The 60948-nt window shown below is 48.2% G+C and overlaps 8 protein-coding genes across 8 annotated transcripts; 2 read left to right on the plus strand and 6 right to left on the minus strand.

The window, feature by feature from the left end:
- Nucleotides 1-9514: 9514 nt before the first annotated feature.
- On the plus strand, nt 9515-13228 carry KLC-0-1 (Kinesin light chain; the record flags this gene model as incomplete). Its single annotated transcript, XM_037327077.1, has 3 exons — nt 9515-9933; nt 9985-10191; nt 10240-13228. 3 exons carry the CDS (start codon nt 9515-9517, stop codon nt 13226-13228), a joined length of 3615 nt encoding a protein of 1204 aa, XP_037173646.1.
- Nucleotides 13229-16465: 3237 nt separating this feature from the next.
- CGCA056_v011834 (Kinesin light chain 3) lies at nt 16466-17473 on the minus strand (the record flags this gene model as incomplete). The annotated part of the gene is made up of 1 exon (XM_037327078.1): nt 16466-17473. One exon carries the CDS (start codon nt 17471-17473, stop codon nt 16466-16468), a length of 1008 nt encoding a protein of 335 aa, XP_037173962.1.
- Nucleotides 17474-17587: 114 nt separating this feature from the next.
- On the minus strand, nt 17588-18159 carry CGCA056_v011835 (uncharacterized protein; the record flags this gene model as incomplete). The annotated part of the gene is made up of 2 exons (XM_037327079.1): nt 17588-17843; nt 17912-18159. The coding sequence occupies 2 exons, from the start codon at nt 18157-18159 to the stop codon at nt 17588-17590; spliced, it is 504 nt and encodes a 167-aa protein (XP_037174018.1).
- Nucleotides 18160-19368: 1209 nt separating this feature from the next.
- Nucleotides 19369-20504, minus strand: CGCA056_v011836 (uncharacterized protein; the record flags this gene model as incomplete). Its single annotated transcript, XM_037327080.1, has 4 exons — nt 19369-19372; nt 19495-19853; nt 19912-20307; nt 20496-20504. 4 exons carry the CDS (start codon nt 20502-20504, stop codon nt 19369-19371), a joined length of 768 nt encoding a protein of 255 aa, XP_037174732.1.
- Nucleotides 20505-25838: 5334 nt separating this feature from the next.
- CGCA056_v011837 (uncharacterized protein) lies at nt 25839-26351 on the minus strand (the record flags this gene model as incomplete). The annotated part of the gene is made up of 1 exon (XM_037327081.1): nt 25839-26351. The coding sequence occupies one exon, from the start codon at nt 26349-26351 to the stop codon at nt 25839-25841; it is 513 nt and encodes a 170-aa protein (XP_037174788.1).
- An 8891-nt stretch (nt 26352-35242) lies between these two features.
- Nucleotides 35243-36160, plus strand: CGCA056_v011838 (uncharacterized protein; the record flags this gene model as incomplete). Its single annotated transcript, XM_037327082.1, has 2 exons — nt 35243-35731; nt 35795-36160. The coding sequence occupies 2 exons, from the start codon at nt 35243-35245 to the stop codon at nt 36158-36160; spliced, it is 855 nt and encodes a 284-aa protein (XP_037174777.1).
- A 12488-nt stretch (nt 36161-48648) lies between these two features.
- Nucleotides 48649-51294, minus strand: CGCA056_v011839 (Zinc finger BED domain-containing protein RICESLEEPER 2; the record flags this gene model as incomplete). The annotated part of the gene is made up of 5 exons (XM_037327083.1): nt 48649-49482; nt 49590-49609; nt 49660-49906; nt 50499-50973; nt 51050-51294. 5 exons carry the CDS (start codon nt 51292-51294, stop codon nt 48649-48651), a joined length of 1821 nt encoding a protein of 606 aa, XP_037174228.1.
- A 734-nt stretch (nt 51295-52028) lies between these two features.
- Nucleotides 52029-54448, minus strand: CGCA056_v011840 (uncharacterized protein; the record flags this gene model as incomplete). The annotated part of the gene is made up of 5 exons (XM_037327084.1): nt 52029-52984; nt 53035-53411; nt 53463-53775; nt 53844-54067; nt 54123-54448. 5 exons carry the CDS (start codon nt 54446-54448, stop codon nt 52029-52031), a joined length of 2196 nt encoding a protein of 731 aa, XP_037173842.1.
- Nucleotides 54449-60948: the final 6500 nt, after the last annotated feature.

Here is a 60948-nt window from a genome sequence, read left to right on the forward strand (position 1 = left end):
CTGTTTTATGTAGAAGTACGTGAAAACGCTAGGTCAACGTCCGTGCAGTTGATGGCATTCTGCTCGATACCGCCAGGAGCTCATCTTCAACGGATTGCTATGCATTTGCGAAGCAACGGAACCAGGCTGCATTATGGAGACGAGGGACGATGGTGTGAAGAAGAACTGTGCGACATCTCCGCATGGGATCGCGTTCGGTCTGGCGGATCCTTCACCAAACAAATTAACTTCGACCATCCTAATCCGGCACTGATACAAGCAAAGATTAACGGTCTTCTCGAACACGCAAGTCTTCAGGGTATTCAAGTCGTACATCGCCCCCCACAAGTTAACTATATCGAGTTGAAAGAAGGTGACTTGCCATTTCAACGTCACTCCGAGGACATTAGCTGCTCTGAGTCCTGGAGCTCTGTGCCCATCAACAACTCAGATGACGAGAGTTTTCAGTTGCGTCCGCTTATTAACAAGAATGAAATTGGATCCGGAACGAGAGATATTCCTTCAGCTAGATCTCACATTAGACTGGAACAACGTACAACTGGCCTGCTTCGGAGAAGTGAGGCCGCGGAGATTGTAAAAGCGCAAGAGAGTCAATCTTTAAATTGTTCAGAATCTACGGAAACAGTCTCGTTTGAGGGCAGTAAACTACTTTGCCAAGCGATTGATAATATGTTAAACAAACTGGAGGAGATGCGTGTGAGGTAAGGACAGAACATAGAAACCTTAGCTAAAACAGACCCAAGAGATATTCAAAGCTTCAACACTTTGAGATGCCTCAAAATTGCTGACGAACATCCTGAGACCTTGTGACCATTCTTTTTCGTCGTTCTTCTCCTGTGCAAGTTCTCTTTCGCTTTCTAGCTCCTTGTTCACCGCGAAATTGAGGTCTTCTGGTTGCCTGTTGCTCTTCCATGTTAGTCGAGCCAGGCCAATCGACAGCTGTCCTAGACCCGACATCGCCAGCGACATCTCTGCCTCCCTGTTCTTTCCCGTGTAGAACATCCGGTGTAATGTAACGACTACTCTCAGTCGTTGGTGGATACGAAGTAGCAAGCTGCGAAGAAATTGGGTTCCTGGTCAGCGACGATACCAGCTCGTCAATCGGATGATCCTCAGTTCGGCCGCCGTCAACAGACTGCCGCATCGGTGTGGTCAACAAAGAAGAGGGTGACACTTGGCTTTCATTAGAGCCTCCAAACGAAACGGAGTTGCGCGTCCCGTTGCGATCGGCTACGGTATCGAACTGGTCAGGTCCTTTGAGGTTCTCCTGGCGGATTCCCATAGTCCTTAGAAACTGATGAACAGGTGCCCAATCTGGGTGGGAAACGTAGCTGTAAATATTGTGGTCGACCTCAACCAGGACGGCTACCTTCGGGCCGAACATGCGATGAAGGGTATTGCCTTTCTTAAAGAGGCCTGTCATGCGGATGTTGCATGCGCGGGTCGGGGACGACATGTTGAGCAGTAGCTTGAGTATAGTATTTGGATTGAAATGCTTGGAACTGGGATTTTGATGTGATGTAGAGGATTCCTTCCTCGAAACGGTGAAAGCATTTGAGCTTTTATAACTCTTCATTGATACGTAACACTCAAAAAAGTGATTTGATCCGTGTCTAAATATAGAAGCTTATTTGCATGCTGTTTCATTAGCCGCGCTCGTCAGTTTATTGTTGTAATTCACAGTTCGTATAAAGGCCTCATCAACCCCCCAGAAGCAGTAGTGCATGTCTCACAGGTCACAGTTGAATCTTTCCATCCAACATGGCCGGACTTGATGGAGGTCAATGGTATAGCGTTGCCTTGACGTCAATGATAGCCGCAGTCATCTTACGTCGATACGTTTCTCGTCTGCTCCGTTTACTTCGAAAGACAACAAAGCATTACCACGAACCTTTCCTCCTGGCTCTTGGGCTCTTGTCATTCCTGGCAGGGAATATTTGTCTTGTGCTTATCAACGTTGCAGACAATGACGATCGTCAAAAAAGGGCCGCGACCGCTGGAGCCTTGGGGCTGTGCTTGATACTTGTTCCTGGTCGTACAAACATGCTAGCCCAGGCGGCTGGAGTCTCTTTCAAATCTTACTACCTGGCTCACCACTGGGTTGCCTTCGTCGCGGGGAGCCAAGGAGCACTACACGCCGGGCTCGTATGGCCTGACCAGTGGAGGGTGCTAGAGATATCTGGATTACTCGTAAGAAACTCCCCTAAAATCTTTCCACGTAGGAGATAATTGACCAAGATGAAGGTGGCAGCGTTTCTCGTAATCAACACGATTTCCTATGCCGCGTTTTCTTTCTTTTCGTTACGACAACGTTTCTACTCGCTCTACATTACTATTCACTCCGGAACAGCTCTCGGTGTGTTTGTGTCTCTCTTACTCCATACCCTATCTTCGTCGGTGAACTTCTACAAAATACTCTGGATTTCCGGATATGCTTTGGTCTGGGCCGTCATGTTTTTTTTTCGCGTGAAACCAGCCTTCTCAAGGCGAAATGGTCGCGTCGAGTCGATTGCTGAGTTTCAGAGCGCGGCGGCCATACGCGTTCAACTTTCTGAGAAAATACCTATGTACCCGGGTGCGTATTTTTATCTTTGTTTGCAAAATGGGCGGTTCTACAGACTGTTCGGATTACCAGTCATCTTGTATTCGTGGAAACCTGTGGGCCGTTCTTTTCCTACTCAGCTTCAGCTTCCGGAACACGACAGATTCATCAAAGGGGATACGCAGAATGATACTTCCCCATCAAAAGAACCGCGGACGCAACATCCTCCGTCGTCTTCAAAGGGGTGGAAGAGTGAGGCGGCTCGGCTTGCGCAGCCACTCAAGGGAGCTTACGCAGTCTTCGGAACGGATTACGGTAGTGACCTGGTGGCAACATCGCAGAAGGTCTTTCTAGATGGGCCATATGGGCAGGATATCCATCTTGAAAATTTCAAGACCGTCACCCTGGTTGCGGAGGGCTGCGGCATCTTTGGGACCTTTCCGCACGCCATGTTTCTCGCCCAGCGTGCGTTCCACAACCGTGACGAGAGGAGAAAGATGAAAGACCAGAAAGATTTCAGCCGATCAGCTGAAAGACTCTATGGTGACATGACGAGAAAAGTCAACCTTTTCTGGGTCTTGGAACTGCAAGCGCAAGACCGGTTGGCCACGAGCGAGTTGTCCCAGCTGATGTCCCTCGATGACGGCCACGTAAGTCACACATTTCTTCAGACTCTCAGACTTACATAACTTGCAGGCGCTCTTGCACGTTTACATCCTTTATCCGAAGCCGATCGATGGGGCCGAGGATACGCTGAGGATACCAGATCACGTCAAGTGGATGCGGTCACACGGGACCAGAGAGCATCAGTACAAACTTCTGCGTGAAATCCTCGTACTGGACTCCTATGGATCCGGTTCATCGGCTGTTCTCAGTATGTCACACGCGTCGCTAAAGAGCTTTAATATACTAAGAGGGTCAGTCAGCGGGAAGGCAGAATTTGTCAACGATGTCCATAAGTTCGTTCACCAGGCTGGAATAGAAACGCGGGTCTTCCAGTCCGAATATCCTGAGACTGGAGAGCAGACAACTGCTTTCAAGCGAGCCACAAAGAACGTAAATCTGGATCAAGATGTGGAAAAGGGAAATGTCATCCAGACAGGGACACATCACCCAACTCTGGCAAAGCGCAAGATTCGGGTGGAAAACATCCGGAGGGTTCCCTGAAAGAAATGGGCATCCCGAATATCTGTTTTCAATCACCGCTTTGCAACTTTTGGGTTCTTGTTTTCGTGTTTTGTTTTCGGTGTCTTGTTCGTCTTTTGTGAAATCCAAGTAGTATATCATGAAATGGGAAACCCCCAAAAAAAAGGTCATGGTAATTACCGCGACTGCTGGATTCTTTGCGTTGAACTCGCTCCATAAAAGGGCAAGACGACAGATTCTTGTACCAGCTGCGACCGCTTTTGATCAGTGGAAGGTGACACGATGTCAGAAAATGACGGCTCTTTGAGCTGCCGCAACATCGTGGTGTGCGGGACTTTCAAACCTCGCACGCAAGACGACATCGTGAAAGAGATTGAACGACTCGGGGGGACGGGCTTCAAGAATAAACTCCCTGACGATGCGCTTTGTGTCATTTGCACTCCAGAGGCAGCGAGGACAAACAAAACTGTGCAAGATGCAACTACCAAAGGTATACGAGTTGTTGGTGTGCAGTGGCTTGATGATGGGGGCTCTACAGCAGACCTAGATCAATACCTCATCAGACGCAACGAGGACGAGGCTGAGAGCCGCCGCGAAAGTCTGAGCCACAGCACTCCACCGCAGCAAACTGCTGATCCTTCAAAGCCAGAAACTCCAGAAACTAGGAGTGGGATGGACCGTTACGAAGCAAATGCGGAATCTGCAGAGAGTACCCCGACGAGGAAGCCAAGCACTTGGACAGGTATGTTGAACAGCGCACTGAAGTCCGTTACGCCCTATAAGAAGTCTTCTGCAGCTCCGACTGTCGGAGAAGCCAAGGCGTCATTCGAGCATCCTACTTTCAAAGGAAAGGAGACATCAGAGAAGGCCAGTCGCCCCGATCCAACCGATGCCGACGTCGGCCCTAAAGCAATTTCCGGCGGCGGGCATGAGGATCCCTCCTCTCCAACAGAAAAGCCATCTTCTGCTAGAACGAGTGTTGTCGGTCAGATTGGAGAATCTCAATCCGGCGACAGCACTGAGGGTCCGATTCATGCGTCATCCCAGAGGCCCGACAGTTCCCATGAAGGCAGCGACCCGATCCCAGCGTCATCTGCAAGCCCTGAGGCGCAGACTGATGGCCGGCGAGAAGGTAGCACTGAGAGCAACCCGATCCCAGTGTCATCTGCAAGCCCTGAGGCGCAGACTGATGGCCGGCGAGAGGGCAGCACTGAGAGCAACCCGATCCATGTGTCTTCTGAAAGTCCGGAGCCTCGGAAAACTAGCCAGGCATCACCCATCTTGAAGCAAGAAAGCCAGGACGGCAATGGGCAACAGCCGCAGTCGGGTCGTGACGACCAGGACCATGGGAGACAAGAACGTCATGAGCCACAGAAGAGGGACCAAGATAAATCTGATCAAGGCAATGGACCGGATGCAGCCGGGGACAGCGATAAAGAAAACCGAGAGCCCTCTCAGCAAGAACCCGATTTATATGAAGCAACGCCTGTTATTCAAGCGAAACACCCTGCCACTCAAGGAGAGTCTAACCCTCAAACACAGAAAGACCAGACGGATAAGGCGCCTCAAGGGCAGTCGGAGACCTCGCGTGAAAACCAGCAAGAGCCAGGGCGAGTCATCCAGAGCACAGAGGCAGCTGAAGAAGTGCACTACGGTGAGAAATATAGAAAAGGCAAAACTCCGGTGACAATCCCTCCAAAGGCCCCACTGTTCCAATCCAGTAATCAAGGTCAATCGGCCAAGGGGCTGCGGTCCCCGGAATCCACCAGAACAGTTGTGCGTGACGATGCCTTCAATCCGCATAAATGGGCCGAAACACATGCAATCGGTGGAAACCAGATGGAAAGGCATCCAAAATTTTCTGACTGGAGAGATTTTCCGCACCCAAATACAGGCCTATGGATTGAGATAGACGACTTTGAGGAGCCTGATAGGAAGATATGGGTGCTGGCGAGAGGTATCACGTATAAGAACCAGTTGGCAGTGGAGTCCATCGGCTTCAAGGAAGGACAGAGCCGAGGGCTGAGTCTCAGCGCAGCGGCTTACAAGAGCGAGATTGCTGCGTTGCGCAGGAAAGGAATTGGGCAGTTTCTACCAGGAGAGGCGAGGGATTTTACGGGTATCAAGGGAAGAAACCGATGGAATGACGCACAACACCAAAATGCTTTCAACGTCGTCTTTTTCGCAGAAGCCCATGGTGAAAAGAACAACGGAGATTGCCTGGTCGTCTACGACGGAGGTAAGGCTTTGTCGAAGACCGACATTATTAAAGCAGGCGGTACTAAGTGGGGGAGAATCATCGAAAGCCATCGGCGGCCCGAAATAAGTGTCGCTCCCGGCAAAGCGCCGTGGCCAGAGGAGAGCGTGGCGAGGGCAGCGCCCACGGCCATTCCGCCCGCGACTCGATTGGCGTCCTCGCCGCCTGCTGCCATGTTGCCAACACCGAAGTCGGTGGGGCAAGCTCGGTTCGTTCACACTCCGCAGGCTGTCCCAAGGCCTGGAGGTGGCGTTCCTCTTCAGCGATCTTCCACCGAACGAACGCATCGCGCAGCGTTTCCGCCGGTGAGTTCGCCTTCTTCTGTACCCGCGGCCCCGCAGCCTTCTGCCACACCAACTGCTCCTATGGGCTTCCCCCCAGCGGTTGTTCCCCCAGCAGTAGTTCCCCCGACTAGACCTCCCCCAATGAATATGGCCCAGGGTTTTCAGCAACCCATGTACCGCCAATTCCCTGGGCCACAAAATTGGATGCAGCCGCAGATGGGTTGGCCGCCCCAGGAGTTTGTATCATACCAGCAGCAAGCCGCACCATTTTACGTCCTGCCTGCTTCGCAGTCACCATACTCCACACGCGACGTCTCCATGGACCCGAGTGGTAGCTTCAGAGGCTCATCCCAGCCTCCCCTAGCGATGCAAACCGCAACGGAACCACCTAACTTGAAATCTCGCGGACGCGTTTTGCTTCAACAGGATATGAATGGCGCTTGGCATCTCGGCACATTTAAAGTGTCTTTTCCGGATGGCCGTATACCAACACCGGCCGGCCAGGTAGACTGGGAAACAGATGGGCTAAATGAATACGCCCGGACAAGGGATGGTAGACTGTGGCGAGTGGCACTTGAAGTAAACCCTTAGTGATTCTTGTGTTTTCCGAATAACGGGTTGCTTTTGTATTTTCGGAAGGTATAACACCAATAGATCTCCTTTTGTTATTCATAACGTGAAAGACTTAGACATGATTTCTGCGTCGTAAACCATGAGTGTCCTAAGCCATAACTGTCGTTCGTCGCTATAGCTACAGCTTGGCCGGTGAGTTGCTGGCTGCGCCAGTGCTCTATCAGCCTGTTTCTCAGCAGCCGGTCTTGTGAAAAACCACTGCAAAAGGTGGAAGTTGGCACCCGAAGGCCTGTCTGGGTCACCTGCAACCTTCCTTTACAAAGGATACCTATCCCTTTAGGTGCGAGAAATGGCTGAAAATATTTGGGCCATTTGATAAGCGTCGATAAGCGGCAGTACATACAGCCCAAGCTTATTCCCAGCGTCTTAGACCCCCAGGTTTAAGAGTAGCCCGCTAGAGTCCCCTACCCTACAAGGGCCGCCTTTCTAAAGCCACTTACACGGGGCGTATTAATAGGCTACGGTTAGTAACTAATGCCACTTTGTGGGACTGAAGTTCGAGCCATATCTCGCACCTAAAGGGATCACGTCGATCTGGCGTGCTCCCCGTCGGAGGCGGAATTGGGCAGCAGGCCACCAACGTCGGTGACGAGAGGAATCAGATGGCGGAACTCGAAGCCCGAGTACACAAACCAGACAGCAGATGTCAGGTTTCAGAAATCCCCTCAAGGCTTGGGGCGCAACGCCAGACAACAACACTATATTATCCATCTCTCACTGCCTGCCCACCACACCTCTCCAATCTCCATCATCAACCTCTACTTCACAGCCAATGGAGAACCAGACTGCCATTACCATTGTTGTTACTCCTCCCTCCCCCGTTGCGGATCAAGTGATTTCGCCAGAGAAAGATGCCCTCGTCCGTAGCCGACAGCCTGAGCAGCGAGCTCTCTGACGAGACGTACACATGGGCTGGATCGCCGTCGGATTCTTCGCCGCCAGCATACAGCTCTAGCCTGACGCTCAATCGTGACCCTGAAGACCGTAGCCCCAACCCGGAGGCGGAGGCTGTTGAGCGTGTTGCAAGAGCCATCGTGCATGGAGACACCACCTTGGCCCTCGACCTCATGGAAAGCGGCATCCCCATCTCAGGATCTCTCCTTATTGAGCAGCTGCGTGCCCCCGGGTCGGATCTCAACAAGGGGATGGACCGCGGTAGTGACAATGTTCTGCATTTCCTTCTACGTGCCACAACAGACCAGTTTCCCGACAAGGTGGAGACGGTGAAATTTCTGCTCCACAGCGGGATGGATCCCCTCGTGCAGGGTGCTCTAGGCGACACAGCGCTCCACCTCCTGTCCGGCGCGCCCAAATTTCCTGAACCTCTGGAAGAGACGAACCAGCTGGCGCTTCTGAAGTACCTCCTTCGCAACGACGAGGAAGCGCTGAGGCTTCCTGGGCCGATGGCATCTGCCTGCACCTATGCTGAGAATGTCAACCTTCGTAATGAGTACGGGAACACACCATTGTCTATCGCCGTTTTGTACGGCTATCAAGACTGCGTCAAGCTGCTCCTGGAGAGCGGCGCCGACCCAGACGTAAGGGGAGAACATGACCGCAAGCCTTTGTCTTGGGCTTTGAAGCGAGGCAATGTGAGTATTATGAACATGCTATTGGATCATGGCGCTCGTTTCGACCAGCAGATTCTCAGAGAAGCTGGTATCGCAATGATGGAGAGGGCTGTGCGGGATTTTTGTGCAAAATGGACCACAGAGTAAGATCGCTACGGATGCATAGATGTTCGTGATTAGTTGCCATAGATAGAGTCGTTTTATCCGCCTTTGCGAATGAAAACTCAGTGCTTAGCTGACCTGTGCTTCCCCTGCACCCAACCAAGCCCATTCGCTGAGTTATCACACAGTCCACATGGAATGCTCTTTTAACAGCAAGTCCAGGCTTGAAAGTCTTAGATGCACTCTTGCGGAGAACACTGCCTATCTTGTCATATTTATCCTCTCAATAAGAAGTGCTCTGACAACTTGTACGGTCATGAGCATATATAACCTCCTCACCTCTGAACAGTTCTCCTCCTTACTTTAGGCATTAGCGGGACTCGGGAGTACATAGTGGGTAATGCTGACACATATAGATATCGCGCCAACTGATGGTCCTTGGGTGCTCGCTAGTATCTAGGAGACGGCGGAGGGGCACGGCCGACAGTACCCAGTGCGGCCTCCTTTTACAGTACCTACCCAGTTTGGCGGGTACTGCGCGGAACACACCACACGCCCACTTCCTGCTCCCATGCTTCTAATAGTCCGCCACTATGCTCTATTGTGGTACTCACGTGACCGAGACTTTGGAACATCATGGCAAGGGATTAGAAGGGTTGGGATTGGGGCCTTGCTGCTCTTTCGCGACACAAGCATCAGTCGATTTCACCACTGTACATGTACTTTAACGCCGGGCATATTCTCATTTGTCGATGACAATGTCTGCGTCCTGGTCCTCGAGCCGAGGACCACTGCGTCGTCGTCGCTATCATGGATGCTTTGCCTGATGGCTGGCCCGCCAATGACGGTCGACAAAGGCGCAGCTGTGTCTACCCTCCATGCAGATTGCAGCCTGACGGGGAACTGAGGAACATCCAGACTTTCCCACATCCACATTCTTATATTCTATCAAGTATAACAAGCCCAAGCCGGAGCCATCATGGAAGTACTAGGAGTCGCTGCCAACGTCATCGCTGTCGTTGACCTCTCCGCGAAGGTCGCGTCGCTATGCTTCCAGTACTCTAAGGAGGTCGCCAGCGCCCGATCAGACATCCAGCGTCTCCGCACCCAGGTCGAACACCTGGGAACTGTTCTGCGGGCTACACAGAGCTTAGTCGAGGGGAGCAAAGGCCGGACGCTCTTAACATCCCAGGAGCTCGTTGGTTCAATTCGCGCCTGCATCGCCGACCTCGAGCGACTGGAGACAAAGCTCAACCCAAACCCCGCACGCACCGCGATGCGTCGCCTGGGCCTCCGAGCTCTCAAGTGGCCGTTCAGTAGCAAAGAGGTCGACCAAGTTCTCTCCAGCCTTGAGCGGCACGAAGAGACCATCTGGTTCGGACTGCAGATTGATCAGACGTGCGAATACTGACGAACCCCCTATCGCTGCCGAGGCTGACGTGCCGCTAGTTCCGTACTCGTTGACATTCAGCAGGGCGTCAAGCAACTGGGGCTCCAGGCGACCGAGGATGCTACGATTTCCCGCAAGCCCCACCGCATGGTGCCGTTCCCTCCCGACCCATACTTTGTCCACCGTCCTCCGATTGAGCAGTGGATGCGAGATCAATATGGCCGGCCCGACCGGCGAATGGCCTTGGTTGGCATGGGCGGCTTTGGGTAGTGCATGCATGCTGCTTCTCCAGACCAGTACTAACAAAGTCGTAGGAAATCTCAGCTGGCTGTCCAGTTTGCACACCAACTCCATGCGGACAAGCCTGGCACCAGCGTCTTCTGGGTGCACGGCAACAGCAGGGCGACGTTTGAAAAGTCCTACCGTGCTCTTGCGGATGTTCTCGTGTTGCCTCGCCGGCACGAGCCTGAGGTCAACGTGCTAGCATTAGTGCGCGACTGGCTGCAGAGGGACGACATCAGTCCGTGGTTGATGGTCGTCGACAATGCCGATGACGCCAGCGCATTCTTCGGCGAGGGACACGACAATGTTTCGCAAGACTCACTTGCCTCATACTTGCCCAAGTCAATCAATGGCAAGATTCTCGTCACGTCGCGCAGCCTCGACGTAGCTGAAAAGCTGGCCGGTGATAGCCGAGTCATACGGCGTATCCCCGTTATGGGCGATGATCAAGCACTCGAGCTATTGCGGAAGAGGTCCAAAGGCGAAATAGACGAAGCTGCTGCAACTGAGCTCGTCAGGGCTCTCGATAATATCCCGCTCGCAGTAAACCAGGCGGCAGCATACATCAACCGACGCAGCCCGCGCGTAAGCGTTGCATCGTATCTGGACGAATTCCGCAAGAGCGAAAAGCGAAAAGACAGCCTTCTTCGCAGCGACAAGGGCGACCTCGGCCGGCATGATGGGGTATCTAACTCTGTTGTGGTGACGTGGCAGGTGACGTTCGAGCAGATCAGGCGGGAGCGGCCGCGCGCTGCTAACCTTCTGTCGCTGATGAGCCAATTCCAGGCACAGAACATACCGGAGAGCATGCTGCACAGCTACAACAACGATGCCACAGCCAGCGAAGAAGATGATGGAGACCGCGTGAACACTGCGACCGAAAGCGATGTGGAGAATAAACGAGAAGACTTCGAGAACGACATGGACGTACTGCGAGGCTACTCCCTTGTGACTCTTTCCGCTGCGGGTCTCTGCGAGATGCATTCGCTTGTCCAGTTCTGCACTCGGTCTTGGATTTCAGAGTTTGGGGACCCGGCACGATGGAGTCAGCTCTTTATGAAGCTGGCGGCAGATCATTTCCCATCTGGCGCATTTGAGACGTGGGATACATGCCAAAACCTCCTCCCTCATATTGAACCTGTTCTGAGCAGACAGACAAGAGACCAGGGTGGTATCCTGGACTGGGCTAACCTCCTGACGAAAGTTTGTTGGTTCATGCTCATGATTGGCGAATATTCACGAGCGGAGGTGTTGGGAGAAGAGGCCGCTCAAGCAAGGAGGAGCGTTCTGGGGCCCGACCATCCCTCCACGCTGACCAGCATGGCTAACCTGGCGTCGACGTATAGGAACCAGGGCCGGTGGGAGGAGGCCGAGAAGCTGGAGGTGGAGGTGATGGAGATGAGCAAGACGAAGCTTGGAGCCGACCATCCCTCCACGCTGAGCAGTATGGCTAACCTGGCGTCGACGTTTTGGAACCAGGGCCGGTGGGAGGAGGCTGAGAAGCTGGAGGTGGAGGTGATGGAGACGAGCAAGACGAAGCTTGGAGCCGACCATCCCTCCACGCTGACCAGCATGGCTAACCTGGCGTCGACATATAGGAACCAGGGCCGGTGGGAGGAGGCCGAGAAGCTGTTTGTGGAGGTGATGGAGACGAGCAAGACGAAGCTTGGGGTCGACCATCCCTCCACGCTGACCAGCATGAACAACCTGGCGTCGACGTTTTGGAATCAGGGCCGGTGGGAGGAGGCTGAGAAGCTGTTGGTGGAGGTGATGGAGACGAGCAAGACGAAGCTTGGAGCCGACCATCCCTCCACGCTGAGCAGTATGGCTAACCTGGCGTCGACGTTTTGGAACCAGGGCCGGTGGGAGGAGGCTGAGAAGCTGGAGGTGGAGGTGATGGAGACTCGCAAGACGAAGCTTGGAGCCGACCATCCCTCCACGCTGACCAGCATGGCTAACCTGGCGTCGACATATAGGAACCAGGGCCGGTGGGAGGAGGCCGAGAAGCTGTTTGTGGAGGTGATGGAGACGAGCAAGACGAAGCTTGGGGTCGACCATCCCTCCACGCTGACCAGCATGAACAACCTGGCGTCGACGTTTTGGAATCAGGGCCGGTGGGAGGAGGCTGAGAAGCTGTTGGTGGAGGTGATGGAGACGAGCAAGACGAAGCTTGGAGCCGACCATTCCTCCACGCTGACCAGCATGGCTAACCTGGCGTCGACGTTTTGGAATCAGGGTCGGTGGGAGGAGGCTGAGAAGCTGGACGTGGAGGTGATGGAGATGAGCAAGACGAAGCTTGGAGCCGACCATCCCTCCACGCTGAGCAGTATGGCTAACCTGGCGTCGACGTTTTGGAACCAGGGCCGGTGGGAGGAGGCTGAGAAGCTGGAGGTGGAGGTGATGGAGACGAGCAAGACGAAGCTTGGAGCCGACCATCCCTCCACGCTGACCAGCATGGCTAACCTGGCGTCGACATATAGGAACCAGGGCCGGTGGGAGGAGGCTGAGAAGCTGGAGGTGGAGGTGATGGAGACGAGCAAGACGAAGCTTGGGGTCGACCATCCCTCCACGCTGACCAGCATGAACAACCTGGCGTCGACGTTTTGGAATCAGGGCCGGTGGGAGGAGGCTGAGAAGCTGTTGGTGGAGGTGATGGAGACGAGCAAGACGAAGCTTGGAGCCGACCATCCCTCCACGCTGAGCAGTATGGCTAACCTGGCGTCGACGTTTTGGAACCAGGGCCGGTGGGAGGAGGCTGAGAAGCTGGAGGTGGAGGTGATGGAGACTCGCAAGACGAAGCTTGGAGCCGACCATCCCTCCACGCTGACCAGCATGGCTAACCTGGCGTCCACTTGGCATGGTCGAGGTCGACGAGAGGATGCTCTTATTCTGATGCAAGACTGTGTTCGTCTTCGAGGGATGAAGCTTGGTCCCAGTCATCCGCACACTCAGTCATCAGTTACAACGCTACTATCGTGGCAAGCCGAATGCCGCGCGGTGGAAGGTGATTCGAGTAGATAAAGATGATTCCTTCAGTAGTTTCATACTTTAATTCGACATGTTTACTTTACCTAAGCTCCATTTGCCTTACCAATGAGTGCATCGCCAGACAAACATCCCAGCGACCCAGGCTTTGCAATCGTTGTTGTCCCTGTTCAGTACTATTACTTGCTATGCGTGTTACAGTCTGTCTCTATTGCTTATACGCACTATATTGGTCTAAGAAGATTGCTTGTGTCTATAGGAATTCGTCCGTCGCAATGGTTGACTTATGCTCCTGACTATATAACAAAGGCACACTTATGTGTTTCTGTCGGACAGCGGAACTTCGCTGCGTCTTTCTCCTTCCATCCGCCAGCTCTTGGATTGCAGTGGTTCTGAGGATCGCTGGCTCCTTCCGGATATGGGCAGCATATCATTGTAGCCGCAGACTTCTTCCTCTACCACATAAATCACCTTGAGGAATTATATTTCGCGGAGAATTAATGCATGCTTTGTTACGATGCTTGATCAGGGAAGAAAATCCTGTGTCGTATGAACGTAGCAACAGACGCTATCCTTAGCCCCTTTCACAGCCCTTCATTCGTGTGAGAAGCTCTCCGGTGTGAACACTTTGGGAATGGGGTAAGTCCTGTCCTGAGTACTTGTCAACAATGCATCAGGCATGACTAGGAAGACAAACAAACGAGATGGGTTGGCGAACGCCAGCCAGAGTCGTCGGACGAGTCAAAAATCAGGTACTTCCCTGCAGTCCTCACGATGAGAAAGACATCTGCATTGAAGTCTTGCTGAAAATCGCGATGGAATTCGTGAGCCTTTTTAGCCAGATTGAGTTTCCGACGACGCAGCCTTTCCATCTGTCTGGCTCTGACTGCTCGACCTGAGCTCCGAGTAGTCCGCAGGATCACTTTGCAAGGCTTTGTGCCTGTATTCTCGGTGTCGTGGTCAGGGGTGAAAGTGGCTCTTGTGTCAACGGAATCCTGAACGGGCAAGAGCTCTTGCTCAGGCGTGGGTTCGCGACAAAATTGTTCGGTTTGCATGTTTTCGCCCGTGTGCTTAAAGGCCTTGCCCGTGTCTGAGAGCATTTTCTTTCCTTGCATCTCAAGGTGCCTTACGGTGTATATATTATTGGTACCATGAGCAGAGAGAGAACAGAAACTTGGAACATTGAAGTTGGGCGGTCGTTGGCCGACAGCTGGTCCCAGAATAGAACAGCGTTGCTTAAATTAGAAACCCCTAAGCGCTGGATCTCTGAAGGAGAGGATGGCGAACAAATTCTTGTTATATCAATGTTGACAACTGCATTGGAGAACACGATTCTTGTCCCAGACTAGAACGACAATGCAGAACCAACACCTTTATCGTCAGAGCTGCGCTCAGCAAAAGTCTTACTACGTCTGTAGCAAGAATGGGTTCCGTGGATGCTGTGCAGTCGATCCTTGTGATTTGGCTGATTGTCCTGACAACCTCGCCGTCACGCCATTCTCGACCTCTTCGTTTGCGTCAGCTACTACAACCTTTTCTTCCACAACGAGACTCAGTACTACTACGACCCCAAGTACTTCTACCACCTCTGTTGTGACTATCGTGACTGCCGTCACACCTACCGCGTCGATGACGGATTCTAAAGCCGACAGACCCATCATACAGGGCGCGCCACTTTTCATAATTATTCTAGCCATCGCAATTGCTGTCCCCGTGTTAGCCTTCTCATGCTTTCTCTGGTTGCATTCCAGAGACCGAGAGAATGCAGAGGAACAGGTCTCTGCTGAACAGTCTGGATCATTGCCTTGTAGGTTACCACACTGCATATTTACGAAACCTCTAACCTCATGTAGATAATGTTTCGGAACCCCAAACCTACCGGATGGGTGATATTGGGCTTGCAACTACGGCACCTTTATCATCCGCAATAGAAACTGCTATAGCTGAGTTGCCTGATAAGGAATGGTTTGTTGGGAGGAATGATGGCAGCACATCCAACAAGCAGGACTCGCCTCATCCAAGGCCAAATCTGGATGCTACGCCTGCCGAGGTCACGCAGCGGAAGTATGTGACTAGCTGGTCTAACTTCGACTAGACTGCTCTCTGGTAAGCGGATTGGTGACCAGCCTACGCCACATGGATTTGATTACAAGATAGTGTGGCACTGGGTTCTACTCTCTAAGCATAAATAAAGAATGAGCTTTCGCTCGGTCCTGTGGATTCTTCATTTATCAACTTCTTTATTATTACGTTGTAGCACAATGGCTAGTAAATCGGATGCTGAGCCAGAGTTTTCCTACTTCTGTGCCTGGTGCTATCATCCCTTGACGGACCGTGTTCTCCTGACTGCATGCTCTTGCGTGGGTGCATCCCATATCCGCGCCGTTGGGCTTATGCTAACAATAACCAAGGTCATATGTTCAACATGCTGCAGAAACTACCAAGACTACGACTCGTCCGGCAGTCTAATTTGCTCCAAGTACAGTCATCATATCAGAGGCCCGCAAGACACTTGGGTGCTTTATGGCGTGGAGTGTGTGATCTGTCACGATAACTGCGAAAGGCACCTCGTGGCAATTCGTTGCGGTAGCCTACACTGTTTCTCTTTCAAGAATGGCCCCTGACGAGTGCTAGGTCATGTTTTCCACAGTGAATGCCTGCAAGAAGCAGGGCCTCAATTTCTCAACAAATGTCCTTACTGCCAGACAGAGGGTTCAGGAAAGCAGCTGCGGGTGAATCCAACTTATTCGGCTTTGCAGAAGCACGGCAAGCCAGACGAGGTAGAAAAGACCACTAGTGAGAAAATACGGCAATTGAAGCGCGAGCAACAACGTTGCCTGTTGCGCCTGCAATTAGAGGGGGCTTTGAAGCATGAGAGGGAGCTGCGAAGGGAATATCATCTATGGTGGACTCAAGAGCCCAAACACGAGCCCCTGTAATTTGACTTTATCAACTCAAACTAAGTCCTAGTTGTGTTATACAGTAAAAGGCGTAATGGGCTTCGCTAAATAATTGACTTAAAACAGTTAGTAGTGGTGGCGTGGGGTATGGGTTTGTGAGGTTCGCCCTCTAATCTTGATCACTCATGCCCCTTTTTGCTGAGTTTTTGCTGAGTTGTACTCTCCAGTCTGAGAGAGCTGAGGTGGAAGATATAGTGTCTGTATGATCTACACTGAGAACAATTTGTCTCAGGCGAACAAAATTCTGCAGCAATTGAATTGCGCCTTTCCGTCGTTCCAGATCTTTCCAAGTGAAGGCCAGATTATGCAGGCTTCACAGCGTGTCGGAATGCTCCTCTCCAAGCACCCTCTTTCTCGTCTCCATCACCCGCACCTCCAGCTCCTCAGCCTCCTTCCATCGGCCTTGCTTCCTGTATGTTGACGCCAGGTTGGCCGTGCTCGTCAGCGTAGAGGGATTCTCCTCCCCTAGTCTTTCCGTCCTGATCCTAACAGCGTTTTGTACTAAGACCTCCGCCTTGGAATAGTTGCCAAGCATCACTAAGTACCAAGACACATTTGTTAATAGCTCGCTCCATTGTAGTTGGTTGCGTTCATCTGATGGCCTTTTGTCTAATACCAGCTGTATGTGGGGCATCAGGGTTTGACACTGCTGCCACGTTTTGAATACGCCTGATGGAAAGTGTTGTGAGGCCGATTGAAGAAAGAGTGTCTTCCATTGGTCTCGGAAACCATATTCTGAGATCCAAACCTTCGTGCAAAATTGCACCAGCGAGTGCATCTCCAAGAAACCTGGCACAGCTGTCATGGTAACGAGTGAGTAGCCCCGGAGCATATCCAGGTCATCCTCAAAGTCGTCGCTACTGGTTTCACCATGCTCATCGTCGCTCTCTTTAGAACCTATGCTGCCACTACTGTAGTTATGCAGCATATACACGGGGATGTTTTGCGCCTGAAAGTAGCTCATGAGCGAAAGAAGGTCGGCTGCCCTGGGCTGCTCACGTTTGATCTGCTCAAACGTCACCTGCCATGTCACTACGACGGAGTTAGATACGCCTTCATAGCGTTGGATATCCCCTCTATCACTGCGAAGGAGGGTGTCCTTTCGCCTTTCACTGTTGTGGAATTCCTCTAAATATGAATCGACGGTTACTTGAGGACTTCGTCTGTGAATGTACGCCGCTGCCTGGCTTACAGCGAGAGGGATGCACTCAAGGGTGCGTAAAAGGCGTAATGCGGTAGCCTCGTTGAAATTGCGGCCTAGCTTGCTTTGTAGAAGCTGCAGAGCCTGTTCTTTCTCCATTGTTGGGACTGTGTAGACCATCTTGACGTTACCCGTTAACCTCTCTGCAGCGTCCCGGCTGCGCGACGTAACGAGAATCTTGCTCTTGGTTCTCTTAGGAAGATACGATAGGTACGTTTCGATACCATCCTTAGATCATAGCATCTTAACATCATCTGCGTTGTCGATAATCATGAGCCACGGGCTCACGTCCTCTCGCTGCAGCCACTTGCGGACTAGCGCTAGGATATTGACGTCAGGATCGTGGCGACCTGGAAGTGCCAGGACGTCTGCCATAGACCGGTAGGACTCTTCAAATGTCGCTTTGGTATTGGCGTTGACCCAGAAGATACTGGTTTTGGGTGAGGTGGCGTGTAGTTTGTGAGCGAACTGGATGGCCATCTGGGATTTGCTGCGCCTGTGTTAGTGGGGGCTTTTGAATACAGCTATTGAGACGCACCCGAATCCACCCATGCCCACAAGAGCGAAGCGGCTATTAGGTCCCGCATACTGCTCTTCAATCCATGTCCAGGTGTCGGGCCGGTATCGGGCAAGGCCGCAATGACAACGTTATGGCTACCGATGCTGCCTAAAACATAGCTATTGTTGTCGTGCGTGGCTACCTGTTGTGGCGGTCCATGCTCCTCGTCAAGGAAAGCTCGGGCGGCGACAGACTCGGCAGTGACAGCACATATCCAAGCGACAGTGTATGCTTTGGGATCAGACATGATCGATACTTGAGGGAGGACAACTGAAGGATGTAGCAAAGATGGCGTCGGAAACAGCAGAAAGACATGCAAAAGAACGCCGAGCGGAGATGGGGGTTTCAAGTATTTGATGTACTTCGGACACGATCAGGCTGGCGCTAGTTCAAAGACAGGATTGAGGTGTCTGGGGGCTGCACTGCTGGTTGATTGGTGAAGCGCATGCTGACAATGCCTCTTGATATAAAGACCGAGAACCAACCAAGCCGTTCCATAATGTGTAGGCATGCGCATTGCGGCGATGGCCTGTTCGTGCATGGCATGGCGGTGCTGTTATTGGCACGTTAGGCGATATAAGTGCTGCGAAGTGGAAAAAGATGACGAATGCCTGCCACTCACGAATGAACATAAGCGGGGTGGGTGTAAGATGGATTGCCCTATCGTCCGGCTCCCAAGACTGAGATGAGGCTGTGTGGTGGCTTCAGAACCCTTATCGCGACCGGTGCTCCTGCATGAAAATTAGGCAAGGCAAGACAGTACTGGAGCTGTTCTTTCAGTACTTAGCGGGTACAGCTGTAATATGCTATCCCATGTTAAATGTGACCCCACACTACCCCGACAAAAGATATTAACTACGAGCTGTACATATGTAACTGTGGGTTGATTACGTTGGGGGTGCTGGCCGGCGTAGCTATATAGTGCAGAACAGAGGGTAATGATACCAGAGGTATTATTACCGAAGCTTTTGCTTTGTGCCACAGTTGGTTGCCCTGACCCGCTCGTAACATTTGCCTTCTAGAGACTCTCCCTTCGTCGTATATAATAGCTATTCACTATCCGCACTTAATCTCTTACTTCTGAATAACTATGCTTAGGTTTATATACAGTATTTCCCTGGCTGAGTATTTAGGTTTCTTGATTATCGCACCGACCGTGGAATTGGGGTGGAGTGCGGGCTGCACAGCATTTCACTCTGGAGGGAATTCCACTACTTGGTGCGCTTCTTTTTTTTTCTTGCCATTCTTGGAAGCTGTTAGCCATTCGAACGTGAGTTCTGGCATGGGCTTCACTGCGATCATGGTTGGGAGTGATTTTCTCTTGGTGCTTTGGTCTATCGCACTGTAATACATTTGTGCGTGGTTCCCTCCCACGCAAAGCATTATCGTCCTCGCTATGTGATGGCTTTCTAGCCCTCAATAAGACACTATATCAGTCGTGTTCCTCCCTGCCCCCTCACCTCGTTGTTAGCCTTATGACTGTGAGTGTGTCCGTCGGCCTTCCATGCCCTGCATTCTTCTAGCTTGAATCCAACCGTCGAGACTTGTTGGAGCCTGTGGCGTGGCCACCGGCCGGGCCTACTTTTGTGATGTCGAGGAGCTTAGGTAAATCTCCCTGGGGATGATGGGAGACTCAGGCCACGCAGGCCGGTCATTCGAGAGGATGCCTGGGGGCGGTAGTGCCCGTCCATGGCTATGGTCCAAGTGGATGCCACCGTAGATGTGATGAGGGACGATGTTTGAGTTCTTGTCCTCCAGGGGAGGTGGATACAGCACCCCATGGGGGAAGTGGCCGTTGATGACGCCAATCCGTGTGGAAGGGGGGCCATGGGGCGCCGTCGCGTGGCTGCCGGGTGTGGACTGGACCGGCGTGGCAGGGTACTTTGACCAGTGCGTGCAGTCATGCATCCGGTCCGTGGTCAGGACCAAGGTACAGCTTGTCTGTACAGACACCAGGCGTTAGTGACGATGTATAGGGAGTGGTTGATCATCCATACACCTTCAGGTTGTTGCGGGGGAGATATCCACACCAGCTGTAGAGGGTGAAGTTCTGGATGTTAATTAGATGGTGAAAGTTGGGCTTCTTGGAAGGCCGGGGCCTGCGCTGGGGAAACCAGATATAGATATAGAGGTTGGCCGCCTTGATGAAGTCGGGCTGTTTGTCGCTGCGGAAAACGGCGTCGTACAGGCGGGCGAGGTCGGCCTGGTCAGCGAACTGCCAGACGTTCGGAAGGTGACACTTGACGGGGTTGCTGAAGTCGAAGGTGTTGCCCACCGTCCTACAAGGAGAGACCTTCAGACGTTGCTCCTTCTGAGTGGCGGTGGTGTCGAGGAGATCGATGAAGGTTCTGAGGGTGTTGTGGCTGGGATCGTTGTGGGGGAGGATGTCTGTCTCCTAGAAGATTAACCTCCCCTCCTCCCCTCCTCCCCTCCTCCCCTTATCGGTGGTGTGCTACAATTGCATCGGTCGGTGCGGCGTGACCTTGCCGTCGAGTGTGCATCCATGCGTCGTCACCACTGTGATAAGTGGCCTAGTTGGTGCAGCGAATTTCTAAAGCTGCTTCAAGATGCTTGAGTCTGTACCTTCGTCATAATCCAAAGACAGCTTGCTTGGCAATGCGAGTGGCTTTGTGACGGGCGATAAGTCACGCATTAGAGCGTTCAGGGTGCTTCCGTAGTACTTACGACGTGGACCAACCGACAGCCACTAATAAGATCAGGGCGAACCAAGCATGGCGGTGGAGCCTTCACCGGCTGCAGGCTTGCATCACGCAAGTCACAGAAACCCCAAGAGAGGATACATCGAGCTCGAACAGCCGGCTTGCTGAGTGATTCATCATGCTGACCGATACTGTGAGTAGAGTCGTTAGGTTCTGTCTGTCTGCGGGGAGCGCTTCCGGATTCAGGGCAAGTGCCTCCATGCAGCCAAGATCATTATCAGTTCACTTTAGGGCGTGCATTCACAAGTAGGCATTTATAGGTGGAACAATCTGTAAGAAGGTGCAATATAGCGGTATAGACCAAATACATAAGAGACCTTGGATGGCTATGTAGGGGCGTTTTGCTACCAGAAGCATGTTAGTATCAACCATGGCGAAGAAGAAGACACTCAAGACGGAGACGCAGGAACAGCATAAGTTCTCTGCCAGCGGCGAGGCTCTTGATGTTGGACCTGCAGTGTCGTAAGCCTCATCCTTTAACTGACATAGAATATTCAACTAACGTTCAAAGCCCTTACATGAGCCCGAGCTGCAAGATCTACTTCAAAACCGGACAGCCGTTCACGGTTCCACGGGACCTCATCCGTGTGAGCGTCGAGCTTGACGAGGTCTGTAGTGACTTCAACGAGATCCACATCGAAGATGTGCCGGACGAAGCAGGCCATGTACTTGTCCACTACCTTTACACGGGTACTTGGCAAACCCTCAATAAGAGACATTCACTACACGACTCCAAAGTGTTAACCCAGTTCGAAATCAGTGTACATGTCTACGCTGCTGCCCGAGCCTACGGCCTCTCAGGTTTAGTCGATGTTGCCAAGGGAAACATCTCTCGTCTTGCAAAAACGTTACCTGCGCTGGATGTCATCGTCTTGGCTGCTGGTGGATGCGAACTCCTGCTGGACGATGACTTGTGGTTCTTGGGCTTTATCAAGATGCGTGTTGAGGACCTGTTCGAAGACCCAGCTTCCCTTAATCGGTCAGTCTTTCTAGGGTGCTGTCATGGCGCTTCGACGTACTCCAAGATGTTGGCCAAAAGCATGGTTCAGATATGCTGCGAGAACTCGGTTTCTCTCAAGTCGGCCGAGTCTAGGGTTCTATCTCCGCCTAAAATACCCACTGTTTCGGAGCCCGATGCCACAGCCTCGACCGAGTCGCCACAAACGACACCGGACTTAGCCTCAGAGCCGGAGCCTGAGGTTGCCCCGGAGGCTGAAGCGGAACCAACGGCAGAGGTGGCGCTTGAGTCCGAGGTCGTCCTGCCAGAGCCCGAGCCGGAAGCAGTCATACTGGAGCGCGAACCCATACCGGAGCCCGAGCTCGAGTGCAAGCCTGAGCCAACAATGGAGGCTGCAGAAGATCTTGAATTTCCGATACTATCTAAAAAGTCCAAGAAGAAGGGCAAGAAATTGAAGAAGGCGGAAATCCAGGAGGTGATTTGTGCGTACAGGGCAGCGCATGTTGTTGATGGCGGATGGGAAGATTGTTCCAACTGTCGGGAATACGTGGGCACCTTATCGTCATCTTACCAGTCAAGAAAGAGTAGTTCATTGTGGAACGGGATATAAAGCGACAGTCAGTTAGACGATACAATTTTGAATACTGGCATCGATGCTCGCTATTAGACGAGGAGACTGGCCAACTTACCATTCCGCCTACTTTACATTTTTTTGCAACCCGTTCTGATCTTTGTTTTCTCCTTCCCCAGAAAACACGCAAACTACGGTTTCTAGCTGGATTGGTTGTGCTTCGACGATGACGACATTCTTGGTGCCTGTCACATAGGAAGCATTTCGCTGCTGGGAGGAGAGGAGAGGCGCGGCGGGGCGGCGACCACTTGAGCAGGGCTCAATTTCGTATGGACTCCCTAAAACACTTGTGAATGCGAGCAGCCAAAATTGCGGTTTTCACCTACCTGCGCGGGAAAGGCTAGGCACCCTACAACCAAAGAGAAATTCATTTTTCATTCACAGTTAATTTATCCAAGATATAGCAGTTTATTCATTCTCTTTCATGTGCAAAACTGTTCGAATGGTCCCAAAATTTCATCCTCTCATAAACCCCAGCCCATACTGTCGATCATCTTGTGTCCAATCGACCGTAGAGAAGTTACATTATTTTCATTACTGCTTTGTCCCTAATTCTCTTTTCCTCAATGCGTTTAGCTCCAGAAATTAATCGAGCATCTAGAACTGGCTTGCTTTTGATCCAATCTTGAATTGATTTCATGCGACGATACTGCAACTTGTAAATGTCTATCTGCAGAGCGGTAATCTCCTCCACTGATCCTCGGTGACGCTCATGTTCGCAGAGATCTTCCAACTTCGAAAACCCTAGAACCTGGCCTGTTGGAAGTCGTGTATGGGTAAGACGATAGACAGTGACCGCAGCACGATCTTTGTTTTCCTGAGTATTCTCCTCCAACCAGTGCTCCAAGATGTCCACCTCATCCATTGTGAGATAACCCCGAGGTAAGAACGCGCGTCCATTTCCCTCCTGATCTCCCATGCGCTCCACTTCCTCCAGGTCTCTCTGATTCACCCAAACTAGCTCTGACCGACCCATGATGGTAGGTATATCGCACGGAAGGGGAAGAACAACGATCAGTTAAAGGTAGGTAAGGAACTGGTATGTAAAAGGAAAGGAAAGATGTCTAATGGAGAGGAGGAACGCGTGGTATTTATAGACACTGATCAGTCCTCGAAAGCCATGGAATGGTATCGAAGGTCTGCTTACACCATCTTGCATCATCAGTGATGCTTCCTGGCTTATTAACGGTTTATTAGACAATTTCGCATCATGATATATGGCAGTGCATAATACATACGCAATACGGGACATGTGACCATTTAGAAGGTGAGTCACAGCCAAAGTAGTCGTATTCTAGCCTATTAGCTTCCGCTGTTTACCAGTCGGGCAAAGGTCATGGAAGATGGAGGGTGGCATTGGGTTTCAGTATGAACAAAGACGCGTCCTTGTGACTAGTTACGCGATTCGTCTGGTCATGAGAATGAGACACGATTGCACGTGATTACGTGAGAATCAACAGAACAGATGACCAATTTGATGGTGTGCTGTTACTCGGGGGCCAAGAGCCAAGAGTGATCACATAAGCTTTGTGGGATTGTTTCACAAAACGGACGCGACCCCTCTTATCCAGACGCGTTTTCGTTTTCTCTTCTTCATCCAAGCAGAACAGGAGAGGCAGTGCCACCTTCACTTGACCTGAGAGTTTGAGTACTGCGTTTAGTGCCATTTGAAGCCGACGAGGTAGCCGACGAGGACGCTGAGGAGCGGCACATTGGCAATCATGGGTTTTACTTCTAATTCATTTTCTGAGTTCGGACGATGCGGAGACATGCCCCATCAGTCGCGTTTTCGAGGGGTTAGGCGTATCACTAACAAGAACAGAGAAAACTATGAGTGTGAGCACGGCATCTTATTACGTCTAAAACAGAGTAAGATATCTTCGTTTTACTGCGTTCCCGTTTGTGAACCATATTAACTAAATTGTCAAGTTTTTAGATGTCCAGCTCCGAAAGACAGAAGATGCGAAGCCTTCATCTGGTACGACCATGAGGACATCGTACGCCCGCATATACCCATTCGAAGACAACAAAGTTTTCGCATTTTACGATGCATTAGACAGTTAGGCTCGGAAGCAACAGGAATAAGAAGACGTAGGAGAACGGTTTCGAGATTACGCAAAGAGAAGGTTGATACTGAGGAAAAGTTCATGAAACCCGGCAGTCCCGTTGAAGGCGGATTCGAAGAAAAAGGGCGGGAGGAAGGCGCCGTAGCCAGCTGCAGCACAGATGAGATAGGATGTTCCTGGAATGGGAGAGTGAACTGAAGAATGCATCGCATTTCCCTAACGTCAATAAAGTCTAGGACTCGTTGGACGAGCGACTGCAGCTTGTCAGTGACTGATTGCGAACACGACATGACCTGGTGGATCCCGTTTTTCTCTCCTTTAACTTCTTATGCAAGTTGCCAAAATTGATTTTGCGTTCGTTTTTTGGTGAGATGGTAGCGGGGAGGGATGAGGACACTGCTAGAAGGTGACCAGAGGAACGGGACGAGGCGGGACGTGGCGAGTGCGGGCGGCGGGGCCTGCTCTCAGCGTATCTGCCTGCATTTGGGTTGCTCTGAATTTTGAGGGTGCGCGTGATTTATTGTCTGTGGTGCCGGTTTATATAGCTATTTTTATGAGGATAAAGTAAAGACAAACAGGTTTATGCGCAGAATGGTTACATTAGTGCATTAAACTTTGAAATTTGAATTTCTAGACCCTGTTTAAGAGGCAAAGCATTTTACCAGGCCACCTGAATGACGTTTAGTTCCTAGCAGATTATGACAAGCTTGGGGGTATGTGATCGCAGATGGGACTTGGCGACTTGGTGGCCCGTCCTCTAACCAACTGACCCGTTATCGTTGTTGCTTGACCTGATCATGGGGAGAGATGCTGCAGAGCCACGGGAATCGTCATAATTCCGAATTCGTCCGACGTGCTACTAAGGTGGACCTCACTACTTCCGTTCCTTGAGGGTACTCGCGACAAAAGACCACTTGTGCCCCTCGACCATGAGATCCGGGAGGAACTCCAGGACAGAAAAGCCCTGATCCCGATCTCGGAACAGATTTCTCCACTTCGCCGCGTTCGGCAGCGTCGCCTTGTCCAGGTGTCCGAGGCCAGAGGTCGGGCTCCGTAGGTCCGCCTTCCACCCGGCCGTGGCTTTCTAGCCAGTAGGCTACCGGTTACCCGCCGTATCAGAAGTGGGATCCATATTGACAGGTCGCAGAGACACCTAAAATTCTGGGACCACCCGAGCGGGCACCACTCAATGCGTCACCGATCAAGTTTTAATCTAACGTCAAGCTCGTGAGACAGCGCCGTCAATGGTTACAACGTCGGGCTCAGCACTAGTAGGCTTGTGGCTGCCTGTCCCTTCGTCCTGACATTCGTAAGATGTTGTCCCTATTCACAATAGAGATATGGATTTAATAGAGTGTGGTATGCCTCATTCTTTAGCAGCCCCCTTTCTGTCCTAATCTATAACACAGTCCTCCATTGCAATCCCCTGCCTACTAACCGACTCCATTGTCAAGCTGAGATGAACTGCACCACAGTTGGGCCTCCACGTTGTCGAATATCCTGATGCGGCGAGTCGATGATGTCAAGAACCCATGGCAGGCCACCCCAGGCCTAGTTCGAATTGCGGCCGGTAGCGAGGTAGTAGAGGCCTGAGCCCCCTCTTGTCTCAGCAAGCCGTATGTCCTCGTCTTCCTCCATAGTGCTGTTTGACTTGAAAGTATCGACCAGGTGGCCGAAGGCGAAGATGGTTGTGTCAATGACGAAGTCCTTGTCGATGTTGTACTCGTTGTAGCTCCGGTTGAGCTTGGGGATCTGCAGCAAGGACGCGGAAGTGCTGGGGCTCTTGGAGCCGTGGTCGAGGCGATCTTGAAAGAAGGTGATGTAGAGGCTGGCCAGCGACCGCCCTCCAGAGTCCTCCGTCACGAAGGCTGTATCTCTCATGTTCTTGACCGTCTTGTGACCCTCGGTGTTGGTGGCTAGCTCGATCTGCCAAAGTAGGGCTCCTGGGTTGATCTCCTTGTTGGTTGTGTGGTCGAAGAAGCTGAAGAGGTTCAGCTCGTACAGGGTGCGAGCCGGCCAATGCTCGTCTTTGATCACGCCGCTCACCATGATGAAGCTGGTCATGTTGGGGTCTGTCAGGACGACCTTGTGGGTGGTGGTGGCGGGTTGCTTGATTGGAAGGATGCGTCTCTTTACGATGGTGAAGTGCTAGGTCTCGTCACCGGCAAGGAAGGCACGAAGGCGTTCGACCGGATCGGCAGAAGTGGGCGTTGCTATTCTGGGCAATCTGTGAAGTCTACACGCTTTCTAATGCGATAAGAATATGAAGATAGGGGGATGGACACTTAATTTTTGAGAGGCGTTGAGGTAGATAGGACGGTCGGGTGGTTGAAAGACTGGAGGTTGTTGATATGTTTGAAGAGGGTTACAAACTTGCGGGTGGACGAGAGAATCGTCGGTAGGACAAAAGGAAGGGGCACCTCTCTCGCTTGCGCCTTCCGGCTGATTATTTGGGCAGGTCGCCAGGCAAGTAAGCTAGAGCGGCTGTTGTGGTCCCTATGGTTGAGCAAGGGGCAGGTGCCGTCTGATCTGGAACGTCCCGGTATAGAACTAGCCCGTATGATGTGTTTGACGGCGTTTCAGCAATTCTCGGGGTGCTCCTGCTTCTGTAGCTTTTATTCGCGGTAATTGAGTTCTCACAAATAGATACTGCTCACTCACACTGCCAGTATACTTTCCAGGACGTCTGTAACGGGCTTGGCCTGTGGTAGGCCTCATCGAGACTTATGGCCACGAGTGGCGCAAGGCCCAAGGGCAAAGACATCAATGTCTAGGGCAAGGGCAAGGACATCAAGGATCAAGGCAAAGACAACGTGTATTTAAGACACTAGGAAACCTGACGGAGAACAAGAGAAGACTTCCTCCTCACTTGAGGATTCTCGTATGAGAAGGGAGTACGAGTTGCAAAGATACTACTACCGTCCCGTTACAACTTCATATATACGAGTGTTGTGCTACGGAGGACTGCCAGTGGCTTTATTGTACATCTAGCCCCCCCTATGTAGCAGAATCAGGTGTCAGCTTTGGGAGCTAAAATTAAGTGTAGACGTCGTCTGCAGACTCAAAGGATGAGACCAAAGGATGAGACGTCCCCCACCGAGCTCAACCCTCTCAATTAGGTAGATCCTGCTTCCTCTCCTTTAGCTTCTTCCACAATCTGCCACTATTCAGTCTATGTTTGTTATTTAGTAGAAGGGAGGGATGGGGATACTGCCAGAAGGCTGCCAGAATGGGACCAGATGGGCTAGGTGGGATGAGACGTAGCGTGAGCGGGCGGCAGGCCTGCTCAGCGTATTCGCATGAGATGGGTGGTAGGGACAGCTAGTTATTGTTATGAGGATGAGAAAAAGATAATGAGGACTGCACGCAGAATGCTTACAGTATAAAACCTGGAATACGGCCTTTTGTTTAGTCCACAACAATACATCATTTTCTTGGAGCGCAAATTGGCTGGTTATTAGTCTCATGTTGATCCTATCTGCGATGCAGGTGGCGTTGTTACAGAGCGGTTTGGACAGGATATGCGCTTCTAGAAGATCTCTTACGGAATAGCATTGACATCAACAGGCTTTGTCGTAGCTAGTGCTCTTCATATTCCCTGTGGCTGCAACGGTCTGATACGACAAAAACGCTAGCTCCTAGCACCTTGCCAAATCGGATATTCAGCGGGTGCAAGATGGCTGTCGGGTGCTGGCCCAACGAAAGATATGCAACGCGAGCGGTTTTGCTTGCATGCAAACCTGAGTATCAGTTCATTATCTAGGCGCCCCGCCGCCTCTGTTGACACGATTCAAAGTCCTGTTTTCATTAGCGTTTATATTATATACATTTGGATAACATTACCTTCACAGAATCAAAGAATCTCGCAATAGCTTCACCGCCTCCGAGCTCTTCTACTCTACCACGATTAACCCGCGCTGTGACAAGTCTTGCTACCGCTTGAACGTAGGTAGGTGCACTACGGTTAATGTCTTCGTTGGTGACGGTTGGATTCCGTACTTCTTCGATGACAATTTGCAGCCATTGTTCAACAGACGACCACAGGAGGATGTGGCCGCCAAGGGCTAGAGTTTGCCCACCACGTGCCCGGAAAACAAGGTGAATTGTGCCCGAATCAAAGAAAACCGTCTGGCCAGGCCTGAGAATAACATATCGCCACCGGCCCCCGCTATAGCCTTGAGGGTCAACCGTCCAATCATTCCATTCTTGACGCGTTGGGCGTGACATCCAACCAAAGCCAATATATCCTTCTTGGGCGGTGATCCACGTTCCAAGTCCGTGGCTGTCAATGTGTGGCGCTGTGTTGTGGCCACCTTCTGATAGAAGCACCCATTCAAGAACGTCTCCCCACTCGTTCCATTGTTCCCCTGACGCAACTGCCCTCTCCGCACGTCTCCCAGTGAGGACCATGTCTCGGACGCGAGGGAGAAGCTGACAGTTTTCCCCAGTCAAGAAGGTAGGCAAAATAGAGGGAGGGAGTGGACTGCGCAGGTCAAGAATATTCCAGGGATCATCGGAATCTAGCTTGTTCAGAAACCGGTTTCTGACCTGACTGAGTTTCCGGCTTTCGAATGACCTGAGCGAGGAACTTCGAGAGGGCACCTGCACCGAGACAGATCGGTCAAGGTCTTCCATACGGCGGAAGAGCTCCTCAATTGGCCGGTCTCGACCATTCCATCGGAACTGCTGCTGGCTTTCTGTAAAAATTGGGACGTCTGAAGATCCTGACTCAACTCGCCTTGTCGCTTCGCCTGCGGTACAGAAAATCGCATCAGCTTCGCCACAACTCTCGTCCGTTTGAGGTTGCTGGGCGTTTTGGAGAATTTTGTAGACTAGTTTGTCGGATTCTTCGCCGTGGGTGTTGAGGAATGACTTGCTTCGCGCCAACCTCTCCTGTAACCCCGCAAGCACTTGCATGCAGTAGGCCTCGTCAGCTATCTGATTGTGCAGTGGCCGGTGCCCTGTGTCCCTTGACCCGGTCCAGTGTGTGTGTGAGCCACCAAGTCGCGGTCTCTTAAGGAGAGGAACAGGCTGGTTGATATCAGGGAGGGAGGCGGTGCGCCGTCGAGGGGGTGAGGTTTGTGGGAGATCAGAGGGATTGGCCAGTGGCGTTACGTTCGAGTTGTATTGATCCCCCACGAAATTGCCCGCCTTGAGATCGGGGGCTATTACGGACTTGGCGAAGAGCTGAAGATGTTGGTGATAAAGTTGATCGAGGTTGGACGAGTATATCCTCGCCAGGTCTGTGGAGAATACTAAGGGGTTGTCAAGAGCTGCAAGGAACATTGATGGCACTCCTGGCGGACAGCAGCGTTATGGTATCCTTAGGGTAGTAGCTGATCTGGCGGTAGCGTGTCTATTCCTCGACATTGGTTCTCCACTGGATGTTTCTCTATAGGATGACTGTGTCTGTGGCCTGAGCGTTCTCTCGCTTTGTGATAGATCCTCCTGTGTAGCTGCTGCTGCTACTGCTGATGCCTCTGGGTTACTGGTATTTGCCGCGGCATCGGCTGATCGTTCGGCAAGGAACTCGTCAACAAACTCGCTCACAATGTCGCCCCCTGTGGTAGCTTCCGGCGCGTGTGACGAATGCGTATCGTCTTTGGCTGATCCGACGGCATACTCCTTTCCAACCATGAGTCCAAATTTGTCAAATCCAAACCCCTGGGGTAGGTCTGTAATTGCCAGCTCTTCAAATGAAAGGGAATATCGATCACAGCCGTTCTGTCTCACATAGGCCTGTTTGTATGACCATGCTTTGAGAGTTTCCAGATCTCCCTGCTCGATCGGATTCGCTGCCAGTTTAACGAGACGAGCCCCAACACGTTGGTGTCGTCCAAGCATCACCTGGTTCAACTTTATCGCAGCCTCAGCCCATTCGGGAACGGCTTGGGCTGCCGTGCGCAGCACCTTGCAGTACTTCTCTCCTCTGGAAGCCCAATAGTAGTGCTGGACTGTGTCTCGTCCCCAGCAACGGCTCACCTCCGTCAGGGCCGACAGGCACTTGCGCTTGATCTCTGTTCCTTCGGTCGCAACGCCTATGAAACGCTCCCATACTAAGATATCGTCCTCTCGCGGCTTTGACGGTCGGCTTGACGGCCTATCTCTGCTCTCCCTCCAAGTATGGTACTCAGCGCATTCGGCAAACATAACCCGGTCGAATGCAGCGATCAGGAACTGCAGGCTTGAGTGCTGACTGAGTAGATCGTCTCGTGTCTGTAGGCATAGCCTATATTTTTCCGCGTCGTCCTGACAAAGGCGGATCTTGTCGCGAAACCGGTCGATTTGCTCAGCCTGGCAGGCGTCGAGCAGTAAGGCATTATCGCTGATGGCGGTCGTCTCAATAGGGGGTTCGAGGGGCTGCTCGGGGCCAGTCGGTAGTTGATGCGATTCGAGTAGGCCGTGTTGTGTCCCTGCGTAAGAATCATGCTCAGCATTATCAGCCATTGTCGATGCTTAGTAGATATGGTGGTGAACCACACTGGCGCCGGCGCCGTGAGATACTTCGACAGCTGCTTAGCAACAGCAGAAGCCAAGGTAATAAAGGTGAAGGGCGGAAGTCAGTCGCCATCTACCAGCGTCAGCCTAGAGACCCACAATGTCAGGTGAAAATACGACCTGACATTGTGGGTCTTTTCGTACCGTGTGGGTTGGCCAGCTATGTCGTGGCCCCACGCTCTTAGGCAAAAGACCCAGCATCTCCACAGCACTCCATGGCAGACACAGGTTTGCGCGAGCCGAGTTTCACGCCGCTGGCCGGGGTCGGACACCGGGTCTACCCTCGATGCGGCGGTGCGGACAGGCTCTTTCTACCGCCAGAGGAAGAGGATATCAGAGCGTGCGGAAGATTAAGGTCGATAGGACGTAATCTATGGATAGCCATTCCAAAAAGCCAGGCGTGGAACTGGAGGACTCACCATGACGAGGCTCGGGAACAGTGCAGGTAGCCTCTTCTCCGTTACCTTCATTTCCTTCTCCACCAGCGCGTTCGCTGAAGCTTTTTACACTGAGATAGCAGACGAATTTTGTTTTATTACAGACTATATATAGCTATGGAACAGCAAAATATGCCTTTTTTCACGATGGTCGAAGGACTTCGAACAACTACCATCCGGCGAGGCCCAGGCAGTTCAGTGACTTGCTCAACAAGCAGACACGAATCATTGCACTCATAAGATCTCAACGCTTCTCTATTAATTCATTATGATTGATAATCAAATTCATAGTAAGGCCTCAGGTTCGCACTACACCGTTTGTATAGTGGAGGCAGGAGCCTTTTACGGGCAACTGCACCTGCCTTCACGAATTTCATCAGCCGCCCGGAAACTCATGGAATCAGATAAACGAGCAGGCAGCTAATTTCTTTTATTAAAAATTCAACTTCCTCTTCTTGGAAACAACACCACAACCTTAGTGGCAACAACAACAAAATGGCGACTTTCCAGCCAATGTGCGCCAACAGGGCGCCAGATAACACCAAATGCAACAACACTGGCAGGTTCGCTTGCAAGAACTGCCTTCTAGTCACAGTGGGCACCGTATTCTCCATGGAAAGATCTCGTCTCTATCTGCTAACTCAGCCTTCCTCCAGTACTGTGGCCCTGAGTGTCAGAAGTCTCACTGGACTATGCACAAACGCGACTGCAAATCTCACCTTGGAAGGGAGAGCTGGCAGCCTGACTGGGTCTTGGAGAATCGAGCTCCGGCCTTCATCGGGAATGGTCCCCCGCAGGTGACCTATGGAGCTGGGAAGTACCTTTGGGGCAACGTTCCAGCTTTTAACGTACTCCGACTTGGCGCAAACGAAGGCGTCTCCTACGAGCAGTTGCGCCTCTTGTTTGCTGGTGAGTACCACAATCTGCGAGCTTCGAGATGAGTCTGACTTACCACACATAGCTTCCGGAGACCTTCGAAACGTTGTCAAGACCATTGCCCAGCTCCCCAATAGCTACACTCAGCCTATTGTGGTGACTATAAACGACCGTGATCTGAATATTGTCGCTCGGAACGTCATCATGCTTCTCATCAGTCTCGTAGTGGACGATGTCCACATTGCGGCCGACTGCATCATCCACGTCTGGTATTCTGCCCTCCTCTGCAAATCCGACCTCGACATTATGCAGCATCGCATTCGCCCAGTGCTTGAGGAGGTCTGCCACAAGCTGAAGGGAAAGGGTGCCGACACCCTCCAAGCAAAGACCTGGACGTTCGGCCAGCAGTCGCTGAGACTTGTGCTGAAAAGGTCTGCGTGGGACGACCTCTTGTCCTTCACGGACACCCCCAAGGGCCTGACGTCTAATTGGGCACATGAGGTTCGCAAAGCCGTCACCTCGCCGAGGGCAGGAAGGACTATCGTGATCGTCACCTTCTTCTCCAGTCCCCATCCCATCGAATCGCCCTAACACGTTTTCGCGAGGACGGACTTCTGCTTCCGTTTGGAGCTACGCGTGACGCCTTCCGGCACCCCAACCCGTGAGTGACAGATTTTCTTCACCAGTGGAATGGAATATGTGGCTAACAAGCATCAGAACTATTTACCAGGAAACGAGCTGACCTATGTACGACAATGCCGACCCCCTCAATGGATGGTCTGCTAAGGACGTCCAAGAGACTCAGACCGGGCCTGCGACCGCCGACATCTACGGCAAACTCTTTACCAGCCTTCGTACAGTACTTCGGGCATTTCTCCGTCGTCTTTCAAGCTCACAGACCTCATTTAGACTGTTCCACATGGATGCGTCTGCTCTTCCCAAGTTCTTGGAGAACAGCACCTTCAGCCGGATTGAGGTAAGTAGCCATTAACACCTACACTACGGCGAAAATCTTCAGCTGACATCTCTCACACAGGTCTCTAACATCTCGGATGCCGGATATCTCGGCATCCATCACACGCTTGACCTGATGATTGCCCTCCTTCAAAGCCCTCTCGTCAACCCCCACGCGACGCTGATCACACTGTTCATGAACGCTGTGGATGAGAATGCCACCGAAATGGAAAGGCTTACAGACATGAAGGCGGATGGCACGGTGATGAAGCGCATTTACAAGTACCTATCACCCAGCGGAAGACCGCTCAATTATTACGACACCACAATCTTCAAAATCATGGCTGCCTGGGATTGTGTCCCAACTTATGACTAAGTCTTTGACCGGTAAGTAGCGTGGTGGAGCTGTTTGCTGTGCGTTTTTGCGGCGTATGCTAACTACACTCAAAGGCACGCTGCGAAGCGTATGTTCTCTCAGAGTGCTCGGTTGGTTGGAGCCGCGATGAAGGGAAGCCACACTGTGATCGAGAAGTGGCCGTTCAAACTGAAGCTGCGGCCCGGGCAAACGGGCGCTCAGGAGGAGTTTGATCGCCTTCTCGGAGGAGGAGTTTCGAGCAAGGAGCGTTACGTGGAGTGGAAGAGAGTTTGAGTGTCAGGATGAGGCATGGAAGACACGGAGCGCAAATCAGGGAGAAGGCAGTGGACGTTATTATGTAGCCATGACCCCTTCCACTCTGACCCTTTCCACTCATAGGAACATAAGAGTACCCACGACCTCGTTATCTGTTTCCTACGGCTCTGGGTCTGTTATCTTAATATCCAGCTTCTGGGTTATTAGGATGGCCACGATATTGTTGAGAGCAAAAGCTCCGAAATATTGGGACGTATTGTCGCTATTTTTTGTTGTTGTTGTATTTAACGCCGTGGCGGCAAGGGCGCAGCCGCCTTTGCGGCCGACCTCCCGAGGGGTATATGGCGTGGAGGGCCGCAGGCTCTAGCTACATACTCTACAGTACACGCCTCTTCCTGACGTCTTCCAAATCTTGCCCGTAGGCTACTACGTGTTCTATCCGTCCCTAGTTCCCGCTGGTTCCCTAGTTCTGTTGTACTCGTTAGATCCTCTACGAGGAAGGGGGTTGTTGGTAAGGCCTAGGTCAAGACCTAGTCCTTAGTATCGCGGGCAGATCTTCTGGAAGAAGTCTGTTATGCAGAGGAAGGCCTGGAAGCCTTCAGGATCGGTGATTAGCCCCTTATAGTACCGCTCAAGGGATCCTATAGGTCCTATAGGCTCGAGTGGACTAGAAGGGTGGAGGGTAGGCCACTGATGCCTCCTCACTAGGGTCTTCTGGCAGTAGACTAAGTGGTCAACTGCCTTTGCCTCCCCGCAGGAGCAGGTAAGCAGTGCTTCTGTATGGTTGAAGCGTTGGTGGTAATGTTCGAAGTCTCCATGGCCTGATCGGGCTGCTAGGAGATGGTGAAGAATTGCCCTTGGCAGGGCTAGTTCAGGAGGGCAGGCGAGGGAAGCCTTAAGCCCTCGTATTGTCGCTACCTTACTCTATAAACAGCTTGAGCAGAACATTAAGGTTGCCTCGACGCGCAGATAGTTCTTGCCTCACCTCAAGCTTAGCGAAGGGGTGGGGAGCCGGATCATGATACCTGTTCTTGGCCGCCATCCCGAGGAGGCTTGTCGACCAAGATGGTCTTCTGGGCTTCCTGTTCCGCCCCTTCTGGAGCAGTAGTGAATCCTCGAAATTCCACATGCATGCACATCAGAGCAAGTCCTGGGCACAATAGCCAGCATCTGGGAATCCAAGCACTTGATGAGGTTTCCTCCTTTGATCCACTTCATTATGTAGCTGCTTTCCAATCTGCTACTGCCTTCTTTCCTCCTATTGTAGAGGAAGGCAGCTGTCTCCTCATTCCTCATCCAGCCAGGCCGCTCCTTCTCTTTCAAGACTACAGGCTGCTTTCAAGGCCCCTCCTTCCAGCTAGAAATTCAGCATCTAGCGCCTTCCCTTCTCTTCCTCCTACATCACCACATCCCTCAACCGATTTTCATTACCCAGCCGAGCCAGCTGCTCTCTCCTTCGCACGTACCAACCGACCGCTCCCAGCCGCTCTCAACTGCTAGGGGAGCATCCAAAGGCACAGCTTCCTTCCTCAACAACCACTAACCGCCTCTCAGGCAAGATGTCTGCTGCTACCGCAAATCCCAAGCTGTCGGCTGACCCGAAGCCGGCCGAGGAGATGATGACGCTTTGCGCTATCCGCCCTATGTTGGTCAAGCCTGGCATCATCCCCCACAACGATCCTAGTCACAATACCCTCAGAACCTTCGTCGATCTCCTCGACACCACCGCCACTGAGAAGGAGCAACGTCTGAAGGTCTCTCCCTTTAGAGCCGTGGGCAACACTTTCGACTTCAGGGACCCCGCCAAGTGCCACCTGCCGAACGTTTGGCAGTTCGCTGACCAGGCCGACCTCGCCCGCCTATACGACGCCGTTTTCCGCAGCGACAAACAGCCCGACTTCATCAAGGCCGCCAATCTTCAGATCTACATCTGGTTTCCCCAGCGTGGGCCCCAGCCTTCCAAGAAGCCCAACTTTCACCATCTGATTGACATCCGGAACCTCACCCTCTACGGCTGGTGTGGATGTCTCCCCCGCGACGACCCAAAGGTAAATTTGGATGATCAACCTCTCCCTACACATCGTCACTGACACTTAATATCTATAACACAGACGAGCCGAACGTTGGTCCTGACGACGGACCGCATGTTCGAGGACTGTCCGCACTGGTCAAAGTACCCTGCTACGCCCGTTGATCACATTTCTGGTAGCCACGCGGCGGCATCCCATGGCCCCCCTCCCATCCCGATTGGCGTCATGAACGGTCACTTCCCCCACGGGGTGCTATACCCACCTCCACTAGAGGACGAGAACCCCAACGTCGTCCCTTACCATATCTACGGTAGCATCCACTTGAACCATAGCCGCGGACTAGCACTACCGCCCCTAGGCATCCTCTCAAATGGCCAGCCTGCGTGGCCTGAGTCTCCCATCGTCCCCAGGGAAATTTACCTGAGCTCGTCGACATCGCAGCAGTAGGCCCGGCCGGTAGCTACGCTACGGACCCATCAAGTCTCGGCCATCGGATGCAAGCTAGAAGAATGCAGGGCATGCAAGGGGAATCCACACACGTATGTTCCTGAAGTTGACGACGACGGAAGGGGGAGGGGAGGAAACACCATATGTGTATATTACATGAAGGGCGAGGAAGTCCGCGTGGTCATGAACATGACGGCAATTTGCAGCTAGGGGTATAGCGTCTTATTGAGGGCTAGGAAGCCTATCACATCGCGAGGATGGTAGTTTTTTCGTGGGAGGGAACCACGAACATACGTACTGCAGTAAGCAAATTATGATTGCGGCCTCAGTAGAGTGAGTGGTCGATTATTTCCAAGAAAGGCAAATAACTGTGACGAAGTGACAGATCATCAGTATGTTAGTTAAAGTTGTTAGACAAACGATATTGATTTAATGCAATACTACTGAGGTCCATTAATGAAAGGGTTATTGTTGTACTTGATTGAGGGATTTCCTGTCAGATAAGACTATCCAAATATGGATATGTCAGACACAAGGATTGCATGACAAACGATATTGATTTAATGCAATACTACTGAGGTCCATTAATGAAAGGGTTATTGTTGTACTTGATTGAGGGATTTCCTGTCAGATAAGACTATCCAAATATGGATATGTCAGACACAAGGATTGTATACTGCTGGCCAAGTAATCGATGTGAGGCCCATTAGACGTATAGCAGCCTTCATATCAAGGGCTCGATAGGATGGTGCGTTGTCCTGCTGAAAAAGCCCATAGCCGTTGAAGCACTCATGATCAAGTGCCCGGACCATAAGTAAGATATAAAAGATATACTTATATGCCGATATTCCTCCCCATTCTTGCATCCACGTAAATCCAGGGCCTTTTTGACCTCCTGCAAAGCAGCCCCAAAACATCCAGCCATCGGGGCAGCGTCGAAGTAATGCAAAAGCCTCAGGATCTTCCGCATCGTGGATAGTAATCCATTTCTTCCGCATAGGGTCGTTCGTAGCCCAAGTCTCGTCAGAAAAGATCACATCCTCCCAATCTTGTGGCCGCAGGCGTAGGCGTAGCATCTGCCGTGCAAAAGCCACGCGTTTGCGTTTATTAGCCTCGGTACGTTTGATCTTGCGCAGGCGTAGGCAGCATTGGAAGCCGAGGTCTCGAAGGGCTCGAATGAGCGCAGTTTCGCCGTATATAGATAAATTAGGTGGCAGAAAAAATCGTAGGTCATACCACGATATACTGCAGTGGTAATCGCAGCTCACAATACAGGCCTTGAGTTGGTCCTTCTCAGGCATGCAAATGAGGCCCTCCCTGCCCTTGTTCTTCTTGGGGCTGACTGGCGCGTCGTCCTGGCAAGCTAACTGCACCTGCCGCAGCGTAAAAGGCGTGTTTTTCGCGATCTCTTCGTAGGTCCATGTCAGATACTTGCGGAAGGCGCGGATCTCGATTTTTTGATGCCTTGTAAGCTCGTGAGCGCGGGCGCGCTTGTTTTTGGTAGGCGTAGTTGTAGGTGGTGGGTTGAGGAGGTCGTTGATCGAGAGGGTGCGAGAGGTTGACGGAGGCGGCGTTGGCGGAGGCGTCGCCGTAGCCTCCGAAAAAGACGTATCCATGGTGTTGAGGTCGAAAAAGAATCGGACTTAAGGCCGAGCTTTTCGGCTTTGAATTCAGAAGTACTGAAAGTGTAGAATTGCAGAGAAAACCTGCGAAATTTCATGATCAGTACTTCTGGGATAAAAGTGGGTAAGCTGGAGGCGGTGCCTTGTCCGAGCCCCTGTAAGTAGCTCGCACTAACTTATGGGACCCCGGAAGAGGTGTACATCATGACCCACACGGGCCTGATTTCCGGCAGCAAGAACGTTAACTGGATGTAGCGATAAACCTCGCCCAATCAGTGAGTCAACCATGAACACAAGTCAGTGCTAACGATCTAATTCCCATCCTTGCTTATTTGGAGGGACCACAGGCACCCGGCTATCGACACCTTCCACTCTTACTATCTTCTCGTACACCTATCAATCACCCAGTTTAGTATGAGTCCTGTTGCAGTAGTACCACTACATCTCATGCGAAACTGTCTGATAATCTTCTTGGGACGGCACCTATCACGGCAAAAGACATCGTTGAGATTATCTCAAAGATAGTTCATGTTGCTTTCAAGTTGGGATGATGCCAAGACTATTCGGAAGCCCAAAATGATCACTGCAGCAGGCTAGTCCGAATCCGGGGCGATCCACTACATCGTCCCACGTCCATCGCCCCCTCATTTTCATCTGATTCCCGACGTAGTGGCTTGACTGTTGACACATTTGCAACACCTCCCTCGCCGCAACATCTTCCACGACATCATGAACCTGAAGACCACCCATCTGCGTGAGTTTACCGATCTGATTGCCCACGGGCTCGCGAGACAGTGTTTCGAGACCCTGTCTCTTCCGTATCCTTATAGTATGCCCCAAAACAGCATCAGCTGTGACGATCGCTCAATCAATGATCATGGCTGGCAAATGCGCAGTACCTTCAAATTGTTGTCCCGTGAGGACCCCTCCTTACAAACCACCAGGGCTCAGCACAGGCTGCCTCCCATCCTTGTGGGGCTTTGCCTTTCCTGACAGCCCTCTGCGTGCCGTTGGCGCTAAAACCGGAATACGGTCACCACGACGTCTGATCACAGACGAATCACAGCCATGGACCAACCATAGCCACATGGTTGTCCCCACCTACCCTCACCGGTCGCAAGCATGCAGCGTGTATGTCTCAAAGAAGGAAGTTGAACAGGAGGGATAATTGCGTCGCCCAGTCTGCGACGATGTACCTCTCGTGTCAGCGCCAGGAAACTTCTCTGATGGCTATGTGCTTCCAAGAAGCGCTACCGGGGCCCTCGCGCTCTGGTTGGTAAAGCTGACTCGCCGTCGTCAGAGCGCCAGGAAGGCCTGCAACGGAATGTATCCACGGGCAGGAACATGGCTTGCTAAGGAGAGCTTGGAGAGCGCATCGAAGGCGATGTCTGGTTGACGTCCTCCTCGTTGCAGATGCAAGCAGACTGCTGCCAGATGCTGATCGTCACGCGACGTAGGCCTCGGTTGTCCAGTCGTTCAGTTTAAGGTCTCCGAGAGCAAAGAAGATCTGGTTTGTGATAACACCATGCTTTGAGGTCTTGGTGGAATTGTACTTCAACGCCTTCTGCATCACAGCCTAGTTGGCGAGTTAGCACTCGGAAGCGCAGCCAAGGATGACAATGAACAAGACGAGAGCCCCTCGGAGCAAATCAGCAGACAACCAACGTTCCGTACGCACATTTGCATATGCTGTCACTGGCTGAGGCGTGGACACGCCTTACCTGGTTGGCCGTCGTTCGAAGCAGGTCAGCTTGCCTGCATTCTGAGTCTGCAAGTGTCCCAAACAGAAAAAACATGGACTCATTCTGCTACTAACAATAAGCGACCCTAATTATGTCGCTCTTAAAATCCATCTGTTTGTTCACACATTCTCTGGAATTCGTAATGCGCTGCGTTTATCCAAATCAAGACACTCGTTCTAGCACTATGTATCCGTGGAAAGACGCCTTCGACTCCTGGACCGAGTCCACTCAACTCCAGATCGACGCCTTGGGCCTGATCACCATCATCGGAGCAGACGAGGTCAATGTCAGCGTCGGTCGCCTCGTCCCCAACCGCTACGCCGAGTTCCTGCCGCTGCTGGGCGCTTTCATCCTTGCCAGCAACCGATTCACCAAGAACCAGTCCAATTTTGAGCTTTACAACCTGACAGAGGGCATAAAGACCACAGAGGTAGCAGGCTGGCTCTCCCGCTGGCTGAAGGCTCAGGATTTCCACCAAGTCCATCACAAGATTCGATGGGATGTACAACGATCGCGGCTACCAGGGCTATCCTATATTTGGACAGCCTTGGCCATCAGCATCCCCTGTCACGGGATGCTGCTGGCGCTCACTGTGCTTTCGGCTGATTGGTGGGGTTTCCTCAACGTTCTAGCCATGATTCTGTCGGTCGTGGTGCGGGTTACGCTTGTGCACCAAAACAGAGCTGGGATCGACAAGGCCATAGATGCAAACAGGAGTGCAACCGGGGGAACGCCAGCGAAACTCCTTCTCGTCATGGACGACTCGAAGGTTGTCACGATGGAGATTCCTTGTCACTTGGTGAAGGCAGTCTTTATCAAGGCCCCGACGGTCCCGAACAATCACTTGTACAGGTTCACACGATGGGTTGGTTGGGCAGCTTTTGCGGTTCACATCATCAGCATCGGAATGGCTTCATTGCCGACACAAATATGCACGGTTTTCTTGATCGTGGCCTCAACCATTCTGACCACCTTCAAAGTTGGCTGTGATGATTGGCGGATGGAAGCGCACATTGCGCAGGCTATGGGAAACACAGGCGAGCAGGCACCAGAGGGGGTACCATGTCGAATTTCCTCGAGTTTGACGGCTATGTGTTTAGAATACCCTAAACGGTATGATGAGTGGGCACAACGGTTTGGTCAATTGGATTCCGAAGATCCATCGGGCAGACAATGTGGACCTGAGAAAGCCCCATCGCCAACCGAGCGCCGTCGGGATCTCTTCATCTGGCTGGATCTCACCGACGACGAGCTGGATTCGATGAAAATGTGGAACCTTGTGCCCCAGACGAAGAACACGGATTGGTGGAGAAATTTCAACGCAATGCGCGAGCGGTGGAGAGACTCCGCGATCTCGACCAAGATTACTACTGGGTAGACTATGGCGTGGTGTGGACGGTCCGTAGACATCAGCATCTTCGCTTATCCGAGCACCAAAGGCAGCCTTGAAAAATGAAAACTCTCCTATGGTCTATATCCCCTTAGCGACTGCGCTTTCGGGAATGTCCGCCCTCTCCAAGATCGTCGGATCGTCTTGAAACGCCTGGCTCTGCACAGTGTCCTTCACTACCCACAGCACACTCCGTTCGATGACCACCGCCTGGCTATCCTGCTTTTCTGTCAAAGTCATCACGCGCGATAAATACCGTAACATGCTTTGCAGCCTTCGCAACTGCTCTTTCCGTGATAGCTGCGCCGCCCCGCCCAGCCCTTGCGCGAGCATGGCTGGAAAATAGGTCGGCTGAACGGCAGGTTCGGCAACCGACCCATCGACGTTCAGAGCGTGGACGAGGGTGCTTTTCGTACGTTCGTCCAGCATTTCCCATGCCGACCAATACAACTCCGCCAGCGCAGCATCGGAGACCCCGCCCATGCAGAGCAGCCTCATCAGCGCCCGGTTTGCAGGCTGTGTAACACGCAGCGACCTGAACCCTTCCCGGTGGAGCATCTCGCTTCGCCGACGAAGAACCGCATCGTAAGCTTCTCGCAGTCCCTGTTCGCCAGAGATGATGCCGATCGCCACCTCGTACACGTTCCGGTACGCTTCGGCGATAGGCTGGATGAGCTTCTTGGCGCACGTCCAGTCCTCGTGTCCTGCGGCGCCAGAGATATCAAGCAGTTGTTGCATGAAGTGGAATTTGAACTCCGTCTCGCGGCCCCTCATTTCGAGCAGGCTTGATAGACATGCAGGCGCGTTTTCTGCCTGTGCCAGCTGGCCGGGGTTGAACTCCGCACCGAGCCGTATGCCGTGGACGATTTCATTCTTGTGTTGCGGCGAAAGGCTGTCGACTGAGGGAATGAGACCAGCTTCGACAGCTTTGAGGAGAATGATGTCGTGGTTCAGGGATGAGATATCTTCGCCTGTTTTGGAGAGGTAGTCAGACGCAAGCTGAGGGTCTTTCCCGAGGTCATTGATGACGATATACACAAGTAACGCGTAAAGATCCTTGGGACTTTCGAGCCGTTCCATGAAGATGTCTCGTACCCAGGCGAAGGAGGGACGCGTGAGCATGACAGAATTCGGCTGCGTTCTCGTGAAGACCTCATACTGATTGCGGTAGATCCATCGAAGAGACAAAACACTGACGAGGGTGCGATTGACCTCCTCGAACTGAGTTCCAAAGAGGATCTGGGACGGCGACGGGTTTGACGGACGGGCAATGTGCTTGTCGCGGATGGAATAAGCACGCTTGAGACGGTCTATTTCTTGGGGAAACTTTCCATAAATTTGGTGCAACAGTTCATCATCATTAATGATGAAGAAGAGTTCCTTATTGACTGAATTGACCTCATAGACAGACTTTGACATTGCGGTAACGTGAGGGTTTTCTTTTTGAAGATTCATGATCACTGGCTGAGTAGTGATTTTACTGGGGTAAGATGAAAATTATTTAAATGGTGATTGAGAGCATTCGTGCGACTGCTGAGAAGTAAAGAAATGCTCTTATGCAAGGTGTACAGTAACGCTGCCTTCAGTGGTATCCTCCAAATGGCTAGACATACTGCACCCCGACCTTTCGCCGGCGTGGTGTACTAGTGCGCATCTCACAAGGTCTCTAGCACAGCTCCAACCGCTAGTAGCAGTGTCCAACGCGAGCGTTGAACATTTCCAGGCCCTCTCAGGTTTCTCTCACATCGACCTCTTGCGGCCAAGACGAGGCGGATATGCAGCTCGCACACCTCACATCGTCAACCTGTTATGTGGCTGGAACATGGCCGTCTCTGGCTAGGTGTATTAGCGTCAAAAGCAATAAGGATTGTCTTGCCAAAGCCAGCTGCAACAGTGCAACGATGGTGGCCTATGAATACAATGTATTAAGCTGGGTCTGTGACTTCTGGAAGCAGTGCAACCTTGGCGACGTAGCGTCGAGTATAGCGCATGCATAGACACCCCTGCTGCCTGAATGGGCGTGGCGTAAGCTGATCCAGACGAATGGCAAGTGTCGCTGCACGCGCTGATAGGTTTGATGTGACGTGGGACCAGAGGAAAATACGCAGGGATTACTGACCCTTGACCCAGGTAGCTCTGTGTTCAATATTAGTATGACATATATATATCGCTAGGACGACCACCGTAGCGCCGCCGGGCCCACAAATTGACATGCGACACACGACAATGGCAGAGGTCAGGAGAGACGATGGGGAGTATGAAAGAGTAAGTTCTCACTCTCAAAGCTGATCCTCACTAATTTATTTTGTCTAGGAGGTATTTCGTCTAATATTTGTGATAGAGTCTTTACTGATGTGTTGTGTTTGTGATGAAATAGGAGGTAAGTGCTGGCCTCATCTAGAATGATGATGGAGTATTTGCTGATGTGTTGTGCTTGTGGTGAAAAAGTGGGTAAGTGCTGGCCTCATCTAGAATGATGATGGAGTCTTTGCTGATGTGTTGTGTTTGTGATGAAATAGGAGGTAAGTGCTGGCCTCATCTAGAATGATGATGGAGTCTTGGCTGATGTGATGTGTTTGTGGTGAAATAGGAGGTAAGTGCTGGCCTTATCTATAGTGATGATGGAGCCTTTGCTGATGTGTTGTGTTTGTGGTGAAATAGGAGGTAAGTGCTGGCCTTATCTACGATGATGATGGAGTCTTAGCTGATGTGTTGTGTTTGTGGTGAAATAGCGAGTAAGTGCTGGCCTCATTTATGATGATGATGGAGTTTTGGCTGATGTGTTGTGTTTGTGGTGAAATAGGAGGTAAGTGCTGGCCTTATCTATAATGATGATGGAGTCTTTGCTGATGTGTTTGTGGTGAAATAGTGGGTAAGTGCTGGCCTTATCTATGATGAGGATGGAGTCTTGGCTGATGTGTTGTGTTTGTGGTGAAATAGGAGGTAAGTGCTGGCCTTATCTACGATGATGACGGAGTCTTTGCTGATGTGTTATGTTTGTGGTGAACTAGGGGGTAAGTGCTGGCCTTATCTAGAATGATGATGGAGTCTTTGCTGATGTGTTGTGTTTGTGGTGAAATAGTATGTAAGTGCTGGCCTTATCTACGATGATGATAGAGTCTTTGCTGATGTGTTATGTTTGTGGTGAACTAGGGGGTAAGTGCTGGCCTTATCTAGAATGATGATGGAGTCTTTGCTGATGTGTTGTGTTTGTGGTGAAATAGTATGTAAGTGCTGGCCTTATCTACGATGATGATGGAGTTTTGGCTGATGTGTTGTGTTTGTGGTGAAATAGCGAGTAAGTGCTGGCCTTATCTAGAATGATGATGGAGTCTTGGCTGATGTGTTGTGTTGGTGGTGAAATAGTACGTAAGTGCTGGCCTTATTTACGATGATGATGGAGTCTTAGCTGATGTGTTGTGTTTGTGGTGAAATAGCGAGTAAGTGCTGGCCTTATCTACGATGATGATAGAGTCTTTGCTGATGTGTTATGTTTGTGGTGAACTAGGGGGTAAGTGCTGGCCTTATCTAGAATGATGATGGAGTCTTAGCTGATATGTTGTGTTGGTGGTGAAATAGTACGTAAGTGCTGGCCTTATTTACGATGATGATGGAGTCTTAGCTGATGTGTTGTGTTTGTGGTGAAATAGGAGGTAAGTGCTGGCCTCATCTATAATGAGAATGGAGTCTTTGCTGATGTGTTATGTTTGTGGTGAAATAGCGAGTAAGTGCTGGCCTTATTTACGATGATGATGGAGTCTTTGCTGATGTGTTATGTTGGTGGTGAAATAGTACGTAAGTGCTGGCCTCATCTAGAATGATGATGGAGTCTTGGCTGATGTGTTGTGTTGGTGGTGAAATAGTACGTAAGTGCTGGCCTTATTTACGATGATGATGGAGTCTTAGCTGATGTGTTGTGTTTGTGGTGAAATAGCGAGTAAGTGCTGGCCTCATTTATGATGATGATGGAGTCTTTGCTGATGTGTTGTGTTTGTGGTGAAATAGGAGGTAAGTGCTGGCCTTATCTACCTTATCTACGATGATGATGGAGTCTTAGCTGATATGTTGTGTTTGTGGTGAAATAGCGAGTAAGTGTTAGCCTCATCTAGAATGATGATGGAGTCTTTGCTGATGTGTTGTGTTTGTGGTGAAATAGGAAGTAAGTGCTGGCCTTATCTATAATGATGATGGAGTCTTTGCTGATGTGTTTGTGGTGAAATAGCAAGTAAGTGCTAGCCTTATCTAGAATGATAATGGAGTTTTTGCTAACGTGTTATGTTTATGGTGAAATAGCAAGTAAGTTCTGGCCTCATCTACGATAATAATGGAGTCTTTGCTAATGTGTTGTGTTTATGGTGAAATAGCAAGTAAGTCCTGGCCTCATCTACGATGATGATGGAGTCTTTGCTGATGTGTTGTGTTTGTGGTGAAATAGGGGGTAAGTCCTGGCCTCATCTATGATGATGATGGAGTCGGTGCTGATGTGTTGTGTTTGTGGTGAAACAGATTGTAAGTCCTGGCCTTATCTATAATAATGATGGAGTCTTTGCTGATGTGTTGCGTTTGTGCTGAACCAGCGGGTATGTGCCGGCCCTCTCCAATTAAACTTATCCCTCTGCGACTTCTTACCCTTTTGTAAACAATTCAGTTCGGTAAGGACGCATGGTACCGAGTTCGAATCATGGATGTCCCCCGAGCCCTTGTTATAAGGCGTGGTAAGGCTTTCGAGCGTATGCTCCAAGAAATCGAATGCTTACACTGTATCCAGACCAGTCTGGCAATCAACAACTTCCTGTCTTGGATCAGATTTCTTTGGTCAGAGCCTGGCTTTGTTGCTGTGATAAAGATCATCAGGCATGTTTCAACGACACAGATCATGATCTGCCGACCAGGCTGATTGATTTGAACGATTTGAACGATTTGAACGATCTGCCCACCAACTTCATTCATTCAGTCTCTCCCACCCACGAGGTCTATCAAAAATCCGGGAATGTGCACATTGTCGACTCATCGCAACTATCGATGAGCGAGGCAAAGTACGTCGCTCTGTCCCATTGCTGGGGCAGATGGGGTGACCAGAAACTCGAAAAAGCAAAGTATCAGTTCTGCGGCGACAACCGGACGTTTTTATTCGAGGACCTGCCGAGAACTTTCCAACACGCAGCCATTATGACCAAGATGATTGGTAAGCGATACCTCTGGATCGACTCTCTTTGCATCAATCAGGATGATAAAGAGGATTGGGGAATAGAGTCCGAGAAAATGTATGAGGTCTTCAAGAACGCTTACTGCACTATTGCTGCAACCTCTGCGAGGAATTCCGATGAAGGATTTCTCAATGGGCCAGTCACAGTCCCTGATCCCGAATCTTGGGAAACGAACTTCGGGCCAGACTTCCGGGATGCCGTTGAACAAGGCGTGTTGAACAAGCGCGCATGGGTGTTACAGGAACGTACCCTCTCGCGTCGCATTCTCCATTTCACACAGAAGCAACTGTTCTTGGAGTGTGGAAGAGGTGTGTGTTCGGGCCCATTCGGCTACCTGACAAAGTGAGCTGGTTTCAGTTGCGAATTACGTTCGTCTTTTGCTAACGAAGAAGTGGGAAAATATCTTTCCGAAGCGATCCAAATTTCCCAGCGTCCCTCAAAGACCGCTCGGTAGCTACTCAGATCGCTCTCTTCCAATCTCTTTTCGGTGATTATTCCACCTACGGTCTCACAGAGCCAACGGATAGACCAACTGCAATCAAGTCATTGGCCATTGCGATGGCCAAAGTTTTCGACCCACCAATAACTAAAGGCAACGAAGTTGAAGGTGGAAGAGTCTACAATGGCATCTTTGGGACCAGGCCATATCTGCACCGTAGCCTCCTTTGGCGTCGAATTAGAGATCCACTAGAGCATGAGTTTTCCGGACCTCTCGATTTCAGTCAGGCTCAGCTTCCTCACCTCCCGCCTCCAACGTGGTCTTGGATGGCATACAAGGGACGTATCGACTATCTGGACGTTGAAAACGGACCCGAGTGGGACACCAGTGCCGGATTCTTGGGAGATCTGGTAGGACTCAAGGATCCAGTACGTCTCAAGGTTCGAGGAGCCAAATGCCGAACAGCTATACGGTTTCAGAGAAAGCATGACAACGAATGGAATGCATACGAGGAGGCACAGGAGGTCGCACATCTCTGGTTTGACCAGTCAATGCCCGAGATGTGTGAGGAGCTGCGGTGTGCGTTGATAGGAAGGGATGTGAACGCACAAATGGGAGATCGCAAATACTACGTCCTGTTTATTGACGCAGGCAATTCACCGTTGATAAGGCTTGGGGTCGGTTGGATTTACGAGAGTGCCATAAACTTCGGTGAGGTAACTGAACTCTATATCGCATAAAGATCATGGGAACGGGCAAACGCGGCTCATTCAACATGGCTGCTAGGTATCATCATCGTTCATTACGCCGTAGCTTAGCTATTCAGGGCTCATATGATTATTCACGTAGTATTTACCGCATATCCTTTTCTCTCAAAAGCTAATGCGAGTTGTGCCTGTCTGCGTATGTCATCTTCGGCATAGCTCAAGTAGAGTTGTATGAGCCGGGCTTATCTTTCCCACGTTGCACTGCGCTACGCGTAGCGCCCGTGGGGAGGCCCTACTTGGCCTATGTCTCCAAGTAGAGGTCCAGGTGGGTGTAGGCATTAGCGACGTTGTAATCAGGCTTCTGCGCTACCCTACTACCTGGGGGCGGATGGATCATCCATCCGCCAAAGCAAATAAAGCAAATCGGCCCTCATATCCGTTGATTTGCCTCATCGCCGCCAAATCCTTGCTCATTTGGCCCTGTTGATGAATCCATCGAATCAAAGGCACGTGACTGCTTGGATTGCCTAATTAGGAAATAATTGAAGCTATTCACAGGTCTCTCTAGATGTTACGGATGAACTACGAATTCATCGATCCCTGAGCCTGACGGTCTAGCCACCATCGCGCAGGGTCATCCGTCTCCTCTGGGGCTTGCCTGAGGTATGAGTTAAGCTCGTCAGACGTCGCCCTTGCTTCCTGACTGCGACGACTTCTCAGCCACTCTCTGAAGTGGCTGTCCTCGTGTGAAGATGGGGCTAACCATGAGGCTGACGAGGAGGTTAGTGATATGACTGACACATCGTCGTCCTTATACCACTTATTGAAGAAGCGCTCCAGCCGCTTTTCCGCACTCCGTACCCATGCCCCTTGGCCATCTCTACCCCATACTTCGAGGTAATCGAAACCAATGTAGGGATGGAGAATAATTAAAGCAGCAAAGAGGGGTGGCTCAGCAAGAGCTGAGTAATACTTGTTCAGCTTCTGCCAAGCCAGCTCAATAGAGGTCCGAGGATTCACCTGGTACCCCTGCCGGAGGCGACGGAACTGCGAAGTGGCTTCAGCCCTTCGCCGGGCCCAGTCAACCTCCACGTGATCCGCAAGAGAGCTCTCGTCGAAGGATCGCCGAGCTGACGACCTCAGTGCGAGTAGGTAGTTGCTGATCCTCCCCGTCTCCCTTGCCCTATCCCTTCGTTCGTTTTGTCTGGAAAAGAGGGGCTCCAGGAGGCTCTTAACCTCAACGAGAAAAAGCCAATCCTCATCCGTTAAGTGATCAGAGGTAGGAATTTGGAGGGAGGCCTCCTCATGTTGAGACCTAAAGGTAAGCCCGAATCTCATGCCTCTTCTCAACTGCCCTCTCGATTATTAAGTAGTACGAATTCTACCTGGTATTATTGTTGAGGATTAAATGTAGCTCTGATGAGCTTCTGGTGAAGAGACAGTAATGAGAACCACCGCCAACCGCCTTTGCAACCTTCTTAAAGCGTTCTGACCGTTTTGGAGAGGCGCGGATGAACCGCACGATGTTCCGAAGCTTGCCCACAGGCCCAGTCTTCCTCCAAAGTTTCAGATCTTCCTCATCGCGATGGACTGTCCGGTAGAATTCCGACTCAGCCTCAAAGATCTCGAAGTCGCTGCCGAAGAGGAGGGACTTGGCCACAAGATTGAGGATATGACCGTGACAACGCATTCGATGTGCTTTGCAGTCACGTGAAGTCATCCTGGGGTTGATCCATGGGTAGAAGGATGCCAAGCAAGTGTCGCTATTCGTAGCGTTGTCGCAGATCACTATTCCTATACGGTTAACTAAGCCCCAATCCGTCACAGTATCTTCGAGGGTGGTCGCAAGGTCGACACCAAAGTGGTTTCCTTGTTGCTGAGTGAAGGCGAGGAGGCGCGATTGGTGCTTCCCCTTTGAGTTAAGGAAGTGGGCAGTGACAGCCATAAAAGCATAAATATTCGGCGATGTCCATAGGTCGAAAGGGAGATGAATCCTTGTGGAGGCATCGCGGAGTTCAGCTTTGACTGTTGCTCTGCCTCGACTCCATATAGTCTCAAGGTGGTCAGCCATTGATGTTTTACCCCATGGCACCTGAGCGAATAGATCGACGTTGTGGAAGCGAAGGAGGCGCTGGAGGAAGGTATCGTCGAAGTGGTTGAAAGAAAGGTCTTGACCAATAATCGCAGTAAGGGCGAGATCCCTAATAATAGCGACCTTCGATCAAGGGATATTCGAGGTGGTGAGGCGGGGACATTGTGAAGGGGATGGTGTGGCTGTCTCATCAGAAGAGAGGTCATCCCTGTGCCTATCAATGGGGTCACAAGGGCTAGTATGATGAACCCTTCATGAGATTAGTAAGTTGTGAATAGCTTCACGACAATAAAGACTTACCGACGTAGATGCTCTTGAGCAGAGCTGGTGGCGACTGCGGAGAAGAATTCGGGCCGCCCCTTTTCGTCACATCGTCGGCAACACCAGGAGGCTGGCCCAGCTTCGTTGTTGCGTGTGAGTTTGACAAGGAAGACGCCATAAGCCCGTACCCAAGTTGTACGGCCTTTTCCTTACGGGCCAGCTGCTCCTCAACGACGAATCGCCGCTTCCCCCATAGGATAGGTTGAAGGTCGGAGATGGAGAGGCTCTAACATCTACGAACAGCCTCATCAGTAGACTGTACAGTAGACAGAAGGAAATATCACCTTGTATGTATGGCAGAGGTGGTGACAGCTACAGAGGTAGTGACCATAAGGGGATCAAGTAGGAGCTGGGAAGGTAAGGTTGGATGAAGCTGATGATAGACATATAGCTATTTAAATGGGAAAAACGACGCCTTATATCGTCAACAAAGGTTAAGGAAAGAAATCATCGATCAGGAGAGGGATGAAGGGGCTGGTGGGTGAAGTATGGAGGGTGAGGGACGGAGGGAGACTGAAATCCAGCACGCTCATTGGTCAGAGTACCTTAGTCATGAGTCAAATCAACCAATCCAAATCGGGGGGGTTGGCTTACTTATTTGGGTGGTCTGAATAGCTTCATTTGCTTGACTTAGTTGGACCTTGCGTTGTTGGCGGCTGCGCTGACTATATATATCTGGTCTGTGATTTGTTTCTGACATAGAATAAACATCCAGATCGGTTCATATATCACCAACAGGGCTGTTTCCTGCCCTTTCGATAAGTTCCGCGATCCCAGATTTCCAGCTCCCAGTCTCCCCACTTCTTCTGTTCTCTAACCTCGACGAGTTTGATGAGGAGCTGCTCTCGTGCCTTAGACATTTTCCGCATCGGCGACATGAAGGTTTTCTCATGTGCGTAGCACTCTGCGCTGAGTTTCAACTTTCTTAGACCTGGGGGCCATTCCGAGTGCTCCTTAATGACTCTGAACCCTTCGCCCGCTATCATGGTCTGACGTCGCGAAGCTGCTGTAAGCTCGAGCACTTTGAGGTCTGGGCAGTGCTCGCAAAAAGCACTAAGAGACTTTTCGGTAAGATCAGAAGTTCCTGGCAACTTGCCAGTCTGGAGCGCGGGGAAGGCTCGGGCCAATTTGATGATACAATCATCTGTCAAAGCCGTAGCATTGTTTGTGGCATCGTACCCCACGTTGTGGTAGTTGAATTCGAAGGACTTAACTTTGTCGCAGGAGGTTGAGTGCGAGACCAGGTTATGTGTTGGCTGTGGATTTACGTTTAGCATGATTTGGATTTTGGTCCTAAGAAGCTCATATTGCACGACTAAGGTGTCTCGTCATTCTAAGAGCGTAGTGCAGCAGAAATATGTCCACTTACGGTGTGAGAACGAAGTCGCCAGTGAAGACTATTGCTGTCGTGGCTGGGCCGAGTTTGGCCTCGAGTCTCTTCTTCCAGTCGAATTCTCCGTCAAAGCTAGCACAAGCCGTCCCCTTTGCGGAACATCGCACCGCCTTGGGTCTCGGGACCCTGCGAACTTGCTGCACTGAAGATCTCGCGGCATCAGGTGCTTGGGATGTGGGTTTCGCAGCGCGTGCCAGAGCAGCCTCCTTGGCGACGGGCATGAAGCATAATACTGTGACGAGTGGAGGGATAGCCCTGCCTGTGGCGGAGACATACTCGACAATGATCGTCCAGGCTCGTGATGCAGGCTTCTTGACGTAGATCTTTCGCCTCCTCGATTATCTAAGGACCAAGTAGCAGTCCACGTTGCCTTCTGCGATGCCAGTCTCATCCATATCATATCGATGCTTGTGCTGAAGCAAGTGTAGCACTAGGCAGGGCTTCGGTCAGTTTGGCGACAGTCACGCTAGCGGTCTCCGGCAGGTCCGCCTGCCTCGGCATCCAACGTTCCCGGTGAGGGGATGGGGAAGTATGCGTGAAGCCTACAATATCGGGTTCTATAACTGTCCGTGGTACTTCTAACTAATAGTACTAGAGTCATAACTAGGCCTGTTCGCTCAGCCCATATCCAATGAGCAGGGTCACGATTGCAAATCACAAAGCTATCATCCATTCAAAATTAAGTAGAATCCTAATTATATCCACAAAGCAAGCTCAAGACCTTGAAGCTAAACGGCTCTTTCTGCAAACCCCCGTATTGCTGTCGGGCAAAGTCATATGCCAAATACCACCCACAAGAGCCCCCTACATCCTCGCTAAGTGTATCATGATTCGTAGCTGTGGCATATCGCATCGTCGAATTGTGCGAGCTAGAGTTACGCTCGGCGTTTGGGAACTCGATATATCATCCCTAACCTAGAAACCCCGCCCACAGGAGAATGGCGTAGACAAGTGCTCAAGACACAGTGCCGTGAATCTTGAAGGCATGATTCTGGAGGTGCATCTTGTGGTCAAGCGTCATGTCGCAAACCTTACACTCTATGTTGTCGCCATTTGCGACTTTGGATAAGTGCTTACGTCGGAAGTGCTTGGTTAGGTCGTTGGAGGTATAAAATTCACGGGTGAGGTCGTCCAACCGATCCTCATCGCCTGGTGGCAGACCTATGGCCTGGCCAATACATATAAAGCATCTTCTTGGCCGCTGGTTTTCACTGGTGACAAAAACAGATAGCGTGGCAAGATACAATAGGCTGGCCTCCGACGGGTCACAAGGTGGGTCAAAAAGTGCGGCCTTCGGTGTCAACGGAGGGTGACACCGGCGTATGGTGCATCCTTCCTGAACAGAACAGTACGCAGACACTGCGTTGATGGCGTCATCTCTCCGTCGGTATTGACCATCGAGTGTAGTCACGATCGGGGTGGTGAGCTTGGCGAGCAATCGCTTTTGTGCCGGGCCCTGAGGTCGACAGCCACCTCCTGTCGCAGGCTCGGCAAACCCAACGCCCTGGATTTGGCGCTCGATATCGTCAGTGGCCTGCTTGTTAGTCCACTCATCTCTGATCTTCTGTTTCAGCTCTCTCCTAAGTCTTTGCTTTTCATTTCGTATCGCTCGTGTAGCTTCTTTGTACTGTTTGGAGCCTGGTGGCAGTTCTCGGAGGGCCCTCGTCAGCTCCCTGATAGTGGGATGCGTAGTGACAGATGCAGACTGATCCGGCGTGAGATCGATAGGGCGGCGTTTAGAGATAGAGTGACCAATGCTGCAAGACTGCTTCATAAGCTCTTGCTGTGGCCTTTGTCCGCGAAGGATGCCCCAGAGGTCGGCGGAGATGTTCCGCCCGAGGTAATGCCTCTGGAACGGGTCTGAGCTGCCATGCCCCATAGCAAGATTCCGGAGAGCTTCGCTGACGTCGACTGTGATGGACATTAGCGTAGCTAGTTACAGCAGTACGAATGAGACGCACCACTTTGGTCAAACGCGTTGGCTGCGTTATAACGCAAGTTATAGGCTATCGTAGGGTACTCAAAGCCTAGGATTTCGCCGATTCTCTTAATCCACGCCGCCATCATGCCAGAAGATATACGTTCGTTAGGGGAAATTTGGTAGCCTGTTAATGTCTCAACAGCTCGACGGAAAATGAAGGTGTTGTTCAGGTCCTCCTTTAACGGTAGTGGTAGCTCCCGTTCCCCGGGATGTATATCGAGGATATCAAGATGGTGTGGCGAGGTGAGGTTGGATGCGTTGAAAGCTCGGTGTCGGAAGAGGACGCCTAGAAGGAAGACGTGGGGGCTTAGGAGTAAGGACGGGTCGAACATAGTCTCAGGAACTGTGTATGTTTTCCTGAGATGTCAGCATATCTCATAGATTGCAGCAGACCAGGACCATACTCACTGTTCCTTCTCGCCAAGGTAGGTTTTAGTGAACTCTGGTGTGAACCGAAGAAGAAGCTTATGTGGTCCGCCTTCTGGATCTCTCGCTAGAGCGACCCTAATATCCTTGAACCGCAGGTTTAAAGTCGCTTCTGGTCGAGAACCAGCCGGGGCAAGCAGGAGGAGAAAGAGCACGGCGAGGATGCGTAACTCTCCTAGTTTAAACGATTTCTTTGTCGTGCTAAGCGTCGTCTCGATCTGCTGCTTGAGATCGTCGATCGTCATACAGCGATTAGCTCGCCGCTGCTCGCTCAAATCGTGCTTCTTTGCGAGATCTCGCAGAACCTGACCCAGTTAGTGGGAGTGTTGGCGCTGTGGTGGGACAGACCTTCCCTATGCATACTGCGGTTCAGCTTCTGGTCAATTTTGTCGCCCATGGCTCTCTCGAAGACGAGTCGAAAGACCTTCCAGTATGTGCCCAAGGAGCTCTTCTTCTTGATTCCGCGTTTCTTTCTACCGTCCTTACCGACCTTCTGACTTAGGAACCAGTCAAAGAAGTTATACAGGAGGCCAAGGGAGATCGTCGCGTAGCAGTCTTCTATGTCGCGCTTGAGAACACTACAGAATCTGTAAACATATAGTGTAAGTAGCTTATAAAGTATAAGTTGTTGCCGGCACTTACTGGCGCCACTGTTCCTCTACGGCATCAAGCAGCACCGTCGTCCCGGGGCTATAATCTTGACAGGCGTAAGGATCCTCGTTAAACCCCTCCACATTGCGCCGCCAGTACTCGGGTGGATGGACATTCCCGTCAAAGAGCCGGACCTGGTCCTCTACATCAAAATCGTCGTCTTCGTAAAGATCTTCAGCATCGGTTGCATCGGTATCCGAACAACCTTGTTGCTCCTTCGCATCGAAAACATCGTCGTAGTCGTCGTAGTCATCGTCAGCCGAGAAAGATGCATCGGAATCATAAGCGACCGCGTGTTTGCGTCGGCGATTTGACATTGTGGAACGAGGAACGGCGCACCTTCAACAGAAGACTTGCTGGCGGAGAGGCTGGCCAAACGAGTAGTAATAGTCAGGCTTTGAGAGCGGATGGATTGAGGTAACCGCTCGCAAAGGCACTGCAGCGACCGCGATTTATGTAGTACGAGAAGGTAAGCCATTGCAGGACCCATTATGGTGGCTATTTTTGGCTGTTGGAAAGCGACGCGCCAAGCAAGAATTGGAACGTCAGTTGAGTGAAGAGTGACTGGCAGGGCCATTTGGGCAGTTCTGGGAGGTGTGGCTGAGGAACTTTGGTCAGTACTTTGGTCGGTACCCCGAGGTACAAGCCTGGGACGGGACAAGGGTTGGCTCGCTTGGTGGCCTTGCCGCCTGGGTTAAAGCGGCGAGGGTTTTGTGGCAGATGTCCCGCTGAATTTGGCGGCAGAACCTGCCTGAAACGGCCGCAAATACGCCGTCTCTTTCTTTAAGAGAGTAATTTATTTATAAACCTCTAAATATATATTGAGAAACTCTTCAATTTTATAAAAACTATATTAGAGATTTTAATACTATAAAAACTAATTATTATTATTTTATTACAAAATTTAAAATAAATAAATAGCTAATAAAAAAAGCTAATAACATTTATTATAGTTATATATTCTTTATTTCTAAAAATAACTATAGTATTATTTTAGTTAAATATTAAATATATATCTAAAACTATAATGTAGTTAAATAGTTAGAGATCTATAATAATGTAGCTTGTTTTCTTCATTATTAATAATTCTTTAAATAATAAATATTAAATTTATAATTAAGATTAAACTATCTCTTTAAGATATTTTATTATCTATATAGAGTTTATTATAAATATTTTTAGTAAAATTAAAATCTTTCATATTTAGTAAATAGGGTTTTACTATACCTTTTTTATTTTACTATTTACTAATAAGTTTAATCTTTATTTACTATTTACTTAATATAAAAATAATCCTTTTATTATAATGAATATCCTATTTATTTAGAACGTTTTTAAGGACTCTTTTTCAAGGTATTATATAAATATTGTATTTCTATTATAAATTTTAATATTCTATTTATTAAGAATTACCAAAATATTAATAAATTTAGAGATTTTATGTAATAATATATTATTTATAGTTATGAATAGGTTTAATTCTCAAAGTATTAACTAATCAAGAAACCTTATAAGCTTATTAAAGTTTATTATAACTTAAGAGAACTTTTTAACTAAAAATCTAATATAAATTAGTAGCTAGCTATTTATTAAAATAATAATATCTATATTCTAAATTAGATTAATAGTTTCTCTAAACTCTATTTTAATAATATATTTTAATTATTTACTTTTTAGGATTATAAATAGAATAGCTATATTATTTTATACTAAAATAAGCTTTTAATTATTATTTATTAGTATTATATCTATAATACTATTATATTCTATTTAATAATATTATATTTTATCTTCTTAGCTTAATCTATGTAATAAGTCTAAATAAAAAATAATAATAAGAATATTAATCTAAAAAGGTATAATAATATAATATATTATTTATTTTATAAATTATTATATATAGTTAGTAAAATTAAAAAAAGCTTATTATATTATATATAGGTTAAAATATAATAATAGTTTTATTAGAATTAATAATAATTTTATAGTTTTTATAAAATAAAGTTCTTGGAAATAAATTAATTTTCAAGATGTTTATAATTTTAATGATAATAATAATTTAAATATTAATATTAATATTAATAATTATTCTAAAAATATAGAAATCAAATATTACTTATTTTATAATTTAAAACGTTAAGTTAATTATATTTATTTTTAATAGTTTAATTACTGAACACTTTAGGTTTTATATAAAATATATTATTTATTTTTGTTAATGAAAATTATTAACATATTAATATTCATATATATCTCTTTTATATTATTATTAATATTAGATGTAATATTAAATTAAAGAAATATATATTTTATTAGTACTATCCTCTTGATAGGTTTTATTTATATATTAATAATTTATTTAGTTTTAAAAAAGCTTAAAATAAGTTAAAAAAACTTATAATATTAATAAAGTTACTTATATAAATTAAGCTATTTTCTATATTATAAATAATAATAATATAATCTTATTTAAAACAAGTAATTTTATTAACTAATATATTATTTAATATTTAGAAAACTAAATTTATTATTTAGTTTGAATTTTCTATTTATTAGAAATCTAATATTTATTTTTATACTAAATTAAAAAAAAGATTTTAATAATATCTATAAAGATATAATTATTATAAACTAAAATATTAATTTTATTATTTATATTAAAACCTTTCTAAATATAGTAAGCTTTTAAGTTTAGTTATTTTAAGTAGTTGTATTTAGTAAATCTCTAGCTTTTTATATTATTTTATAAGTTATTCCAAAGCTATTTATCTTTCTAGTTATCATTATTATTTTTTAGCTCAAAATTATAAAAACAAAAAGCTGTATTTTAGTATTATTAGTAAAATTATTCTTATTCCTATTATTAGGAGTTATATAAAAATTATAAACCTTTTCTTTATTTAAAATTACTTTAAAACATATTGTTTTTAGATTTTAGATCTAAAATATAATTAATTATAATTAGTATTCTTAATTAATGTTAAACTATTTTATATTTTCTCTTTATAAAAATAAGATATCCTTTAATTATATTATTAATATTTAGTTTATTAAATAATCTCTAAAGCTTTAAATTAAAAATATCATAAAACATTATTAATAGCTAAGTAATAATTAGTATAAAACTTATCTAAAACTATCCATATTTAAAATAGTTTTAAATAAAATATAAAAGTTTATATTATTAATAAGGTTTTCTATAATAAACTTATATTTTTTAATCTAATTAATAAACTCTCTCTAAAATAAAACAAAATATTTATAAATTATATCTTAGAAGTTATAATATCCCTTACTAAGATATTATTACTATTTCTTTTATCCTAAATAATATTCTTATTAATTTAAAATACTTCTATAAAATAATTAGTTTTAATAGTTTATAATTTCTATTTTTATACTTAAAACGTAAAACTTTATATTTAAACTAAAAATCTAAATATCTAATTTCTTATGATGAGAAATATCTTATTTATAAAATATTAGCTTAATACTTTATTTCTTATTAATATTTAGCTAGAAAATATTATATTACTGTAGGATTTAGCTTAACTATAATAAATTTACTATTTAAAGCTATTATTAAACTAAACCAAATATCTTATTAAGTCTTATTAAGACTTAAAATAGTATTGATTTTAAATTAGATATTTTAAATAGCTAATTAGAAGTTTCTAACAAGAATTCTTATCATAATAAAATAAATATCTATAAAAAATATGAATATTTTATTAATAGCTATTAATTTACCTATAATAATAACTAAATTAATATTAATATTAAGTTCATTAATGTTTTATAATATTAAAAATAGTTTAAATATAATACATAATAAGATTTATTTTTAAATAATTACTAAAAACTAGAATTATAAGATTTTATAGTTTTATTATTACTTCTTGTTAATATATAACATTCTGTTATAATAATAATAATAATATAAGAATAATAATAACGCTAAACTTACTTTAATATTCTATATAAAATAAATTAATAAAGTTTAAGGTATAAAACCTTATAAAAAATACTTGATTTATTATAACTTATAACTATAATATTGATTATGTAATACATATACTTACGTAAGCACCTTATGTAATTAGCAGTTTAGCAGGTTACGTTTCAGGTTATCTTTCCCCTCACTTTTCCCTACTAGAGGATGCAACCTGCGAACAACAACAACCAGACTCATCACAATACATCTGTTCCCTTATTCTTATCTATACAATTAAATGCTCATAAATGCTCAGAATTATTACCTTTTATCATAACATTACCACATCTATAACCTTATACTATATAGGCGCATATACTACGCCCCTGTATACGCTTATACCTGTGCGAACACTTCTAACTATTCCTCTATTAATTTCCTATTAATAAGAAAATTCTATAGTAATAATTAATAGAAAACTAATTTATAATTTAAAGTTTTTCTCATTTTTTCTATTAAATCCCTCTCTTAAGTTATAAAACTTAACTAATATTAATAGTAATTTACATTTTAAAACTATAAACTAATATTAAATATACTATTAATAGCTACAATATAGTTAGACTAATAAAATATCTATCTATATTCTAAATAAACTTCTTCTTTTTATATCTTATTATCTATATTAACAAAAAAGGTATTATTATTATCCTAATTAATAAAACATAAGATTATAATTTAATTATAAAATCTCTTACTAAAGCTAATAATATATTAATAGTTATAATATTTTTACTAAAAAGTTTATAACTTTATAGCAATTACTTAATATTCTAAGTTTAATATTATAGCTTTTCTTACTAGTTAGTTTTCTAGAAAGAGATTCTTACCACTAAGAAGAAAAGTATTATTAGAAAGTAATAAAATTAAAGAACTTAAGTAATTAAGCGTAAATATTAACTACTAATTATTATTCTCTATAAACTTCTTTTTTTCCTACTACTTTTTCTTATAAGTTATATTAAGAAACTTAAAAAAAGAAATCTTAAAATTATACTTTAAAGTTAGGTATAAATCTCAAGATTATCTTTTTCCTCTTATACTATTTTCTTATAACTATTATGAAAAATAATAATAAAGTTATAGAAAAGAAAAGTTATAAAAAAAAGATATTAAGTCATACTACTAATTATTATAGTTTTCTTACTAGCTAAAAGCTATAATAAGGGTAGCTAAAGCTATATGTAAATAAAATAAATAATAATAATAAAAAAATAAATATAATTAATCTTTAAGTCTAATATTCTATAGTTTAAAAAAGATGCTCTCTTATACTTATAAGGTTTATACTTATATATCTAACATATCAAGAGTTCCTATAGGTATATAATTATTTATATACCTAGCTAACTTAAGTAGAAAGGCTTATAATCAATAATAAGAAAGCTATATTATATATATTTTATATTACTAAATAGGTTTAATAATAAGATCTCTAGTATTAATATATTGAAAGTATTTTACTACTAAAAGATAAAATATAATCTTATAAATATTATATAATAAAAAGAAACTTATTAATAATACTAATAGTTAATTTATATTTAGACTTTATAATAATATAACGTGGTTCATCAGTTAGCAACGAATATCAGTTAGCAACAAACTTTTTCCCAAATGCAGTTTACACTAAACCACTTAAAGCTTCGACGCGTAATTACTCTGCAACCATCATGCCAATTTATACATAAGAAGATAAGATACTTCTAGCTATTAGGGCGATCCAATCAGCCCATGCTGCCAGCCGAAAGCTAAGTGTGTTACATACTGCAAAGACTTATGGTGTACCTAAAAGTTCTATGCGCTATAGAATGAACAATCAACCCTGATGCAAACCTAACTAACCCTAATGATATAAACTTAATCTAATCAAAGAGAAAACACTTCTCTAATATATTATTAAATAGGATTCTAAAGGATTTCCTTTACACCTCAGTAGTGTGGAAGATATAGCTAATCTCCTGCTGTGAGTGCGTAATAGTAAGCCTGTTAGTAAGCGATAGGCTAGGCGGTTTGTGGACTTACAGCCTGCTCTGAAAACTAAGTTTAATTATCTATATGATTATTAAAAGGCTTTTTAAGAAGATCCTAAGGTTATATCAAAGTGGTTTGCGCTATTATGCAACATAATGGCTAAGTATAGCATCTAAGAGGGGAACCTATATAATTTCAATAAAACTAGCTTTATGATAGGTATAATTACTGCGTTGATAGTAGTAATATATACTGATCGATATAGCAAAGCAAAGTCTGTCCAGCCTAATAATTATGAATAGGCTATAGTTATTAAATATATTAATTTAGGCAGGTGGTGTATCCCTCTGTTTATAATCGTTAAGGGTGTATATCACCTTACTAGTTAGACTATAGAATTAGGTTTTCTAGGCAACTAGGTGATCAAACCTATAGCTAATAGATAGACGGACAATCAGATAGGCCTTAACTGGATTAAACACTTTAATAAATATATTAAGAACTAAACAGAGGGCGCCTACTAGATGCTTATTATTAACAGCTATAAAAGCTATTTATCAGCTAAATTTAATAATTATTATAAGCAGAATAATATTATAACTATTAGTATACCTGCATACTTATTATATCTACTATAGCTATTAGATATTACCCTTTATTTACCTTTAAAACGCATATATAGTAATAAAATCAACCTATTCATCAGAGCCTCTATAAATCATATCACTAAGTCAGAGTTCTTTATTGCCTTCTAATAGGCCCACAACAAGGGTTTTAATAAGGAAAACATCAGGTCTGCTTTCTAAAGCGCTAGAATTTCACCATAAGACCTAGACTATATCATCAAAA

Source organism: Colletotrichum aenigma, assembly GCF_013390185.1.
Source record: "Colletotrichum aenigma strain Cg56 chromosome Unknown KSG_Cg56_contig08, whole genome shotgun sequence".
Classification (NCBI taxonomy): Eukaryota; Fungi; Ascomycota; class Sordariomycetes; order Glomerellales; family Glomerellaceae; genus Colletotrichum; species Colletotrichum aenigma.